This window comes from Manacus candei, unplaced genomic scaffold (assembly GCF_025592945.1).
Source record: "Manacus candei isolate 608988 ecotype Guabito, Panama unplaced genomic scaffold, ASM2559294v1 h1tg000170l, whole genome shotgun sequence".
NCBI classification, from domain to species: Eukaryota; Metazoa; Chordata; class Aves; order Passeriformes; family Pipridae; genus Manacus; species Manacus candei.
The window spans coordinates 67-63,989 of record NW_026138218.1 but is presented as its reverse complement, the minus strand read 5'-3'; the positions used below and the strand labels follow the sequence as shown (position 1 = coordinate 63,989).

Genomic DNA, 63,923 nt, shown 5'->3' with positions numbered 1-63,923 from the left:
GGTCCCGGGCCATGCGGGTGAACTCGTTCGCCAGCTCCTTGAAGGTGGGACGGATGTTCTCGTCGATCATCCAGCCTGGGGGGACGGTGGGGGCTGAGAGCGGGGCAGGGGGGCAGGACAGGACCCTCCTGGGGCCGGGGCCGGCTCTGGGGACAGCGGCAGGACCCCCGGGATGGCCGCACTCACATTTCACCATCACCATGTAGACGTCGATGGTGCAGATCTGGGGCTGCGAGAGCCGCTCGCCCTTCTCCAGCAGGTCGGGCACCTCTGCCAGGCGGATCCCGGCGTAGGGCTCGGAGCCGAAGGTCATCATCTCCCACAGCGTCACCCCTGGCACGGGGACAGTCCCCGTGAGCGTGGGGGGACCCGCGGGGGGGGCCCACGGGGGGGCTGCGCTCACCGTAGCTCCAGACGTCGCTCTGGTGCGTGTACTTCCCGAAGTGGATGCTCTCCAGTGCCATCCACTTGATGGGCGTCTGCCGGGAAAAGGGGCAAGGGGGGGGCGTGGGTGGGGGTTTGGAACGCGGGGACAAGGGGGGGACACCCTGAGGAGCAGAGGGCACTGGGAGGAGGGGACACAGACGGTCCTGGGGTGCCCAACGGCGCAGAGGGGGACGGGGGGTCCCTGCCGGGCCCCACCTTGACCTCGTTGTAGAAATACTTCTTGTCGTCAGGGTAGAGCAGGTCGGCGATGCCGAAGTCGGCCACCTGCACCTGGCTGGGGGACTTGAGCAGCACGTTGCGGGCGGCCAGGTTCCGGTGGACCATGCGGTGCTCCTCCAGGTAGTACATGCCCTGGGAGGGGGGGACACACCGGGGGCTCCAGCGGCACCGGGGAGGACCGGAAGGACCCCCGGCCCACCACGAGGACTCACCTTGGCCACCTGGACGCACCAGTTGAGCAGCAGCTGGGGGCTGATGGAGTCGCGGTTCTTGCGCACGTACTCCAGGACGGAGCCCAGGGGCAGGAGCTGCGTCACCAGCTGGAGCTGCGGCCCGGGGCAGATCCCCAGCAGCCGCACGATGTACGAATGGTCCAGGCTGCCGATGGCCAGCATGTGCTGGGGGGGACAGGGTGAGCCACGGCCGAGCCCCCCCGCCCACGGGGCCCCCCGGGAACAACCCCGGGAACACCCCCAGGAACACCCCCGGGAACACCCCCGGGAACACCCCTGGGAACAACCCCGGGAACACCCCCGGGAACACCCCCGGCACCTCCCGGACTCACGTCGGTGACGGCGTGGAAGGACTGCTGCCCACTCCAGTCCTGGATCACCTTGATGCTCACTGGGATCTTGATGGAGTCCCCATCCGGGATCCAGATGCCCTGATGGCATGGGATGGGATGGGATGGGATGGGATGGGATGGGATGGGATGGGATGGGAGGGGATGAGGTGGGATGGGATGGCATGGCATGGCATGGGACGGAATGGGATGGGATGGGATGGGACGGGATGGGATATCCCGGTGGTGCTGTGTACAGCCCTGGCTCACACGGAGCCTCCCTCTCACCTTGTGCACGGTGCCGAAGACGCCGGAGCCCAGAACCTTCAGCCGCTTCAGCTCCGTCTCCTTGAAGATTCGGGCCAGCACCTTGTTGGCCTTTTCACTGGGATCCAGCGGCTCCAGGCTCTGCTGGGTGGGAGACGGGAGTGGGAATGGGGATGGAGCAGGATGAGGATGGAGCGTGATGGGGATGGAAACAGAGATGGAGATCTGGGATGTAGGTGGATGGAGTTGGACGGGGCTGGGGCTGGAGAGGGACAGCAACGGCTACAGACAGGCACGGAGGTGGGAACAGCCAAGGATGGTCCCACACACTTCCCACCTGTCGAGCCCCCTCCCCACAGCCTCAGGGCTCCCCCCAGCTCCGTCACAGCCCCCCAAGGAGCGGGATCCCCCAGCTCACCTCTCCCCTCTCCAGGTAGCGCCGCATCGCCCGTTTCTTCTGGATCTTCTTTCCCCGCCAGTAGAGCAGCGCGAGGAGGACGATGGAGCAGGAGAGGAAGAGCCCCCCGACCACCATCACCGCGATCAGCGTCGGCGCCTTTCTGGCCGCGGGAGGAGGACGAGGCTCAGCTCCCTCCCAGGGCTTACCTCCCAGGGCTCAGCTCCCAGGGCTCAGCTCCTGGGGCTCAGCTCCCTCCCAGGGCTCAGCTCCCAGGGCTCAGTTCCCTGCACGATCCCCCCGGAAGGGCAGGGCAGGGCATGGTCCAGCACAGCAGGGCAGGTGATGGCCCGGCAGCCCCCCGGGGTCCCCGCAGCCCCCCGCCCACAATACCTGGACACGGGCAGGGCGTCCCCCAGGCAGTCCCGCAGCAGCGGCCCCAGACACCTGCGGGGATGGAGCCGGGGCTGAGCCGGGGTGGGAGCCCCTCTGGCCGGGCAGGGGGTCCTGGGCCCCCCCCCCCGCCCCCTGCGGGGTCCCAGCCCCCCCCCCGCGCCCCCCCCCGCACACCCGCGGGTGCAGTTCTCGTGGCAGGGCCGGCACTCGCGGCTGCCGTCGGGGAACTTGTAGATGGGGCCGCGCTCGCCCAGGACGCCGTCAGGACATCTCTCCACGCAGTGGGGCCCGTCCCGGTAGTGGGCACAGCGGGTGCAGGTGTCGGCGCCCTGGGGGGACACGGTGTGAGGACCCCCGGGGTGTGGGGGGTCCCCGTGCCCCCCGGCCGGGCCATACCGAGCCGTTGCAGGTGACGCCGCCCTCGATGCGCTCGCACTCAGGGTGGCACTCGAAGCACTCGCCGTCCTGGGAGAACTCCCGGGTCTCCCTGCGGGCACAGGGCAGGGTCACCCACCCACCCTGGGAGCCCCTGCCGGTGTCTGTCCCACCCTGGAGTCCATCCCAGCTCCCATCCCACCCCGGGAGCCCACCCCCAGCTCCCATCCCACCCCAGGTAAACCTCCCCCGTGCCCATCCCAGCCCGGTGCTGACCCCGCTCCCCACTCCGTGGTCCATCCCACCCCGTGCCCACCCTGGGGCTGATCTCCCTCCGGTGCCCACCCCACGCCCCTCGCAGGCCCAGCCGCCCCCCCGTGCCCCCTGACCCGTGGGTGAAGCGGCAGGTGGGCACGCAGACCCCGCGCCGGCTGTAGTGGCGGCAGGACAGGCACTGCCCGGGGCCGGGCCCCCAGCAGCCCTCGGCCGAGCACAGCGGGTCACACACCTTCCCCTCTTGCTCTGTGGGGGAAGAGGGGGCTCAGAGCAGGCTCTGGGGGTCCCGATGCCTCAGAGGGACGGGGGGGCTCAGCGGAGAGCGCGGCATCCCCGCGCCCCAGAGGGACGAGGGCTCGGCGTGGGGGGTCCCGGGGGGTCCCACGCCCCCTCCCCAGCCCGGCCCACGCACGGCACTTGCTGCGGGGTCGGTTGTTGCGGATGTCGAGGTCGGCGCGGGAGCGGCTCAGCGCTGCCCAGTGCACGGTGTGCAGGAAGCAGAGCCGCCGGTTCTCGGTGATGTACACGCGGCCCGCGCTCACCTCCCGCAGCGAGCGCAGCCCCAGCGACGTCACGTTCTCGTTCTTCATGATCAGCAGAGAGAAGCCCCGGCTGCGGGGAGGGGGGGTCAGGGCGGGGGAGCCCAGAGAAGGGGGCTCTGGGAGTCAGGGGACACGCCGAGAGCTGGGGGGATACTCGGGAGGAGCTCCAGGAGCAGAGGGATGCTCCGGGAGCCAGGGGGGATGCTCTGGGGGTGAGGGGATTCTCCGGGAGTGGGGAGGGCAAGGACCACCCTGAGGGAATCCGGGGAGATGGGAGAGTGCAGGGATGGGCAGGGACGTGGGACAGTGAGGGGACTCAGGGACAAGGGATGCAGGGATGGGGGATGACAGGTGACAGGCTGAGGGGGGATGCAGGACACACACGGAAGGGGGTCCTCACTTGTAGAGGCTCCGTCCGCCGATGGTCTCCAGGTTGGAGAAGACGCTGAAGTTTTGCATGTGCTTGGGCCAGGACTGGATGTTCAGGTACCCTGTGGGAGGGAAGAGGGGTGTCACAGTGGCCCTGGGGGGCCCCAGGGTGTCCTGGGTGGTCCCGGTGTCCCCCAGCCCCCCTGCTCACCCGTGATCTCCCGCACCGTCCGGAACACGTTCAGCTTCTCGGGGTCCAGCGCCGAGATGTTGCGCCAGGGGTCCCTGCGGGGCCAGAGCCGTCAGCCAGGCTGGGGGGCTGCACCCCCCCGGCCCCCCAGTGCCCGGCCCTCACCCCTCCAGGCCAGTGATGAGGAAGTCCAGGTTGCCCAGGATCTTGGTGCAGTTGATGAAGGTGTCGATGTTGCTGGAGTCCACGGTCTGGTACTTGCTGCCGGCGCCGGTGCCCTCGCAGGCTGTGGGATGCGGGGAGGGTGAGGGGTGGTCCCGCGGCCCCCGGCCCCCTCGGGCCCCCCCAGCCCCGTACCCTTGGGGCACAGCCCCCCACAGGGCTCGCACATCTTCAGCCCGTTCTTCTCCACCTCCATCTTGTCGTTGGGGCAGGCGCGGACGCAGGAGCTCTGGTCCACCACGAAGTTGTCTGTGGGGAGACCCTCGTGGTCAGAGCCCGGCCCCCCCCGGCCCCCCGGCCCCCCGGGACCCCCAAACCCCGACTCACGGGGGCATTCCCGGACGCAGACGCCCCCGTACTGGTACTTGGTGTCGGGGTTGGGCTCCAGCTGGAAGGTCAGCTTGTTGTAGATGAGGGGCTGGGGGCACAGCGGGACACACTCCCCGCTGTCGTTGAAGTGCCGGCAGGCCTGCGGGAGGGACACACGGATGGACGGACGGACACACGGATGGACAGACGGACGGGCGGGGGGACGGGAGGGAGGACAGGGAGGGTGGCTGGACACGGGGTGCGGGGGTGTCAGCGCACAGACAGGCAGAGACCCCGCTGCCCCCCGGGCACGTACGAAGCAGTGGGTGCGGAGGGGGCCGGTGCAGCCCCCCGCACACTCCTCGTGGCAGCACTCGTTGGGCGCCCGCCCGAAGCAGCGCCCGTTGCACTGGGGGGCACAGATGGTCTTCGTCACTGCGGGGAGGGGGGGGGTCAGCGGGAGGTGGGGGGGGTCCGGCCCAGCCCCCTCGGCCCCCCCCAGCCCCCGGTACCCACGTTTCTGGCAGTCCTCGGGGCCGGGCCCCCAGCAGTGCCCGCCGCAGCTCTCGTGGCACGGGGCACCTGAGGGAGAGCGTGGGGAGTCACCCCCAAAGCCAGGGCATCCCCCCCCGGCCCCCCCGTGCCCCCCACGCACAGGCCTTGCCGTTGTCCCTCACGATGGGCTCCTGGCGGGTGTCCCGCATGATGTCCCTCCACTCCACCGTGTCCACGTGGCACAGCTGCGCGTTCTTCTCGATGTAGACGCCGCCAGCCAGGATCTCTGGGGGGGGCAGGGGGTGTGACGGGGGCATCGACCCCCCTGGACCTGCCCAGCACCACGGCTGGCACGGGGATGGCACAGGGGATGGCACAGCTCCAGCACAGGGACCACGGGGGTCGGCCCCGCTCCAGGGGACACTGTCACCCTGTGGTGGGGACAGCACGGGGGGCATGGGGGGAGTGGCTCTGACCCACAACGGGGACCACCTGGGGGGCACAGGGGGGTGGCACAGCTGTACATGGGGACGGCAACACTCTGGGATGGGACCTGCTGGGAACGGGCACCACGCTGGGCTGGGCACCACGGCAGGATGGCACCGCTCCGGGCTGGGTGCCCGGGGTCCCACCTGTGAGCTGGTTGAGGCCGAGGTGGCGCAGGGCGTGGGTGGCGTTGGGGTTGTAGTTGAGCAGCACGAAGAGGGCGAACTTCTCCTCGTAGAACTGGGTCCCGCGGATGACGCGCAGGTTCTGCAGCGGCAGCGACGCGAAGACGTTCATGGCGATCAGGATGTAGCCCGTCACCTCCCGGATGGTCTGCGGGCACGGGGGGTCAGCCTGGTGGGTGCACCCCCCCCCCGTGTTCCCCGAGTCCCCCCAGCTCACCTGCAGGAAGGAGAGGTCCTGCGTGTGGTCGATGAGGACGATCTCCAGGTTGCCCATCACGATCTCGCAGTTGTTGTACATCTTGTGCAGGGTCTGGTACTGGTGCTGCGCGTCCCCCGTCACGCTCAGCCCGTTCAGGGTCCCCGCACACACTGCGGGCACAGCACCCTGTCCCCACTGCCAGCACAGCCCCCCGGGGCCAGCCACGGCCCCCCCTCCATGGCCACAGCCGTGTCCCCCATGGGGTCCCCGTCCCCTCCACGCTGGCCACATCCTCCCCTTGGTGGCCGTGCCCCCCCCTCAGTGGCCGCGTCCCCTCCTCAGTGGCTCTGTCTCCTCATCAACACTCTTGTCTCTGTCCTGTGCTGGCCACGTCCACGCCCCCACCTCCCACAGTGTCCCCTCCATGACGTGTCCCCCCAATTGGCCACGCTGGTGCCCCCAAAGTGTCCTGGTCACCCCCATGGTGTCCCTGCCACGCTGTCCCCATCCCCTCCCTGTGCTATCCCTGTCCCCTCCATGGTGTCCCCCCCACGCTCGCCCTGTGCCATCCCTGTGCCCCCCAAAGCCCTGCCCCAGCTCTGTCCCCGCCGTGGGGGTGGCAGTGCCCGGGGGGGGGGTGACGGGTGCTCCCCCACCCTCCCCTCCCCACCCCTGCGCGGTGCCCGAACCGGCCGGGCAAGGGTTGCGCAAGGCGGGTGCCGCGGGCACGGCCCCCCCACGCCCGGCACACCCCGCCCGGACTTCGGCCCCGGCCCGGCCCGACCCACCCGGCCCGACGCCCGAGCCCCCCGGACACCCCCGAGCGCGGGGGGCGGGGGGTCCCCCCGGGGTGAAGGGCCCCGTCCCCCCCGCGTGGGCGCACAGGGCCCCCTTTGTGCGCGGGGAAGGACGCGCCCCCTCCCCGCCACCGCACAAAGGGGCGATTGTGGCGGGCGGGCGGGGGGAGGCTGAGCCCCCCAAAACCGGTACCCCCGGGGCACAGTGGGGTGCGGGGCCCCCCCCGGCCCAGCAGACGTGACTCAGGGCCCCGGCGCGGGGGGGCCGCGGTGGGTAAAAGGCAGCTTTGTCCGGCCCCGAGACCCCTCCGGAGGCGGCTGCAGAGAACGGGCAGCTCGGTGCACGAACGGGAAGGGGCGCGGGGCCTGCAGCCCCCCCCTCGCGCTCCCCCCGCCTCGGCCGGAGCTATTTTAACAGGGAAAGGGGCTATAAAAAGGTCCCAGCTGTGTCGAGCGCGGCCCCCAGCCTCGACGCCCCGGCGATGGGCACAGCGGGGCCCAAAGCGGGGGGAGTGGGATCCCCGTGAAACACGGGGGGCTGCGGGGGGGCAGCTGGGACCTGCTCGGGGGTTCTCCAGGATGCCGGCGGGGCAGGATCCAGCCCCTCCCTGGACCCTCGTGGCTGGGAACGCTCAGTGTGTTTGGGCAACGTGGTGAATCATTAACGGCTGCTCAACCAGTCCGACCTGACCCCCGGGACGAGGGGCTGCCGGTGCCCGACCCCCGGGGTGCACCTGCCCAGGGGGTGGTGGGGGGTGAGGCCGGGCCCCCCCGGGCGCCGCGGCGGCGTCGCGGCCGGGCGTTATCAGCGCGGGGCCTCGCTGGCAGCTCCGGCACGTCCCCGCTATCAGCCGCGTGCCACCGCGGCCCCCCGGCCCCCGCCGCCAGGAATAGCACCGGGGGGACCCGGCCGGGAAGGGGGGGCCAGACCCGACCTCCTGCCCTCGGCCCCGCCGGCGGCGGCACAAAGGGGTCTGTGTGCGCCGGGCCCGGCCCCAAACAAAGGGGGCTCTGAGACAGGATGGGGACGAGGGTTTGGGGGGAGCAGCGCTGGTCCCGCTCCCCGTGCTGCCCCCCTGGTGCCCCCGGGCCCCCCGCTGTTCCCTCTCGGGGTGGGAGCCCCCCGTGTGATCCGGACCCCGTGGGTGGCACCCCCGAGGCGTCGCCGGTGGCACACGGAGCAGGGGGGACACCGAGGGGTCGGGCGCGACCCCCGCAAGCCCCCCGCCCCAGAGCACCCCCCGGCCTGTGAGGGTGACGCGCCGGCCCCACCTGCGCGTCCAGCCCTCGGTGTTTTTCCTTTGGGGACTGAAAAACAACTCCCGGGCGGATCCGGCCCTTCCGGGGTGCGGGGGGTGCGGGGGGGGCCGGGGCGGGCAGGGCCGGGGTCCCCTCTCGAGGGGTCTCCCCCCCTCTGGGGTCCCGCCCTGCCCCGGCCGGATCCCGGAGGCATCGGCGGGTCCCGGCCCCGCAGCCTAAAATTAGCCCGGGCAGCTGCGGGGGGCACAGGTGCCTCTGCCCGGGGGGGCCCCGGGACCGACCCCCGGGAAGGGGGGACCGAGCCCCGGCCCCGCCGGAGCCGCAGCCCTGGGGGGCTTTGCCGGTCCCCGTCCCCCCGGGGCCGTGGGGGTCCCCCCGGGACAGGGGATCGCGGGACGCCCCCGCGAGCGCGGGGGCCGCGGGAATTGTCGGGATCCGGCGGAATCGCGGACGCCGGGACCGCCGGGACCCCCGAGCTCCCCCGGTCCCGCCGCCCGTCCCGGGACCCGCCGAGCGCTCCGGCAGCCCCCGGTTCTCCCCGGCGCCCGCTCCCGCCGCCGCTCCCCCGGTGCCGGTGCTCACCTGCCTGCGCGGAGCCCGGCGCGGGAGCGCGGAGCAGCAGCACCAGGAGCAGCAGCAGCGCCCGGGGCCGGTCCCAGTCCCGGTGCCGGGGCCGGGGCCGGTCCGGGTCCATCGCGGCTCCTCTCCGCGGGCCCCGGCGCGTGCCCGGGCGCGGCGGGGGGAATGCACCTGGCGCGGGGCCGCCGGGGCGGGACGGGCCGGGAGCGGGGCCGGGCCGGGCCGGGCGGGGCGGGGGGGGGCCCCGCTCCGCTCCCCGCCCCTCCCGGGACCCGCCCGCCCCGCCCGGGGCGGTGGCACCGGGACCCTCCGCCCGCCCAAACGGGCCGGGCACAGCCCCGGCCGGCCCCGTCCCGCCCCCCGCCCGCTCAGGTGAAGCTCCCGCGCCCACCCCCCCATCCCCGGTCCCGGGGCAAAGTCTGACCCCGCCGCAGCCCCCCCCGAGCCCCCGGTGTGCCCCCAACTCCATTCACACCACCCCGGACACAGCCTGGCCCCACTGGACACCCCCAAAAAAAGGGGGGGGTCGTCTGGATGCCTGAGGGGGCAGGTGGGGGTGTCAGAGCTGCCCCCCCCCCCCAGCTCAGAGCAGGTCTGGGCCCTGGGCAGGATTTGGGACCCCCGCAGTCCCCCTCCCCACATTTGGGGCCACAGTCCAGGGGTAGCCCCCCCCAGGTGTCCCCCAAACACACCTGGACAGAACCAGTGTGCAGAGCTCCCCTAAGGGGGGTGTCCAGGGTGGGCAGCAATGCCCCCAAAATGGGGTGACCCCAGGGCCCCCCCATGAGAAGGGGGCTGGGAGCCCCTCCAGAAGCCCCAACGCCCCCTCCCTCCGTTCCCCAGCCCCCCAAAAAACACAGAGCCAGAATCAGAGCAGCTCCCACCTCCCCACACAGAGTGAGCCCAGGCCCCCCCATAAGAAGGGATGTGGGACCCCCTCAGAAAGCCCCAAACACCTCCCACTCCCCCCCAATTCCCAGAGCCCCCCCAAAAAACACAGAGCCAGGCTCGGAGCAGGACCCTTTATTGAGTCTGAGCTTGGGGGTCCCGGGGCCACGGTCAGGCAGAGTCTCCTCACATGGGCTTGGGGGGCGGTCGGGGGGCTGCACCCTGCGGAGAGAGATCAGCATTAGGGCCCTGGGGGGCACAGACCCGCAGGTCCCCCCAGGCCCCCCCAGACCCCCCCCATACGTACGGCGGGGCGGAAGCGGGGGGGGGGGTGTCCGGTCCTTTCGGGCCTCCCGGGAGCGGTTCCGGACCACCTTGCTGTGGATGGCGCAGCTGACGCAGTAGTGCAGCTTCACGTACAGCTTGGGCAGCACGTAGGCTGGGGGGAGCAGGGAATGAGCCCCCGGAGCCCCCAGGGCACGGCCCTGAGAGCCCCCGGGAACAGCCCTGAGCCCCCCCGAGAACAGCCCTGAGAGCCCCCCCGGGCACAGCCCTGAGACCCCCAGGCAGCGTGTGCAGAGGGAGCAGGGGGGGCTGGTTTTGGGGTGATGGAGCAGGGGGGTGGGCTGGTTTTGGGGTGATGGAGCAGGGGGTGGGCTGGTTTTGGGTGACAGCCCCACCCAGGCAGGGTATGCTCAGTTAGAGGGGCAGGGGGAGCAGGATGAGCTGGTTTTGGGGTGATGGAGCAGGAGGGTGGGCTGTTTTGGGGGTGATGGGCTGGTTTTGAGGGGGCAGAGGCAGCAGGGTGGGCTGTTTTGGGGGTGATGGGCTGGTTTTGGGGGGGCAGAGGCAGCAGGGTGGGCTGTTTTGGGGGTGATGGGCTGGTTTTGGGGTGGCAGAGGCAGCAGGGTGGGCTGTTTTGGGGGTGATGGGCTGGTTTTGGGGGGGCAGAGGCAGCAGGGTGGGCTGTTTTGGGGGTGATGGGCTGGTTTTGAGGGGGCAGAGGCAGCAGGGTGGGCTGCTCTCAGGCGGGGCAGAGACCCCCCCAACTCACAGTCGAACACACTGGCCTCCGAGATGTCCCTGACGGCCGCGGCCTCCACGATGTTCCTGATGACGAACTTCTTGATGGCCTTGTCCTTGGGGACGCAGCGGGCGCAGTTGGTGCAGCGGATGGGCTGCACATGCCCGCGGCCCTTCTTCGCCCGCCCGTTGTTCCTCCTCTTCTTCGTCTGCCCGAGGGAAGGGCCGAGGGTGAGCCCCGGGACCGCCCTGAGCCCCGTAACACCCCCCACCATTCCCAGTAACCCCCCCCAGCACCACCTGACCCTGAGGGGTCCTGAAGCCTCCTCAAAACCCCACTACTCCTGAGCCCCAAAACCCCCTACGCCCCCCCATAAATCCCTTCGGTCTCCCTGCCCATACGGGCCCCATCCATCCCCACAGCCCCCCGATGCCCCCCACAGCCCCTTACAGGCCCTGGGGTTTCCTTCCGCCCCCTCCATCCCCTGCCCCATCCACCCCTCCCAGCACCCCCTGCCCAATATGGGCTTCCCTGCGCTCCCCGCCACCACCCTGTGCCTCCCACGCCCCCCCCCGCGCTCCCAAAGCCCCCGCAAAGGCTTCTCTCAGTCCCCCCTGCCCCACACGTGCCCCGCGCCGCCCTCGGGGTCCCCCAAAGCCCCTCGCGGCGCCCCGGCCACGCCGTGCTCACCATGGCGGCTCTGAGGGGGCGCCGGAAGAGGCGCGGCCGCCGCACAGCCGCCCTTATATGCGCTCCCTCCGCCCGGAAGCGCCTTCGCCGCCGCCCCGACCCGCCGTGGCTCCCCCCGGCCGCCTCTCAAGGGGCTGCGCCCGAAGCACCGGGACGGGCAGAGGCGGCGCCGGGATGGGGAGAGCGGTGGAGGGGGAGGGGGAGAACGGGGACGGGGACTATTTCTCTTCGCTCGGGACGGCGGAGGGATCCGCTGCACGCGAGGTGTAAAGAATTCGCGCGCTGGGTGACGTCATCAGCCCTGCCCGCCGCGGGGGCCGCCGGGAAATGGAGTCCGGGGGGGCTCTGGGGGGCCCTCCCATTCTTTGGCGGTGGCCCCGCCTGCCCCACCCCTATGGCGGGACCCCCAGTATCCTCACCTCATCCCTGGGGGTCCCCAGTATCCCCTGTGTTGTCCCCCCCCAGGGCCCCCACTGTCCTGTCACCATCGCAAACCCCCAGAGGAGACCCCCAGTGTCCTCCCCCCATCTCTGGGGGTCCCCTCTGTCCTGTCACCACCCCAAACTCCTCCAGCAGACCCCCAGTGTCCTCCCCCCACATCCCTGGGGGGTCTTCAGTGATGTGCCCCCCCCCAGCCCTGGATGTCCCCAGTGTCCTTTGAGCCCCCAAACCCCTGTGGGGTCCCCACCGACCCCCCACATCAGGGAACCGGGGGGGGCATTAAATTACTCCGGTTTATTTATAACAGACCCTCAGCCAGTACAGTACAAAACTTACAGTAGATCTCGTTACACAAATCATTAATTACAATATTTTACAGATACAAAAGCTCCTGGGGGGGGGCTGGGGGGTGAGGGGGGACAGGGGGTGTCCAAAAGCGAGTCAAAACCTCACAAAAAAGGGCAAAGCAAAGACAACAGCGAATCCATTAACGAGAGACAACCAAAAAACTCCTGGGGGAGGCGGGGTATTGCACATCCTCGTTTGTTCTTCATCCATCGGATTAAAAAATAGATATTTACAGGGATAAAGCGACCTGGAGGTTTTACAAAATTCCTACAGTTTTGTTTCAGACTCCGACAGGGGAAAAAAAAAGAAAACGGAAAAGGGGGGGGAAAAAAAAAACAACCAACCAACCCAAGAGGGGCTGGAAACGGCAGAGCTTCGATTTGGATTAAAAAACCCCTTTTTTGGGTTGGTTTGGGTGCTGGGGGGGGAGGGGGGTGCCGTGGGCACCCCGTTATGGGCGGCTGGGAATGGGGGGACCCCCCTCCTTCAGCCACCCCCACCTCCCCCCACCACCAGAGGCCGTCACGGAGAGCAAAAAGGAGGGGGAAAAGAAGGGATAAAATCCCCAAAAACGGGAAATGTCCCCAAGAGAGGCGGGAGGGGCAGCGGCGCTGCTGAGGTGTGTGTGTGTCCGTACAAGGAACAGCTTTGGTTTCGCCCTCGGGGCGGCCCCGAGGGGCCTTTTATGCATCCTGGGCCGGGGGAGCGGGACCCCCGCGGGGGGGGCTGGGCTGGGCTGGGCTGGGGGCTCTCAGCACCGAGGGGGGGGGGCTGCAGCCGGGGGTCCCCCTGGGCACGGGGGCTGCGGTTGGGGGTCCCCCAGCTCCGAGGGGGGGGGCTCAGCCCGGGGTTTTTGGTTCTCGCTGCTGCCCTGGCCCTGCCCGATCCCTTCTCCCGGTGGGATCCCATCCCAGGGGGGCCCCTGCTCCAGACCCCCCAGCCATGGGACTGGGAGTCCCTGACTGGGAGTGGAACTCGCCCCTGGAACCCGCCTGGATCCCGGCAAACTGCCCCGGGATCATCCCGGGAAAAGGGGGGTGTTGGGGGTGTCAGACCCAAACCTGGGGGTCTGGGAAGCTCCGGCTGCTCCGGCTGGGAACTGGGAACTTCCCGGGTGGGAACTGGGGCACCGGAGAGCACGGAGACCCCCCCGGCCCCGGGAATGCTGGGGGAACGAGGGGGGCCAGACCTGGGGTCCCCCAGGGGGGTCCTGCTGGATCTGGGGTCCCCCAGGGGGGTCCTGCTGGATCTGGGGTCCCCCAGGGGGTCCTGCCCTGCAGCAGATTCCGGCCTGTGCCGAGGAAGAGCAGGAGGAGGAGATCCCAGGAACAGGATGGATCCATCCTTCATTTTTGGGGAGGATGTGGACCCCCATCACCCCCACGTGGGGTCGGGGGGCTCTGAACCCCACGAGGGGGGAGCTGGGAAGGCGCCTGGGGGTCCCCACATCCCACTCCGGGGGTTTCCCAGACAAAGCTCAGGATGCAGCAGCTCCCTCAGGGCTGGGGGGGTCAGGCTGGGGACTGGGGGGTCCCGTGGGGGTTTAGCACCTAATTTGAGGTTTACTTTGCCCGGGAATGGGGACGGGCAATGCCGGGCTCGCACCAAGGAAGGGGCTCGGAGAGGAGCCGACGGGGCAGGACGGGGGGGAACAGTCTCAACAGTTCAAATGAGACTTTCTTTGGGTAAAAAAACCGAGAGAGTTACAAAAAGGGAAACTCAAAAGCTTAATAAATAACGGAAGGAGGCTCAGGAGGCGGGGGGAAAGCACAAAAAAGTCCGTTAATATTCAATATTTAAATAACTCCGTTTATAAAAAGGCAGATTAAGGGCTCCCCCTCGGCGGGGCCGGTTGGTTCGTGGTTTGTTTTTGTGGTTTTTTTTTTTTTTTAATTATTGAAAAAAATTTTTTTTTAAATACTTTTTTTGTAGCCAAAGTCAGTGCAAAGGAGTATAAAAGAAAAACCAACAGTTCCATGCCCTAGGGATGGAGGGGCTGCGCTAGAGACAGGGGAGAACTGAGGAGGGGGGTGGGCTGGGCTGGGCTGGGCTGGGCTGGGGGGCCCGGGGGGGTTCAGCCGATTTTGTGCTCGCCCCGCACGATGTGGGAGGAGAACTCGTACCGGTCCTGGCTGTGGTAGCCACAGATGTTGCACTCGAAAGGGTCTCTGAAGCCGTGGCAGCCCATGTGGATGGTGAACATGACGTGGTCCAGGAAGAGGATCCGGCAGTGCTCGCACTTGAAGGCCCGGAGCTGCTCCCCGTCCTCGTTGAGCACCCGCAGGGATTCTTTGGCGGAGCTGGGGGTGCACCGGGCGCCCGGGGGCCCCTCCGGCCCCTTGGGCTCCTCTTTGGCGTAGGCTGGGCTGTGCCGGCTGCTGCCGGGCGCCAGCTGCGAGCTCCGCTCCTCGTGGATGCTCTCCGTGTCCGTGGAGTCCTGGCAGCCGTTGGAGGGAGACCCGCTGGGCTCCCGGGCCCGGAACACCACCGACACCCCGTCGGGCACCTCCTCGTGGCCCTCGGCGGCCTCGCGGCCCCCCGGCAGCTCCAGCCGCGCCGGCAGCGCCTGGATCTGGGTGTAGACGGAGCTGATGACGGGGGTGACCTCGGAGATGCAGTTTGTGGGGGGCAGGCGGAGCGAGCGCAGGTGCTCCCCCCCCAGCAGGGACAGGGGGCCGCCGTAGGAGGCGTCGAGGGGGTGGTGGGCCGAGACCACCTCCACGTCCTTCTCGAAGCTGGAGTTCACGTCGAACGGGAGCTCGGAGAGGGCGAAGCGCATCTGCTTCTCCCCTGCGGGAGGAGAGCGGCGTTGGAACGGGCGGGCTGGGGTTGGGATGACCCCCTCATCAGAGAGTGGCATTGGAACGGGTGGGTTGGGGTTGGGATGACCCCCTTACATCAGAGAGTGGCATTGGAACAGGAGGGTTGGGGTTGGGATGACCCCCTTACATCAGAGAGCAGTGTTGGAATGGGTGGGTTTGGGGTTGGGATAACTCCCTTATATCAGAGAGTGGCATTGGAACGGGCAGGTTTGGGGTTGGGATAACCCCCTATCAGAGAGCAGTGTTGGAACGGGCGGGTTTGGGGTTGGAATGACCACCCACACCTCCTCATATCCCTTCTCTTCCCAGCACCGTGTCTGACACCGACCCCATCCCAGAGCGGAGGCCGGAGCGAACCCACCCCAGCCCAAGGAGGGGGTCTCAGCTCCCAGGGGGGCCTGGCAGGGTTGGGGCCTGGGGGTTCCCCATGGGGGTCTGGCAGGGTTGGTGTCCGGGGGTTCCCCATGGGAGTCTGGCAGGGTTGGTGTCCGGGGGTTCCCGTGGGGACAGGTCCCCTTACCCACGAATTTCTGCGGCGTGGAGCGTTTCCGTTTGGTGAAGCTGTTGGCCAGGCGGTCGATGAAGGTCGGCCGCTCGGCCGAGGGGTGGAGCAGGGAATCGGGCACGATCTCCAGGTCCCGCATCTCCTCACCTGGCGAGAGAAGGGAGAGGCCGGGTCAGCGGGCACGGCGGGGCGGGACGGGCACGCTGCCACCCGGGCCGGAGATGCCGCGGGCAGCGCTCCGGGTACGCCGCTCCTGCCCTCTGCCAGCTGGATGGACCTACGGCCCGGCTGCCGCACCCTGAGCTTACCCCGTCGGTGGTCGGTCGCAGGGCAGCCGGGCCGCATCCCTCCTCCGTCCCGCCGGGCCCGCTCCTGCCGCTTTGGGAAGAGGAGCTGCTTCAACGGATCGAAGTGCCCCGAGTTCTCCTGCCGGTTCCCAGCCCCGGCGGGACTGACGTGCCCCACGTTCCCGGGGAACCCGGCCCTGAGCACGGGGAACCCCCCCGTGCGCTCCAGCGGCTCTGTGTCCGACTGCAGGAGGGTGAGGAGCCAGCAAGGCCCCAGCTCTGGCCCTCTGCCAGGGAACTCTGCCCGCCTGCAGCTCCCGAGGAGCTCCCGAGCCACTCGTGCCCGCTGGGACAGCGGCCCGCGGGGGTGAACCCCAGCTCGGGGCACCACAGCTCGTGGAAAACGCTCCTGGTAGTTCTTGCACTGGAAATTGGGGTTTGGGAGCGTTTGGGTTCAGGGCTTTGGGATCCAGAGGAACCCGGGAGGAGCCCGGGAGGTCACGCTGCACTGGCAGGTTCGAGGCACTGACCAGCACAGGCTCATCGCACCTTCTGCCCCAGATCCGGGGCACGGAGCACACCGGGGGCACTCCCCCCCCCCCCCAGCACCCCCTTTTCTTGGCAAAGACCTCCCCAGAACTCAGCCCCCGTCCCCAGAACTCAACCCCATCAGCCGGGGGGCTGGGAAGTGACCCCGCGCTCCCATTTCCCACCCTGCCGGGAGACGCCTCCCGGCCTGCCCGGCTCCAGGGGGGCAGCGGGGCCCCGGGACCCCCCGGCACTGACCTTGCTGGCCGGGCAGCGCCTGCGGCTCGGGATTGAGGCTCTGGAGGTAACTGTGGCAGCGCTCCTTGTGCTCCTCCAACGTGCTCTGCTGTTTGTAGCTCCGGCCGCAGTAGTTGCACTTGTAGGGTTTGCCGACGGTGGGGGAGGAGACTGGAAGAGGAAAAGGAGAGCCCGGATGTGAGCAGGGGATGGAGCCGGGATGGAGGGACCGGGGAGGGGCTGGATGCGGCTCCGCGGGGGGAACAGCGGCAGGAACCGGGAACGGGGGAGAAAAACGGGAGGAGCCGGTCAAGGCGGGGCAAGAGCCGTGGGGATCGATTGACGGGGGAGAAAAAGGGCAAAATCGATCAGCGGGGGAGAAAACTGGCGGGGATTGGCCAGTGGGGGAGAAAAAGCAAAAGGAATTGGTCAGTGGGGGAGAAAAGCAAAAGGAATTGGTCAGTGGGGGAGAAAAGCAGCAGGAGCCGGTCAACGGGGAGAAAATCGGCAGGAATTGGTCAATGGGGGAGAAAAAAGCATCAGAAATTGGTCAGTGGGGGAGAAAAGGAACAGGAATCGGTCAGTGGGGGAGAAAAGGAACAGGTCAGCAGCGGGGCAGAGCCCCTGGCCCTCAGCCCCCCGCCCATCCCTGTGCCACAGGTAAAGGAGCTCCTGGCGTGTCTCCAGCAGCATTTTCCAGAGGTGGGGCAGCTCCTGGCTCCCACTGCAGCCTTCCTCCTCACCATCACCTGCCCCTCAGTGATTCCCCCCCTCCCCAGCAGCAGGAGCAGGGCTGGATGCTCCCGGACTTTGGTTCAGCCCCGGGATCTCACCTCCCCAGAAAGCTGGACACCCCGGGGCAGAGCCGTGCCCGCTGGGGTGGGAGGCTGGCTCAGCAGTGGGGAAATGCCCCAAATCTGCTGGTTTTGCTGGAATCTGGCGCTTGGGATGTCACTGTCCCACACCGCCCACAGCACGCCCGGCACGGAGCTCGGGGAGGGAGGGATGTGCTGTTCCTGTCACATTTACGGGGTGTTTGGGGTTTTTTTTGGCAGCTCGTGGTTTGACCTTCAAGTGATTTTTTAAAAACACGTGTTGGGGCTGTCAGTGAACCTGCACTCACCCTGGGACACCTGGATCCGTGTGGAAAGCGGGATCAGCACCTCCCCAGCAGCCAGGTCCTGTCCCAAACCCCCACGCTGGGCAGGGACCCCAATGGCCACGCACTGCCCTGGCCTGGGGATCCTGGAGTCCAGGAGCAGCCCTGGATTTCCCCAGCAGAGCTCCGGGTTGGAAATCAATCCAGAGGAGCCGATGACAAGTGCGAATCCTGCCCTGGGCACCAGCATTGTCTTGGGGAAGCTGAACACGGGTTTCCTCCATCCCAAGGGAGGAGAGGAGGGCCCTGGCCTCTGAGCACCAGCACAAAAATGTGCCTCAGGAATCAATTCCCCAAAGCCAGCAATTCGGATGCGAGTGACTCGACTCCAAATTCCATTATTCCCATTAATCCCCATCACTCGAGGAGCTTTTAAAGTTTAAACATTCCCTCAAATGGCTCAGACTTGTTACTCCAAAACAACTGTGCTTCCCCACGCTCCCCTGATGGGATTGGGGTTGGTTTTCCACACCAGAAGACTCCCCATGGATACCTCAGAGGCATTTCCTAGGGATAATAAAAGAGCAGGGAGCAGCAGGACAAGGGGGGAATGGCTTCCCACTGACAGAGGGCGGGGGTAGGTGGGATGTAGGTAAGAAATTCCTCCCTGTGAGGGTGGTAGGCACTGGAATGGATTTCCATGACAAACAGGATCCTCAGGATCCCACCCCCGGGGCACAGGGAGGACTCTGGGATGTGGCCCTCGGTCCATCTGTCATCCAAACCTCCCAGGGGGCTGTTTAGGATCCCTGGGGTTCTTCACCCAAAAAGTTCTTCACAGAGCCCAGGGCTGACCCTAAGCCCTGGAATCTGGGCCCTTCCCAAGGTTTTCTCTGGCCCTGCAGAGCCAGAGAGCCCCAGGTTGGTTTATTTGTGGGCTGGGACAGGAGGCAGGGAGGGGTCTCAGGGGAGCTCCAGCTCCCTGCACTGGAGGGGTGGGGGCTGCAGCCTCTGATCTATTTTGGAGCATCGCAGCCCCTTTGATCTGGATGTTAATCCCTCACTTTTTTGGGCAGCACATCCTCGGAGATGAAAGGCTCAGGCCTGTGGGTAAGGAGGGAGAGCTGAACCCCCTCTGCTGCCACCCAGCAGGGCAGTGCCTCTGAAATCCACAGCAAATTAAGGCTGTTCTTAGTAATTAGCTCCCATAAAGCCTAATTTTTGTTTGATATGATGTGAGGGTTTGTCCCATTTCCATGTCTCCTGATGGAAGGACTCCAGAGGACCAGAAGTGTTTACACCAAGCAGCAGCTTTGTCCCTTGGCAGTGGGAATATCCAGGGATGGACTCTCCTGGATGGGGCAGGTCTGGGGGCTCCTGGTGCCAACAGGTTCTTCAGGGAAAGGTTCCTTGCTCCAACAAAGCCCCTGACACTCATTTCCACGCAGCCTCTAAAGGTCCTGGGGCCGCAGGTGCTCGAACACCTGAGAGTGCTGTAAAGCCCTGGTGGTGCCCAAATCCAGGGAAAATGGTGCTAAACAGGGACCTGGCATCCTGCCCTCCCCCCATGGCCCTGCCCCTGGCATCCTGCCCTCCCCCCTTCTTACATCACGGAACTGGAGGGTGGAAACTGCAGCTCAAATGTCATCTTCGAAAAGGACAATGTCAAAACACGACATGAACCAACCCCCTGGTGCTGGTTTCCACCACACCCACGGGTGGGACCTGTCTTAACTCAATAAAATCATTTAAACACTTATCTGTTGGAAGAAACTGGACCAGCCCTGTGGGCACCTCTCTGGTCAGCAAGTCCCTGACTCTGACACGTCCTCTGCCTTCAGCTCCACACTGTGCAGAGCAAGTTTGGTCGGGAGCTCAAGGCTGGTGATTGTGAACCTTCCAGGGAAGGGTCAGGCTGGAATTTCTGCATGGAAAGGGTGCTCAGGCATTAGAAGGGGCTGCCCAGGGAGGTGGTGGAGTTCCCATCCCCGGAGGTGTCCAAGGAAGGCCTGGACGTGGCACTCAGTGCTCCGGGCTGGGTCGGGCACAGCTTGGACTCGATGGTCTTGGAGGTCCTTTCCAACCTCAGTGATTCTCCAGCCCAAATCCCTGGTTCTGCAGCATCCTCCTGTGTTCCCTCCCCTGTTCCCTCCCCTGTTCCCTCCCCTGTTCCCTCCCCTGTTCCCTCCCTGCCAGCCCTCGGGACCCACCGGAATGCGTGCGGAGGTGGCCGGTGAGCGCGTCCCGCCGGCGACAGGCGTAGTTGCAGAAGGGACATTTGAAGGGCTTCTCGCCCGAGTGCAGCTTGATGTGGCGCAGGAGGTTTCCCTTCTGGGTGAAGGAGGCCCCGCACTGGTTGCAGTGGAAGGGCCTTTCTCCTGAAAAACCGGAGCAGGGGGTGAAACTCCTGCTGAGAAGCGTTTCCCGAGCCCACGGCCCCGCAGAGCGGGAGCGTCCCCAGGTTCCCACAGGCTGGAGAGCCCTGGGTCAGCCACCAATGGGATCCAGACGTGGCCCCAACCCGGGGAGGGACAGATCTGCTGCTGGAGTGGGGACAGTGACGGGGAAAGACCAGCCACAGGCACTTTCCTGGGCTTTTCCTCACCAGCATCTTCTGGCCACCACCCCCAGCAAAAGAGAGTAAGGTAAGGTGGGATATTGGGAGGAAATTCCTCCCTGTTAGGGTGGTGAGGCACTGGAATGGATTTTCCAGAGGATGCCCCATCCCTGGAAGTGTCCAAGGCCAGGCTGGACGGGGCTTGGAGCAACCTGGGCTAGTGGAAGGTGTCCCTGCCCAGGGCAGGGGGTGGAACAAGATGATCTTTAAGGTCCATCCCAACTCGAATCCTCATGGGATTCCACGATTCAATCCCTGGGGTCAGCACCTGGACCTGCCAGCCCTCTGCCACGGCACCTGTGGCCACCAGCCCACGCCCCCAGGCCACCAGAGCCCCCCCTGCCCCGGAGCTCACCGGTGTGGCTGCGCTTGTGCACCATGAGCACGTTGGGGCCGATGCAGACCATGCCGCAGACGTCGCACTTCAGCTTCCCGTTGGGAAGGCGGATCCCCCCGGGGGAGTGCGGCTCCGGGCCCGCCCCGTCGCAGTAGCCCAGGGGCTCCGAGAGCGAGTCCTCCACGATGACACTGTCCTCCTTCTCCAGCATCCGCTCGTCCTGCGACAGCAGCCGGCTGGACTCCTCGTCGCTGTACATCTCCACCTTGATGGAGTTGGCTGCGGGGAGGAGAGGGGACGGCACGGGTCAGGGCAGGAAAACCTCCCAGCGCCGGGAGAATTCCCCCAGTTCAGGTGGGAACTGCTCCTGAAAGAAACACCGACGTGCTGGGTGATTTATCTGTGGCCAGTCTGCACCTCCCGGGCTCCTCGGGAACAGATCCCACACGGAGCACGCGAGGGGACCCAAGGTCTGCACACCTGGAGATCTCCACTCCTCATCCCGAGGGAAAAGACACTGAACTCCCTGGATTCCAGGGCAAGCAAAGACACCAAATCCTGAGTCCTGGAATCAGTAAAGGCTCAAACTCGCCGGCACAAAGAGCTGAGCACGAGTTCCTTGGGCAGTGAGGAAACCTGGGCTCCCCAGGACAGCCATGGCTTCACTGACAGCTTCCACCTCTGGCATCCAAAGTCAGGAAAAAGGAGCTGAGCAGCAGGTGCTGCCTGGGAACACCCTTTCCCTCTTCCCTTTCCCTCGTCCCATGAAGAGAACGGGGCCACACATGGAGGGACAGACATGGAAAACCCCTGGAAAGATGTGGAAGGGGATGTGAGAGATGCCAGGGACCAGGGAGAGGTCCCACAGCCAAGGGCTGGTGGCTGCCAGGAGCATTTATATCCTAGATGGGAGCAGGGGCTGCTGGAGCTGTGCTGGATAAGCCCACCCTCCAGACACCGGAGGGGCAGCATGGGGGTCTCCCCACTGCAGCAGAGCCCCAGGATTTCCCTCCTCACCACCACCTTTCCCTCCTCCTGCAGCACCAGGATGGAGGGGATGCACCAGTCCTGACCTACATTCCCGACTGCTCTAATGATCTGTGGAATGCCACAAATCAAACACTCCCGAGCCCACTCCCTCCTCACTCCCTCCTCCCTGCCAGGGAGCCGGGATGGGAAGGACAGGGAGAAACTCTCCCTCTCCTCCTTCCCAACGAACTTGTCCACCCTGATCCCACACACTTCCTCCCTCAGCCAGGTATCCACGTGGCTGTCCCACCTCTCCACACAGCTGCACCCCTGCCTGAGGGAAAAGACACCGGGCTGGAGATCCAGGCTTGAAATGATCAGATTGGGAAGTTTCCTCCCATTTTAAGCAGCTGGGAGCAAGAGGGAATTCCCTGGGGAGGCTCCCTAGCTGATGGCACCTGCGACCTGCTCCGGTAGCACTGGTCCTGGCAGGCTGGAGGAGGAGGATGATGGAGCAAAGTGGAATCCAGGTCACCCACAGGCACTGAGCCCAAGGCTTCAGCTAAATATTTCCAGAATTCCTCTAAGGATCAGATTCTTATTTCCTCCTCCTAAAGCAGCAAGCTCTTCCCAATCCCTTGAGAGGGGAACGGCGGGGCTGGAGGGACAGAGCGCCGCCCGCCCAAGGAGAGGTGGCTTCCCGGAGGGCAGGAGCTGGAGGAGCCCGAGCTGCCTCGTGGAGAACGGAGCACAGCCCCAGGATTCCCAGTGGTTCCCAAATCTGGAGCTGACGTGTCCCCGGAGGGGTTCAGCTCCTGTCAGAGTGTGGGTTCTCACCCACAGCCCGAGGACGCCCACGGGACCGGCTGAGGGGACTCGAGAGAACCTCGGGAACATCCCAGGTACGGAACCACCCGGGGGTCCCTTTAAAAGCTGGGGGGCCCTGGACAAACCCTGGCATGGCCGGGGCAGGGAAGACCCTTTGCCGGGTCGCTTACCGGGCCAGGCGGGCGCTGGAGAGCGGAGCTGCTGGAGCAGGACAGGACGGTCCCGGGGCCGTAGGACCCCCGGAATGGCGCAGCCCCCGGGGAGCCCGGCCAGCTCCCGTCCCCGGAGCCAGGTACAGCCCTGCAAGTGGGGATTACCGAGGAGCAGCAGCATGGAAGTGATTCATCCGAGGCTGCCTGGGGTTTATTGCCGGGTGAAGAGCCCAGGAATTCCGGCTCTGGCTCCTTCCCTCCCTGGATCCTCCCGGCACAGACAATGCTGCTTCCCCGAGGGGCTCTGGGCAACGCCGGTCCTGGAGGTCCCAGGCGCTCCCAGGCCGCGTGCTGAGCCCCTGGATGGGAGGAGGCTGGGAGGGGGCTGTGCCTGGAGCATTCCCGGGGGGAAGCAGGACTTTATCTGGTGCCACCACGCTCCCCTGGGAGCACCAGGAGCTGCCTCCGTGCACAGACACGGAGTGAAAAGCTCCTCACTCCGAGCCGGAGCTGCTGGGACGAGCTGACGTTTGTGGTTGGGTTTTGTTGGGGTTTTTTTTCTTTCCTCTCCCATTCCCCCAGGGACTAATTTTTTCCTGGGCATAGAAGAGAGGCCAAGTATTGTTCTGTAATTCTCCTTTCAGATCCGACGCGGGGTCCGGGAGAAGTCTCTGCTGGCAGAACAGGTTATATAATATCCCTGCTCCTCTGGGCACGGCGCTCGCTGGATGAACCAGCTGTGAAGTCAAGTCAGATCAGAGGCAATGCCATCACCCGGGTCCTGCTGTTAAAGGGGAAGGGATCGGGATTTTCCGCATGTTCAATATTCCTTTGGCTTCCCAGCGAGCAAAAAGGCCGCGTTACCCCCGGGAATGCCAAGATCTCGTCCCCGTGAGGAGCTTCCATGTGCTTTAGAGCACAAATGTAAGATAAATAACGAGTAATAAGAGTGAGAACTGGCAACAGAGCTAATTCTGAGCGTTATCCTCCCAAATTGTGGTGTTTGGGGTTTCTTTTATCCCGGTTCAGGAAGAACAACCAGCAAACGCCACGACCTCACCGGATAAAGGACGGGGAGTTCCTCTGCCAGGGAAAAGTGATGTGCAATGACAGCTGGAAGTGGGAGAGAGGAAGGATCAGAGCCGGGCCAGGTGTTTTGGGGCTGGTTGGGCTCCTCCAGAGATGGAGCAACTGTTGGACTGTGAATACCGGGAGAGCAACGGGAGCGTGGGGGACGGAGCCACAGCTCGGGGACGGGACCTGCCTGACGGGGGGAGGCTCCCACACAGAACCTGAACCACAGTTTTGTTCATTTTAACTAAAAAGTGAGAGTTCCAGAGTGGGCAGGGAAGGAGGCAGAGAGTTCCATGGTGTGAGAGGAGACTCCCCACACTAACCCCATTTCTGGATCCCTGTGGGTCACCAGCTCAGCTCACACCACTCAGTCAGGGACACAACAGCCCGTCCGGGAGCTGATTCCAGCACCCCGTGGCATTCCTGGCGTATCCAAAGGATCCCAGGGCCTCTCTGAATCCACTGCAGTGACACAAATAACTTCCCAACAGCCTCATTCCCACTGAGGCCAAGCCCTGCTGTGTGAGCTGCTCCGACCCGCCCCGGCTCCCACACAGGAGGAAGCAGTTCCTCGTTTCCCACACTGCCATCCCGATGGATACAAAACACAACTCATTCCAAAGAAACCCACAGCCCCTCAGAGCCGATCCCTGACAGCATGGAACACACTTCTTGTGGAGGTGGAATTCAGGACCACAAGGAAAGACTCTGAATCCTCCACCCCCGGCCGAGGTTTTTCCACCCCTCAACATCGGTTTTTCCACAAAAAAACCCCGGCTCAGCAGCAGCCAGTTCCTGGGATCAGTGCCCGGGACCTGACACCGGGATCAGGGACCAGGCAGCTGCTCCACACGCAGCCCAAAGCCGGGTTTATCCCCTTCCCTCGGAAAACAAAGAGTCAGACTGGGAGCGAAATCTGTCCCAGCGGGAAGTCAGAATTCCTGGCGGAGCGCAGGGGTTGGGATACTCACCGCTGAGGGAGCGGCTCGGGGAGGAGTGCTGGCTGTTGGGGGTGCTCACCGTGGGGCCCACGATCGCCGAGGTGAATTCCTTCTCCAGGGAGGAATCCCCGCTGCCTTTGGGAGGAGGGAAGCACGAGTGAGAGGCCGGTGGGAATCCCCCCCCGAGCCCCCTGCCCGGCCCCTCGGCTTTGGGAAGGGGCTGGAGGGCAGGGATTTACTCCCGTGGTATTAGGCTGGGTGCATTTTGGATTCCAGCCCTCCAGCTGGGAGCTTCCCAAGCCCCACATCCCGGAGCCGACGGCAGTGCCGAGGTGTCCATCCGAGGGGGGACCAGACCACCCCCCGCCCAAGCACCACCCCCAGGACCTGTCCCTTCACCAGCACTGGGATCCCGCTCCACGACAATTCCCAAGCAGGCACTCACATCCCTGGGAAGCCAATCCCTCCCCACTTGGCCGCGGGCCCTTCCCCGCTCACACCAGCCCACGAATTCCCTGACACAGCTGTCCATGGATCCCCTCGGCTTTTCCCCTCCGGGGGCTGCCCAGGGCCTGTTCCAGCGATCCCAGCAATCCCTGGAGCCCCCCCAGCAGCCCCGGAGCCAGGCCGTGCTGCGGGAACGGCGGAGTTTCATGATGGAAAGTGCAGCAGCTCCCCGAGCACAGCTGGGAATGTTATTTCTAAACACTGGCAGCTGGAAAACTCTCCTCTCCCTGTTCCCCGAGCCCGGCTGGTCCCATTGTCTGGTGCCTGTTGGGAGGCTGAGCTCATCGGCCTCGCTGAGCATGGGAATCGCTCCTGGGAAGTGCCCCTGGAGAGCCCGGGACACCCAGCCTGGCCTCGGCTCCCAGAGGAGGGATTTAAAGGTTCCTTCCCTCCCGGGATGATGGTGGGAGAGACTTGGAGCACCCTTCCCTCTCCCCTGCCCGTGCTCCAGAGAGGCTGGAGAGCTGCTGCCAGTGACTCTGAGCCTGGTGGAGCCTCCGATGATGCCCAGAGGGAATGAGTCCCTGCATTCCAGCACCTCTAATTCCCTTCCTGGAGCCAATGAGTCCCTGCATTCCAGCACCCCTAAATGCTTTCCTGGAGTCACTCAGGGTCTCTGGCTACTCTGGAGACACATCCTGAGCCCAAATCCTGTGTGGGGGTGAGACCAACCCTCTCAGAGGGTCCTGGTGCTGTGCCCTGAGCCCACTTGCTCCGATCCACACTCAGGGGGGCCTTTCCCCCCATCTCCTCCCTGCTGGCACGGGGAATTCCAGACACCCCTAATGCCTCTCCAAAGCCAGTTCAGGGCACATCCTGGGGCCAAGACCCCTGTGAGTGGGGCAGGACGGACCCTCCTGCAGGGTCTCCGAGCTGCGTCCTGAGCCCACCTCGCTCCCATCTGCACTCAGGGGGGTCAGGTCCTTCCCCTGCCCTCCTCCTGCTGGCACAGGGAATCCCAGCAGCCCTGAGCCCCCGGAGCCCAGCCCAGCCCCTGCATCCCCTCTCCACACACGTGGAGCGAGCGGAGCCGTGCCCGAGTTATTTCCGGATCCTCCCGCCCCTCGCTCCCGTCTGAGTCGCGTTTATTGTACCTTGCTGGAGATACCCTGGAGTGTTATCACATCCAACTCCTTGGAAACAGCGCTGGATTCCGGGCTGCGTGTGCATGTCTGCGTCGCTGGCAGGGCGCACGCAGCCACTCACCTTCCAGGAAGAGCAGATTCCTGGAAGGGAGGGAAACGGCCGTCATTTTACAGGCAGGAGGCACCGGGCGAGCGGGAACCGGGGCGAGGGCACGGGGAGAGGGAGCCGGAGGGGAGGGATGGCAGGTGGGCAGGGGATGCCTGAGGGGGCTCAGTGACCGGGCACAGGATCCCCAGCGCCGGAATGAGCAGAGGGAGAAACGTTTCCCCCCCAGGCTCAGCCACAGCCAGGATGGGCTCCGACCCTCCGGCATCGCCTGACCCGCGGCTCCAGGGAAGGAGCCAAAGGGGCTGGTGTGGACCCAGAGCTCAGAAAGTGTCCCTTCACTCCTTCCCCACACACACCTTGTCCACGAACGGCTTCGTGCTGCAGCTGAGAGGAATTTTTGAGGAGCTTCCCGTGGCGTGCACTCCCCACCCCACAAACAAAGCCCCTCCTGGCCCCGGGTTTATCCCTGAGGAGGAGATTTGGGCTTGCTGGCAAAGCAGCCAGGTGATGCTGAGAGCAGGAAGGACCTCCTGTGCTTTCCTCCCTGATCCCAGAGACTGCTGGGCTCTGCAGGAAGGTTAAAACCTCCAGACTCCAATGGAATTAAACATTAAGGAGTTAAAAAAGGGAATTTCTCCTCAGTCCCTGCAAGCACAAAGCCGGCTCCTCTGCCAGCCAGCTTCATCCTCTGGATCCCTAAGGATCCTGCTGATCCCAAAGGATCCCCAGGCTCCTCCTGACTGGAAACACCACTGAGCTGATCCTTGGTGCCCAGCCCACCCCAAAACCAGGGTCAGGCCAGGGCAGAGCTTCCTGGGGCAGGATCAGTGTCAGGGACCCCTGCCAGGAGCCCCCTCTGGAAAATCCCACACACACAGGGATGGGATTTTTCCCTCTGTGCAGCATCAGGGTCCAGCACCAGGGCCCCCGGGGATGGCTCAGAGCCCTGGGAATGTGGGCAGGCTGCAATCCCACCCCTGGGAGCAGGGGCTGCAATCCCCCCCCTGGGAGCAGGGGCTGCACTCCCACCCCTGGGAGCAGCCACCACCTCGTTCCCATGGTCCCTCAGCAATTTCCCTCTCGGAAAACTGCTCAGACTTGGGATTTCAGGAAATTTTGGGGTCACGTTTCAGCAGTTCTAAAAAAAGAAAACTGGAAACCTGAATGTCAGGAGAGAGACGGCTCTGGAGCCTGGAGCCCAGTTACCCTGGTTATCCACGGAGCTGGGACAGGTTACCCTGCCCTCAGCACCCGAAAAGGGGGGGAATGGAGGGGATCTGGGCTGTTCTGGGGAGTGGAGCTGGGAGGGATGCCCTGGAAACATCCCTCGCCTTCCAACAGCCTCTGATGGGAGAGGACAGAGCAAGGGAGGGCAAAATTCCTCAGGAAATTGTGATGGGACAGGGATCTGATCCCATCCTGCCTGCATGGGGGGGGCTCAGCTGGGAACAGGGACCTGATCCCTGGATGGACCTGGGATGGGCCAAGGGGCTCAGATGGAGCAGGATGGACCTGGGATGGGCCAAGGGGCTCAGCTCCCCCAGGCAGGAATGACACAAAGCACAGCAAAGCCGTTACCAGCACAGTCCAAAGGCCATTTTTTTGGGATGAGTATCCACAGCATTTAGAGCCTGAGGAGCATGGAGAGGCCCCTTCCCCACCTCCCCCTCGCTCCCACCCCCTCTGTGATAACTCCATCTCTACCAGAGCTGGTTCAGAACTGTCTTGGTTTCCTGGGAAGGATCCAAGGAGATGGAATATTTCTCACTCATGGAGTTTCCGGATTTTCGGTCCTTCACTCCTGACAAACAGGAACTTGAACCGTTCCCCTTCCCTCCCAACTCCAGGAGCTGCTCAAACCTGGAGTCCCACAGGGCTTCCAGCCCCAGAAGCTGGAATCCAGGAAGGATTCAGACTGTGCTGAGGGAGAAAAGGTCTCCATCCTCCTCCCAACACCTCCATCCCCTCTGTGCTGTTCATCCCAGCCCATCCCAGCTCCCACACAGATTCCTGCCTCTCCAGGGCCAGATTTAGTCACTGTGAGAGTTTCCTCTGGCTGTGCCACCTGTAAATCTCCACCAGCTCTTACTTTAATCCCGAGCAAAGATGGACAAACTGAGGAGTTCTCACTCTGCAAACACCAGTTCCCTGGAGATAAGGACAAATCCCACCCAAACAGCTTTCACCCCGTGCCCATCCCAGGTTTCTGCAGGACTATCTAAATCCCCTGGATCCTCTGGGATCCCCTCTGGAGCTGGGCTGTGACCCCCAGCACAAAGACCTCGTTTTCCTTTCAGTTTAACACAAAACCTGGGAATGTCCCCTACCAGCACCCACCAGGTGAAGGCACGAGGACAGGAACTCCAACGAGAACTTCCCGGGCTCCACCTCAGAGCTGGGAATTTTACCACCCTGTGGGAATTAACCCTTCTCAGATACTTAATGAAACTGGTGTTCCCAGCACTGCTCCTCAGTGTGTGATGGAACAGGCTGGGGCAAAGCCACGGAGCACAGGGCAGGAGGAGGGAGCTGAGCATCCAAACCCAACCAACCCAGCCCGGAAAGATCCAGCTTGGACCTACCAGGTATGTAGGCTCGCCCGTTACAGTCTTCTATATCCATCTTTGAGGGCTTTGGCTGGAAGAGAAAGCAGAGCCAGTCAGGGTCAGCCTCTGGAAGCTGCTCAGGTGTCTCCTCCTCATTTTATCCATGAAAAGAATTGGGATTTGGGGCAAGGAGAGAACACCAACACCCTGCAGGCGGCCTCACAATGGCCAACCCCCAATCCACCACCCCCTGAAATCCAAGGAAAAGCTGCCATGTCCTGGTTTCCTGGCACCCCACAGAGACACCCCACACTTTAGATGCTCAAATGGCTTTTATGGATCGATCCCCAGCTGCCAAAACCCCAAATGAGCCCCGTTTTGGAGGCAGGAGTTGGGCTGTGTGCAGTTGCTCTAATTGGCTGTGGGCTGGGTCAGGAATGGAGCATTTGCTGTGGAGAACAATTAAACCAGGGACAATTTGGGAGATTAATTGTCTCCTTGATAAGGAAAGCTGACCTGCAGCAGCCCCCTCGGGGGTCCCTCCATCCCACGGAGCTTCCTGAGCCAACACAAATCCATCGTTCCCTTCCCAACCCGTAATTTAACATTAAACTGCTCCTGGATGGGCCAAACCCGGGAGTCTGGGAGGCACATTCCTAGAGCTGCTCCGGATCCGCAGCTAAAGAGGTGTCCTTAAGTGCCACGAGGCAGTTCTAGTTAGGGAGGGATTAGTTAATTAGTTATAGGGGCTGCACAAAATAAGGACAACACGGGCTGGTGTCGCAACACTGGCGCTGTTCCCACCCTGGCATCTGTGTCACTGGGGTGGGGGGGACACCCTGGGCTGAGGACAATCCTGGGACTGAGGACAATCCCAGGGCTCAGGACATTCCCAGGGCTGAGGACATTCCCGGGGCTCATGACAATCCCAAGGTCCAGGACAATCCCAAGGCCCAGGACAATCCCAGGGCTCAGGACATTCCTGGGCTCAGGACATTCCTGGGACTGAGGACATTCCTGGGCTGAGGACAATCCCAGGGCTGAGGACATTCCTGGGGCTCATAACAATCCCAAGGTCCAGGACAATTCCAAGGCCCAGGACAATCCCAGGGCTCAGGACATTCCTGGGGTGAGGACATTCCCAGGGCTGAGGACATTCCCAAGGCCCAGGACAATCCCAGGGCTGAGGACATTCCTGGGACTGAGGACAATCCCAGGGTTGAGGACAATCCCAAGGCCCAGGACATTCCCAGGGCCCAGGACATTCCTGGGCTGAGGACAATCCCAGGGCTCAGGACCGTCCCAGGGTCAAGGACAATCCCAGAGCTGAAGACAATTCCAGGCAGCAAAAGCAGAGCCGAGCGCTCCGGAATTCCCCTTCCCGCCCCACAGCATCCATTCACTCCAGGAGCTGACAACAATTTGGGCTGGAATCTCCCTCCCCAGCGCTGGGTTGTGCAGGAATTGTGGTCTGAAAACGCATCCTGCAGCTTTATTTCCATGGAAGCCCTAATTTGGCTTCTCAGCCGCGCCGGGGGACCCGCGGGCTCGGCACGACGGGAACGGCAGCGCCGTGAGAAAGAGGGATTTCATTTGGGAAGTCTTCTCCCTCCTGGGCTCCACAGAAATCCCCCAAACCAGGAATTTTTAATAAAAAAAAAAAATCTAAAGGCCAATTGTCTGTCTGAGGGGCGAACACGGCACGGGAAGTGCTGGCACTGCTCCCTCCGCTTCCCAGGGAAAGCAGGGAACAAGCAGGACCCCAGTCCATGGACAACGGGGAGTGAGAGCCAGGAATTCATTACTGGGTGAGTAATTTGAGAGAGAGCAATCGGAGGAGCTGGTTCTGTAATTCCTGCTCGGGCCACCCCACCAATGCCAATGGATAATGGGCAGGGAGAGGTGGATTCCTCACCCCTTGGTATTTTAAGAGAACCCGGAAAAAAACACACCAGGAGCTCTTATTTCCACAGTTATTTTCCTTAATTTTGTCTGAGGCCTCCCGAGCAGGGATTGGGATTAAAAGCTGCAAATTCCCCAGATTCTCCCCAGCCCTGTGGCAACACCCAACCCCAGCTGGGAAAAGGCCCTGCCAGTTCCCCGAGCCCTCTGGATTTGGATGAGCAGCCCAAAAACCTGCGCAGACGGACGGACAAACCCCCAGCACATCCCTGGGATGACAGGGCCGCTTCCAAGGACACGGCCCAGGCTCGGAGCTCCCCTCCCCACACCCCCTGGACACCAACCCACCCTCTCCCGGGGGGTCTGACCCGCTCCAGGGACAGGCACGGCCCCGTCTCCAACCTCCCTCCCGGCTTCCAGGTGGGATTGCCCCGGGAACTGGAGGTGGGAGCGACACAATTAGAGCAGCCTCTCCTTCCCACGGAAACCAGGACTTTTCCCCAGGTGGCAACAACTCAAGGAAACAGAAAAGTCCTCCAGAGCAGCCCCACTTAAATCCCCCCGTTACAGCAGTGACTGTCCTAGAACTGGGAAAAGCCTCTTAAATCCACGGATCCCCACCTGGATCCCCCTTTATTGTTCCCATTGTGCCCAAAGCGCCGTGAAAGGACTCCAAACACTCAGCCTGGGGACACTCCCCACCTCCAGACCCCTCCAGACCCCTCCAGACCCCCCAGTCCCCTCCAGACCCCCCAGTCCCACCCCGGCAGGGAATCCACCAGCCCCGGGTGGGATCCCAACCCCAGCACCACGGAGGGAACTGCTCAGCTCCCTCCAACTCACACGGAACCGGCCTGGAACAGCGAATGCCCTCGGTCTGAGCCGTCCCTCTGCCGCAGGGATCCCTTCCCGGGACATCCCGGGGCAGGTCGGACCCTCTCAGCCAGGAAGACCCCTCGGGAGCGGTGGAATTCCTCCCGGAACACCTCCCAGACACCACCCCAGCCCTGTCAGTGCCGAGCTCTGGCTCCTGTCTCTGCGCTGATCCGCTGCCAGGCAGCTCATCCTGGCTCTGGAAGCACCAGGAAAATGTTTCTGGGACAAACACCTCCAAGCCCCCTCGGGTAGGAACCAGCAACCACCCGAAATTCCCTGTTTCCCTTCCCAAGCCCTGCTTCCGTTCAGCTGCAGTTTATTTTCCGACGTTGAGGACGTTTTTTCCACCTTTGCTGCTCCAAAACCCCAAAGGTTGTGTCAGTGGAAATGTTCCGGAGCCCATGGAAAGCCCCATCCCACCAGCATTCCCAGAGAAATGCCAAGGAAGTAGCTCTGCCAGAGCAGGGAAAAGGGAAAATAAAGTGCTGGGAGAGGTTTTACCCACGAGCAAACAGCTCCCATTGTTCCCATACTTTGAGGGATTTTACTAAATGAAATGGCACAGTGGATACAGGGGGACGGTCCCCCCTGACATTCCCAGGAAAGGCCTCCAGGGAATTCCCAGGTTGCTGTTTCAGGGATGGGGCAGAGCCCCCCCAGACCATCCCCGGTCTGTCCCACGGCTCAGCCTCCCCACGGAGCCTCAAACCCCAGGACAGGCTGACAAGGAATCCCAGAATTATCTCGGCTGGGAAAGATCTCCAGGATCACCCACTCCAAGTCCACTCCTCCCTGACCCTGGCTATGGGCTGGGATCCTCTCCCACAAATCCCCCGCATTCCCAGGGCCTTTTTCCTGGAACCAGGCAAACACGGCTGCGAATTCCACCCTTTTTGTGGCTAAAGCAGGGAATGAAATTCCAGACAAATCCCAGCCCGGGGGTGGCCACGGGGCCCAGCTGCGGGCGGGGACTCCAGGCACTGCTTCCCATGGGAGCAGGGATGTTATTTTTCCCTAATACTCCCTGTTTGGAGAAGCTCCTCCCCGCCGGAGCAGCTCTGGCCGGACATCGGCCCTTCCCGGAGAAACCATCCCAAAACGGGGAACAACACGAAATTCCTCACTTTCGGCACGCTCCCAGCATCCTGCAGCTCCAGGGAAGTTCGGATTCCCAGCCAACCCGGGGGGATGTTTTCTGCCCGTGCCTTTGTCTGGGATCCAACCCCGGGGGCACCGCGCAGTAAATCACCCCGGGAGGGCTGGAAAACCATTCCGGGGGAGCCAGGGAGGGGGGAGAAGCTCCAGGACAGACAGACAGACAGGACGGAGCTCCGGCCTCACTCCCGGCTCCTCTGACGGGGGCTGAACTGGAGCTGATCCCCCAGGACCCAGAAACGACCGCCCTGCTGGGAGCTCCCTCCTCGCTCCCGTCCCGTGCCCCGGGATAACCCCGCCGTTCCCCCGGGATCGCCGTTCCCCCGGGATCGGGAGCCGCTGGCACCTTCCCCGGGGCTCCCTGGGCTCGGGTTTCCCGGAGTCCTTGGAAGCAAAAACCCAAGATGAGGCTAAAAATCCCTTTTCCTGGCTCGGCCTTCCCGGCGGGACACCGGGACACCCCTGGCCCCGGGGGGGCCCCTGGACCCCCCCACCCCCTCCAAGGATCCAGAGGGTCCCACGGCAAAGAGGTTTTGCCTCAGGAGCTTTCCCAGGAGCCTCCTCCGGGAATTCCCCGGAGCTTTCCCAGGAGCCTCCTCCGGGAATCCCCCCGGAGCTCCGGGCAAGGGCTGGAATGGCCATGGAATAGTTTAGGGGTCGGCACAGGGGGAGGGTCCCAGCGGGAACAGGGTCGGGAGCACCGGGATGGGGGGGTTATCCCATCCGGAGCCACGTGCTGCCCATCCCGGTGGATTCCAGAGCCTCCCTGGAATCCCCCCTGCCTGGGGGGATCAGCAAGGGGGGAAGGGGGGGTCAAATCCCAGCGTCCCGTGCCAGGGACAGGGAGGAGACTCCGGCATTCCCGGGCTGGAATTTCCCCGGGCTGGAGGGGAAAACTCTGCCCGGGAAAAGCAGCCCCGGAGCCCCCCGGGCAGGAGCGTCCGGGGGGGGCAACAGGGGCTCTCCCAAACCCTCCTATGAGCCCCCCCCCGCCCAAAATCCCATCTCCCAAAAAATGGGGGCAGGAGGAAGGGAGGGAAAAGGGGGGGAACGATCCCGGGGACGGAGCAGGAAAAGCCCAGGAATTGCGGTGGGGGCTCCGCTGTTCCCCCGGGCAGGGCGGGACCCCCCCAGAGCAGGGTGAGACCCCCCCAGAGCAGGGCGAGACCCCCCCAGGGCAGGGCGAGACCCCCCCAGGGCAGGGCGGGAACCCCCCCGGGCACGCTGGGACGTCCCCGGGGGAGCCCCGTTATTCCCACAAACACCTCTCCATGGATCGCTCGGGGGGGGTCCCACCCGGGGGTCCCCCCCCCAAAATGGGGGTGTTTGAGGGGGGGACACCCCCCCCTCAAAACGGGGGATTTCGGGGCGCAGCCGCCCCCCCCGCGGTGTCACAGCCCCCAAACCCTCCCGGTTCCCCTCCCTCCCCGACCCCCCCAGCCAGCCCCCCCAAACCGACCCCTGACACCCCCCGGGGGGACGCGGACCCCAAAACCAGCTCCCCCAAAGAAACTCCTGCTACCCGCCGGGGGGGGACACGGACCCCTCCCCAAATCAGCCCCCCCCGACACACCCCCGCGGACGGGCAGACACCGCGCCCCCGACCCGCCGCCCGCCAAGAGCCCCCCGGCCCCCAAAGCAGCCCCCCCGCCCCCCGTCCCGTCCCGTTCTCACCGGCGGGGTGGGGGCGGGCTCGGGAGGCCCCCCCGGCCCGGCCCGGCCCTGGGGGGCTCAGGGGGGTCCGGGAGCGGCGGCGGCGGCGGCTCCACCTGAGGAGGCCCCGGGCCCCCCCCCCCCGAGCCACTTCCGGCCCCGCCAGCCCGCGCCGCCGAGCGCCGAGCGCATCGAGCGGGCCGCGGGGGGGCAGGCGCGGGGGCTCAGCCGAGCGCCGAGAGCGTCGATGGGGAAGGCGCGGAGGGGGATTGGGAGGGAGGGGAGGGACGAGCGAGGATCGATGGCCCGGCATCGATCAGTGGGGGCCGATAGCCGGTGATCGGTAACCGAGGATCCATGGCCGGTGATGCATATTGATAGCCGGTGATCAATAACCAGGAATTGCTAGGCGGTGATCGGTAACCAAGGGTCGATATCGGTGCTCATTTACTGAGAACCAATAGCCAATAGCTGGTGATCAATCCCGAGCACGGATGGCCGACAGGGCAGGGACGGGCTGGGAGGTATCGGGGGGTCCCCAGGGCAGGAAGGGCCAGGGGGGCCCTTGGGGTCAGGGGTTATTTAGTGTTGGGGGTTATTTGGGGTTTGGGGTCCCATGGGGTCAAGGGTTATTTAGGATTTGGGGTCCCATGGGGTCGCAGGTTATTTAGGATCGGGGGTTACACAGGGTCACAGGGCCCTAAGAGGGTCAGGGGGTCCCATAGTGTTCATGGGGTCTTATAAGGTCACAGAGTCCCATTGGGGCAAGAGCCTATTTATGGTCAGGGGGTACCATGAGGTCACAGTGTCCTGTAGGATCAAGGGGTCCCGTAGGATCAAGGGGTTATTTAAGGTCAGAGGTTATACAGGGTCACAGGGCTCTGTAGGATCAGGGGGTCCCAGACAGTCAGGGGGTCCCAGAGGGTCACAGGGTCCTATAAGGCCACAGTGCCCCATAGAAGCAAGGGGTCCCTTGGGCCAGGGGGTTATTTAAGGTCAGGGGGTCCCACAGGATCAAGGGCTTCCACCCATTCAGGGGGTCCCACGGGGTCCCAAGGTCACCTGTGCACAGGGGGGTCCCTTGGCAGCCACTCCGAGGGGTCCAGGGGGGTTTTTTGGGGTCCCCAGACCCACCCCCCCCCTCCCCTCCCTGTCCCGCCGTGCCCTCGCCACCCCAGGAAACAGCCAAGTCCATAAAACCTCCCAAATCTTTATGGAGCTGCTTTCACGAGCCGGGGCCGTAAAACCGGCGACCTTCGAGCCGCGTCCCACGCGCCGGGGCCGCCCGGGGCTCAGCGGGCGACGGTGACGCGGACGCGGTGCCAGGCGTTGCTCAGGACCCCGCGCAGGTTCCAGATGGGCCCCACGGTGTCAGGCTGCACGTTGTAGCTGGCGTCCACGGCCTTGCACACGATCTCCAGCTCCGCGCCCGCCGCCACGGGCGCCCGCAGCTCCCACAGCACCCAGGCCCAGGCCCGGCCCGGCGCCGGCCGCTCCCCCGCCAGCTCGGCCGCCCGCCACGTGCGCCCGCCGTCCAGCGACACGTCCACCCGCACCACCCGGCGCCCGCCGCCGCTCCACGCGTAGCCCTTGACCGCCAGCTCGCCCGGCGGCACCGCCGCGCCCGGCCGCGGCTGCGTGATGGCCGACTGCACCGGCAGCTCCTGGATGGCCGGCGCCGTCCGGTAATCCACCGTGTCCCAGTCCACCGACGGGCAGAAGCCCTTGTAGTCGTTCTGCTGCCAGTGGCTGGGGCTCTCGGCCGGGCTCACGGCCACGCGCCGCAGCCACTTGACGCTGCGGGCGCCCACCACGCCGGGCACCACCACGCGCACGGGGAAGCCGTGGTCGCGCGGCAGCTCCTCGCCGTTCATCTCGTAGGCCAGGAGCACGTCGGCGTCGGGGCTGACGGCGCGCCCGTAGGGGATGGAGGCTCCATAGGGGGCCCCCCCCACGTCCTCGTCGAGCCCCTCGAAGCAGACGTGCCACTCGCCGTCGCGGCGCTCGCCGAAGCCGGCGTGGAGCAGCACGTCCCGCAGGCGGGCGCCGCCCCAGCGCGCGGTGCTGATGGCCCCGATGTCCCAGGGCAGCCCCTTGACCGGCCGCACGCGGCTCATCTCGGCGCGGCGGTTCCCGGCGCACTGGAGCGTCGCCGTCACCTCGTGCTTCGGGAAGCGGCTCCGCAGCTCCGGCAGCGACAGCGACAGCGCGCGGCCCCCCGGGCCCTCCACCCGCAGCCGGTAGGAGCCGGGGTCCACGGCGGGCACGGGCAGGTGGTTGCGGGTGAAGAAGAGCTCGTTGGGCGTCAGGAAGCTCTCGGTCAGGAGCTCCGCCGGCGGCTCCGCGTTGAACGGCTTCAGGCTGTTGACGCGCAGCCCCGGGTGCCGGGGGGGGTCCCCGGCGAAGGGGTCCTGGGCGGCGTCGGGGCTCGGCGGGGCCTCCTCGGGGCTCAGCTCGCCCACCTTGTACTCCCGCAGCAGCTCCAGCACGTGGGGCTGGCTGTGCACGGCGTAGAGGGCCCAGAAGGGCTCCAGGGCCCCCCCGGCCGCCAGCAGCACCTTGTCGGCCCCCCCCGGGTGCAGCTCCACAAAGTCGGTGACGTCGAAGACCTCGGTGCCGTGGGTCACCCACACCCGGTCCCCAGGGCTGCGGTGCCGCCGCACCTCCTCCCGTGTGTACACGGGGTACCGGGGGGCCGGGGTGGCCTTGGCTGCCTGGGCGCTCTGCGGGACCCCGGCCCCGTCAGGGGGGGACGCTGCGCCCGGGGACCCTTCCCCGGGGCTCCCCCCCCGCCCAGGACTTTGGGGTGTCCCCCCAAAATCAGGCCCTTGCTGAGGTGACCCACAGTTGGGAGGGGAAGGGGCAGCCCCTGCCCCCTCCCCAGCTAAACTCGCTGTCTCCGTTCCAGGGATAAACCGAGGGGGTCCCAGAGGATCCGGATCCTCCCCCCTATCCCCCGGTACTGTACCCCTCAGCCCCTGCTGGCTCGGTGCCGTTCCCCCCACCCCGGGATCCACCCCTCGCCCCGGTGCCACCCCCTTCCCCCGCGATCCACCCCCCCGGTTCTCCATCCCCGGGTCCTCGCTGTCCCGGTGTCACCCCTTTCCCAGGATCCAGTGCCCCCCCCCGGGTGCCACGTCCTTTTTCGGGATCCCCCCCGCGGTGCTGCAGCCCCAGGACCCCCCGTCCTGGTGCTGCCCCTTCCCCGGGATCCCCCACCCCGCTGCCCCCGTCCCAGGGAAGGACCCAGGGGTGTCACCCCTCCCCGCAGGACCCCCCCCCGGTGCCGCCCCCCCGGTACTTCTCCCGCCATCCCGGCGCTCAGCCCGCCCGGTGCCGCTCACCCTTCGCCGCCGTTCTCCGTAGGCGAGGACGGCCCCGAGCCCCAGCAGCGCCGCCAGCACCGGGGCCGCCCCCCGGCGTCCCCCCCCGGCCGCGGCACCGGCGGCGAACCGGGAGGAGCCGCGGCGGAGCTGCGTCAGCGGCGGGAGCCTGCGGGGACAGCGGGGGCTCACACCGAGCCCCGGCGGGCACCGGGGAGCCCTGAAGGGGCGGGCGGCTCTTACCTGCGCCCCACGACGGCCCGGAGCAGCAGCATCGCGGCGGCTCCTGAGCGGGAGAGAGACGGAGAGCGGCTTGAACGGTCACCGGACGCCGTTACCGGGAAGCGGCTCCGGTGACGCTCCCGGGGGAAACAGGAATCGGGGACATCCGCGTGTGACAAACCCCCCTCTCCCCCCCGCCAACCCCAGCCTGTCCCACTCCCAGTTTTCCCAGCGCCCGGTCCATCCCAGTCCCGGTGCTCCCTCCACCAGCCCGGTCCCGGTTCTCCCCCCTCCCCAGTCCCATCCCGGTCCCGGTTCTCCCCCCTCCCCAGCCCCAGCCCGGTCCCGGCCGTGTCCCGGTCGCCCCCGTCGCCCACCTGCGTAACGGTTCCGCTCCCGCGACGTCCCAGCGGCGCTGCCGCTTTAAGAGGGGGGCGAGGGGCGGGACCTCAAGGGGGGGTGAGCCCCCTGGCCACGCCCCTTCTGTTTACCTTAGCGGGGCCGCGTGGGCGTGGCCTCACGGGAGAGTGGGCCCCACCAGCCCGGGCTTAAAGGGGCAACAGCGGCCCCAGCCCTTGTGGGGCTTAAAGCGGCCCCGCGGTCGGGTCTCCGGGGGCAGCGCTGCCCGGTGCCGGTCCCGGTTGTCCCGGCGAGAGGGGGGTCAAAGCCCCGGCGGCCGCCACCCCCGCTGGGAGCTTCGATAAGTCTTATCAGGGCAGAGCCGCGATCTCGCACCGGCTGCTGGCACCGGATGGCTCCGGCTCCCGCCCCGTGCCAACAGCGGGTGGCTGCGTGGTCCAAGTCACCCCCCCCGCCCCAAACCCCGCCCTGAGCACACAAAGTTCTTATTTTTGTTTTCCTTCTGTTTTTGTTGTTCGGTTTGGTTTTACTTACATTAAATACATCGGTAAATTAGCGGCCGAGTTCTGTTACCACGATTGTTATTTCACTGCGATGGAGGAGCTTTCCCAAAGCAAAAATAATAACAATAATAAGAGAAAAAGCAGAAAAAAAGAGAAAAAAAAAGAGTGAGAGAAGCTGCAGTGTCCCTCATTTGGTCCAGGGTTTGGGCTAGAAGATGGGGAGGGGGTCTGGGGTCCCCAGCCCTTGTTAAATACGTGTCACCCACTCGGGGGGCTCCCAGGCCGTGACAGGAAGCACTGGGAGCACCAGAACGGCGGCCAGAGGGTCCCTGGGGGGCTGCCCCGGCAGGGGAGGGGCTGAAATCCTGTGGGCTCTGCCCCCGCGCTGGGGGGCTTCATATGAGACTGGTCCCTCTGCCCCACAGCCACGGCCCCCCCAGTTCCCCAGAGCCCCCCACGCTGCCAGCAGGGAGCCAGGCCCAGGTGGGGGCTGCCAGTTTGGGGTGTCCCTGATTTGGGGTGTCCACATTTTGGGGTGTCCCCTTGCGTGGCAGCACCTGGGACGGGGGACCTTGCCTGTCCCACCCCACCACTGAGGGTCCCTCCAGCTCTAGAAGTTCCCTAGGGAAAAGCAGAGGGACAAGGGGAGGGGGGTGGCACCGCTGCCCCCCCCGGCACCCCCCGGCCACACGAACAGAACCGAGGTGAGTCTCAACAGGACATTTCACCACTAAAGTGCAAACCAGGACCAGGACAAACCGTGGAGATGGGTGGGAGCACCAGGGGGACGTGGATGTGGGTTGGGATCACCAGGAGCAGGGGACAGCCTGTGGGGTGGCCGTGGCCAAGGTCACCGAGGTCAGGATGAGCAGGGGGACGTCGCCCGTGGGGCAGCCACAGCTGGGATCACGTCACCTGTGGGGTGGCCACCAGCATCACTGGGGGGATGTCACCCGTGGGTGGGATCACTGCGGGCACCTGGGGGGCCACCACAGCCAGGATCACCAGGGGGACACGGTGGCCACAGCCGGGGTGACCATGGGGACACCACTGTGGGGTGGCCACAGCCGGGGTGACCGTGGGGATGTCCCCACAGAGCCATAACACAGCGGAGCGAGGGCGGGCCCTGGGGAGGGGTCCCCTGCAGCGCTCGGGGTCCGACAGGAACCCACTGCCCCCCTCCCAAAAAGAGTCCCCAGGCACTTCCAATCTTCCATCAAAAAGGCCACCTCGGGAGAAATGAAGGACACTGCAGCTTCCCTCTCCCCGACAGCCCAACGGGAGAGAGGAGGGGGGAGAAAACAATAAAACCTCCGGAGAAATCCGTGCCAGACCCCCTGGAAAAGCCCCTCGGCTCCGGAGGGCCCTGGTTCCGGCCGGTTCGGCGCGACGAGGTCGGTGCTGCCGCCCCCGGGGACCCCCCACACCGGGGTGGAGGCAGGAGGGGGCAGTTTGGGGAACCCAGATTTCCCAAAGCAGAGAGGGAGGGGGAGAGGGGGAGATGGAGGGAGGAATCCGAGCGTTAGGGCGCTATTTGCACCTATAATACAAAGTGAAGAAGAGTTCGCTGTTTCTCAGGAGTCAAGTCCCAGCTGATCTGGCTCCGCTGCCTCCGGGGTGGTGGGTGGGGGGTGGGATCGGGTGCCAGGTGGGATTGGGAGCTGAGTGGTGGCTTCGAAGCATTAAAAAGTGCAGTTAGAGGAGCTCTGGGAGGGTCCTGGTTCGGGGGTCTCGGGGCCGGGGCGGAGGTGCGGCGTGGACGGGGATGGAGGTGGGATCTTGGCTCAGTTGCTACAGCACTGGCTCCTGTTCTGCTGGCTCTGCTCGTGCAGGTCCACGCCCCGGCTCCGGCCCCCGGCGCCGCTCGTGCTCTGGGGCTCGTTCTTTGGCAGCTTCTTGGCTGGAGGGGGGACACGGGAGGTGGGGCTGGGAGGTGGGACTGGGAGGGGCGACCCGGCTGAGTCACCTCAGCACAGAATCCCACAATCCCTGAGGTTGGGAAAAGCCCTCCCAGCCATGGATCCCCCCTGTGCCCGATGCCCACCCTGTCCCCCAGCCCAGAGCACTGAGTGCCACAGCCAGGCCTTCCTGGGACACCTCCAGGGGTGAGGACTCCAAACCTCCCTGGGCAGCCCCTGCCAAGGCCTGAGCACCCTTTCCATGCAGAAATTCCTCCTGATGTCCAGCCTGACCCTCCCCTGGCACAGCTGGAGGCCGTTCCCTCTTGTCCTGTCCCTTGTTCCCTGGGAGCAGAGCCCGACCCCCCCCAGCTCCCCCCTCCTGTCAGGGGGTTGTGGAGAGTGAGAAGGTCCCCCCTGAGCCTCCTTTTCTCCAGCTGGGCCCTTCCCAGTGAGAAGGAGCCCCTTCCCTTTGCGCTGCTCCCTCCCAGCCCTGGCACACCCCCCTGCCCTGCTCAGCTTCTCAAGAAGCCCATTGGGGGTGGGACAATCCCCCCCCCGTGCCCCCGGGGAGCCTCACCGATGGCCAGGAAGAGGTCGTTCACATTCATGGCTGTCTTGGCCGACGTCTCCATGAACAACAGGCTGTTGTCGTCCGCGTACGCCTGCGCCTCCTGCACGGACGGGACCGTCAGCCCCGGCCCCTCCCGGCCCCGGGAGCCCCCCGGCCCCCCCAGGAGGCCCCTCACCTCGTACTCCACCATGCGTTTGCTGCCAGGTCGGCCTTGTTGCCGGCCAGGGCGATGACGATGCTGGGGCTGGCCTGTCTCTGCAGCTCCTTCACCCATGTCTTCGCCCGCGCGAACGTTTCCTGCGGCAGAGCTGGGAGTTCAGGGACGATCCCCACCCCCGTGGGGACGCAGGCCCCCCCCAGCCCCTGCCCCACCTGGTTGGTGATGTCGTAGACCACGATGGCGGCCTGGGCGCCCCGGTAGTACATGGGGGCCAGGCTGTGGTAGCGCTCCTGCCCCGCCGTGTCCCAGATCTCGAACTTCACCGTCGTGTCGTCCAGGCACACGGACTGGGTCAGGAACGCCGCTGCCGGGAGGGGGGGGTCAGTGACGGCCGGGGGGGCCGCCCCTGCACCCCAGGTCCTTCCCCGCATCCCAGGTCCTCCGGGGAGCCCCCCCTGCGCCCCCGCTCGTGTCCCGGGAGGGGTCGGCAGCCTGGGCTCGTGTTCAGCGGGGACTCACCCCCGATGGTGCTCTCCTGGTACTCGTGGAACTGCCCCTTCACGAAGCGCAGCACCAGGCTGGACTTGCCCACGGCCGACTCTCCCAGCAGCACCAGTTTGAACTGGCAGATCTTACTGGCCTGGGACTGCCCGTTGGGCCTGGCGGCCCCACGGCTCGTCATGGCCCCAGTGCTGCCGGACCCACTGGAGGGCTGGGAAGGCACCGATCCCTCGGCTCTCCTGGGGGGAGAAGGGGAGATCCCTCAGCACAACGTTCCCCCAGGGGGGGATCATCCCCACGGATCCGTCCCCGGGGGTCTCCCCCCCTCCCCGGGGGCTCCCCCGGCACGTGGCAGGGACTCGCCCGCCACGGCCCGCGCTCCCCGAGCTCCAATTCCCGAGGGATTTCCTGGAGCAGCTGGGTGGGAAGGAGCTAATCTGGGAGGCAGGCCGCCGGGATCCGGCAGCCGAGGAGGCTGGGAGTGAGTCAGCACTCCTCCCGCTCCCCGAGCAGCCCCAGCCGGGACACGCCGGAGCCGGGAAGGGGCGGCAGGACAGCGGCTCCAGGCCCGGGAGATGCCACAGTGGCTCCGGCTGCCGGCCGGGAAGAGGCTTGGGAAAACTCCCCGGCTCTTCCCAAACGTCCCCCCGCCCTGGTTTGGTTTTTTTTTTTGTTTATTTCTCCCCGGTTTTGCTTTGTTTTCCACTCCCGACTGGAGCAGCAGGGGCTGATGGGGCTGCCCAGGTCGGGGTGCAGAGCACATCCCCCCGGGATGGAGCACAACCCCTGCACAGCACAACCCCTGCACATCCCCCGGGATGGAGGACAACCCCTGCACATCCCCCGGGATGGAGCACAACCCCTGCACATCCCCCCGGGATGGAGCACAACCCCTGCACATCCCCCGGGATGGAGCACAACCCCTGCACATCCCCCGGGATGGAGCACAACCCCTGGGATGGAGCACATTCCCTGCCAGCGCCCGGAAGGACGCGGCTCTGGGAGGGGCACTCGGAGACCAACCGGGAGCGCCGGGGTCACCGGGCAGGAGGAATTCCTGCCGGGATTGTGTTTGTCTCGGGATCTAACCGCGCTGTGCCCAGGAATGCTCCGTGCCGAGCCCGCAGCAGACTCTGGCGGGGCCAGGGCAGGGATCGGAGACCAGCCCAGCAGAAAGTTGTTCGTGGCCAGTTCCCCTTCCCGGGAGCAGGGATCCAGCCGGATCCCAGCAGGAAACAACTCCAACCCCAGCAAGGATCCAACCCGGCTATCCCGGAGAAGGGGGTTGTGCTGTTCCCACCCAAGGCCCGGCAGAGCCCTGGGAACACGAACTCCTCCACACATCACTTCCCGAGGCACAGGCAATGCTACAACCCCCAAAGCACTTTTTCCAGGACCTCTGGGTTCCGGTGGATCCCGGCTTTCTGTGGACTCCAGCACCGGGGGGGCTCCTCCTCCTCCTCCACGGGGAGGTGGGAGCTTCCTCCTCCCCCCTGCTCCAAGGGTAGCTCCAGGACGGAGCCAGCCCTTCCCCACTGCTCCCCTCAGAGCCCCTGGACACCTCCTGGAGCCCCTGGACACCTCCTGGAGCCCCTGGTTTCCTGGAGGCTTCAGCTCTTCTCACACCTGGGGCTGGATGGCCCCATCCAGCTCTGGATGGAGCCAATGCTCCAGGACGTGTCCATCCCCACCCCTGTTGGCCACACGGATCCAGGAGACCCCAGGGATCCTCTGAGGGATCATGGGAGACACAATCCCCCAGACTCGGATTCCCTCAGAGGGAACTTGGATTTTTTGGGCCACCAGACCCATCAGTTCCCACCAGAACATCCCAGTTCCAGGTGGAAGGTGCCCACACCCCAATCCCAGGGGTTCTGCTGCCATTTCGGGTGTTCCTGTGCTGTCAGCTGCTGGATCCACGGAACGGGGCAGCACGTGGGGATACCAACCCTGCTCTCCCTGGCTGCTGGAGCACTGGATGCCTCCTGAATGGAACACTGGGAACCCTCTCTAATGGAATACTGTGATCACACCTTGACGGAACGCTCGGATCCATCCTTGCCAAAACACTGGATCCTTCCCTGATGAAACACTGGGATCCCTTCTCAATGGAACACTGGGATCCCTCCACAACGAAACACCAGGATCACTCCTCATCAAAGCATTGGGATCTTTCCTCAACGGGACACTGGCATCTCTCCTCAATGGAACACTGGCATCTCTCCTCAATGGAACACTGGCATCTCTCCTCAATGGGACACTGGGATCTTGCCCTGACAATGGATCAACCAGGGCTGTGCCGAGCCACAGGGATCCCGAGGGGCCTCGCTCCAGCTCCCCCAAAATACTGCCTGGTGCAGCCCTTCCCAAAGGGGACTGAGCCGGGACGGAGCCGGGACAGAGCCGGGACAGAGCCGGGACAGAGCTGGGACAGAGCTGGGATGGAGCTGGGACGGAGCTGGGACAGAGCTGGGACAGAGCTGGGACAGAGCTGGGATGGAGCTGGGACAGAGCCGGGACAGAGCCGGGACAGAGCTGGGACGGAGCCGGGACAGAGCCGGGGACAGAGCCGGGATGGAGCCGGATGGAGCTGGGACAGAGCCGGGACAGAGCTGGGACAGAGCCGGGACAGAGCCGGGACAGAGCCGGGACAGAGCCGGGATGGAGCTGGGACAGAGCCGAGACAGAGCCGGGATGGAGCTGGGACAGAGCCGGGACAGAGCCGGGATGGAGCTGGGACAGAGCTGGGACAGAGCCGGGACAGAGCCGGGATGGAGCTGGGACGGAGCTGGGACAGAGCTGGGACAGAGCCGGGACAGAGCCGGGATGGAGCTGGGACGGAGCTGGGACAGAGCCGGGACAGCCCGTCACTGGGATTGCGACAGCCCGGCCAGTAACGGCTTTTCCTGTTGCCACCCGGGCTGTTCCTGTGGCCCAACCGCGCCCTGACGGAGCCACGTGGGGCTGGGACCACCAGGACTGGCCCCAGCAGTGCTGGGGTGGCCACAGGGACCACCAGGATCAGCCCCAGCAGTGCCAGGGGGCCCGGGGGGAGCCCGGCCTTGGCCACAGGGTCGGGACAGCGGAGTCAGGACTCGGCTGTGAGGGACTGATGGGCACTCTGGGGGAGGGAAACCCTGGGATCCCTCCCTAATGGAACACTGGGACCACTTCCCAATGGAATACTGGGATCACTTCCCAATGGAACACTGGGATCACTCCCAATGGAATACTGGGGTCACTCCCTAATCAAACACTGGGATCCATCTGTAATGAAAAAATGGGATCCTTCCCCAACAAGACACCGGGACCCCTCCTCAGTGGAACACTGGGATCTTTCCTTAACAAAACACCGGGATCCTTCCTCAGTGGAACCCTGGGGTTCCTCCCTAATCAAACACTAGGACCCCTCATTATTGAAATGCTGGGACCCCTCCCCAGTGACACTCCGGGATCTTGCCCCAGCTCCAGGGATCTGCCCGAGCCCTGGCTGTCCCCCAACCCCTCGGGCACAGAGACCACCCGGCCCCACCGTCCCTCCCCAATCCAACAACATGCCCAGGGCCCCTGGAGAGGATCCTCATCCTCACAGAGAGATCCAGGGGACAGAATCCATGGATGTGCTGCTCCAGGAAGGGCCAGGCACCTCCGTGTCCTGATGGCTCTGGGGGGTTTGTGCTGCTGGAGACCCACATTCCAGGGACAGGGACCATCCTGGGGGACGGGGAGCACCCGGGGACAGGGAGCACCCTGGGGCTCAGGGGAGCCTCAGGGGAGCAGGAGAGGCCCAGGGAGCCCCAGCTCAGGGTGAAGGCACCCAGGGACCCCCATTCTGGAAGAACCCGACTTGGGGGGAGCCTCAGCTCTGAGGGTTCCCAAATTCTAGGGGAGCCCCAGTTCAGATCCCCAGCTCCAGGGCAGGGACTGGGAGGAGGGATGAGCACCCGGCAGGGAAGGAGTCGAGGCCTCCCCCAGCCCCCCCAGAGGAGCCCCCCCAGCGCAGGGATGGGGCAGGAGCCGGGGGGGAATGGGGGTGTCTCCCTGTCCGTGATTCACCCCCAAACTCCTGGAGCAGCCAATCCCACACCGGGAATTCCTACCGGGACTGGCACCGGCCCCAAACACGGGGGGTCCCACAGCCCAACCCGGACCCCTCTCCCGGAGAGGGGCCGGGGGGTTCCCGGTGCCTCTGCCCGGGCCGGGGAAGGGAGGCCCAGAACCGGCCAAGTGTGGGGAGAAGCGCCCCAAAAACGGGCTAAACACCCCCATAACGGGGTAGAGACCCCATAACGGGAGGGGGGGTAACGACCCCCGTACTGGGGAGGGGGAAACACCCCATAGCGGGGAGGGGGGTAAAACCCCCATAGCGGGGCACCGCCCGCCCCCCACGGGGAGGACCCGGACCCGGCCCCGGCCCCGACCCCGCGACAGCTCCGGGAGGGGGGTCCCGGCCCCCCCAGTTCTCCCCCAAACCCCGCCCGGGGGGTGGCGCCCCCCCAACCTCCCCCATGTCCCCGGGGCCCGCCCGTGCCCGCGCTCCCGCCCCGCCGTGCCCCCCCCGCTCCCGGCGCCGTCCCGGCGGTGCCGCCCCCCGGTGCCCCCCCCTCCCGGTGCCCCCCCCGGTACCTCCGGTCGCTCCCGGCGCGGCCCCGAGCGCACAAACAGCGCTCAACCAAACCCTGCTGCCGCGGGCGGGACCGAGCGGCGCCACAGCCAATCAGCGCCGCACCCGCCTCCGCGCCGCGCCAATGGGAGGACGGGCCAGGGCATGGCGCCCCGCCCCCGTGCGGCTTGGCAAATGGGCGGCGGTGAGCGGGGTAATGGGCAGGGAAACGGCCAATAAGAAGGGAGGGAGCGTCATGAGGTGGCGGGGCTTAGGCTGAGTGACGCGGCTTGGGACCAATGGAGCCGCGCAGGGGGCGCGGAGCCGACAACAAATAAGGTGACCTAACGGGGCGGACCTAGGGAGGGCCAGCAGCCAATGAGAACGCGGGGAGCTGCAGCCTCGCCCAATCACAGGAGGTGGTTTCCGTGACTGACAGGAAGGGCCGCCGGAAGCCGCGACCCATGAGGGCCCCGCCCATGGCTGGGGGGCGGGCCCACGGCTGGCCAATCGCGACGCTCCAGGGCGCACGGGGGCGTGGCCTAGGGTGCCCCCGGGGCTGGGGGGACAAGTGGGTGTTTGGGGGGCAAAGGGGACACGGGGGGGCCTACGGGGGGACCCTACAGGGGAGCCCTACAGGGGCACATCGTGGGGACGGGGAGACAGACAGGGGAACGGGGGGAAGGTCTGGGTGCCATTTGGGGGGCCCCACGGGCAGAGGGGCAATGGGGGAGTGATGTGACAGATCAGGGGGCGACGGTGACACGGTCCCCCCCCGAAATCCCCCCCGCCCCCCCTTGCAGGCACCACACGCCAAGTTCGACATTTTGCTACGAAAATTTGCAGAAGTTACAAAAAAAACCCATGAGGGGGGAGGGGAGGGGCAGCAGGGCCCCCGAGGGGGGGGCGGGGGCCCAGGGGGGGACAAGGGGGAGTCCCCATCAGTGGGAGTCCCCCGGGGTGAAACCAATGTCCCACCCCCACGGGGCTGAGGTGAGGGAGGGACAGACCCCCCCATAGCACCGAGCTTGGGGACAGCGAGGAGGATGGGGGGGGACACAAAGGTGCTCAGCCCCCCCCGTGCTGGTCCCAGAGACCCCCCCAGAGGGGCCATTAAGTGCCAAGAGTCCAGGTTGGGGGGGGCCCCCTGGGTGCTGTGGGGGCGGAGCAGGACGGGCCTTGGGACCCCCCCTGTCCCGGTGGGGGGGGTCTGGTTCTGCCCTGGGGGGACCCCTGGGGTGGGGGGGCTCTCAGAGGCGCAGGTGGGGGACAGCTCGGGTGACATCCTGGAAAAAGGGGTGTCCCAGCGCCGCCTTGGCAGAGATCCTCTTGTTGGGGTCGTAGTGCAGCATTTGCTGGGGGAGGAAAGGGGGTGAGGGGGCGGTTGGGGGGTCCCGCACGCCCCCCCCACCGCCCTGAGCCCCTCACTCACCGCCAGCAGCTTCCGCCCCTCCTCGTCCAGCGGAGGCACCACTTTGCCGAAGTCCTGGCGGGCCCATTTGGGGAAGCTGGGCTTGTAGTCGGGCATGGCCGAGACCCCCGGCCAGGCGGCCTCGTCGGGGGTCCCCAGGGTGCGGAAAATCCGGAAGAGTTGGTCGATCTCTGAGTCCCCCGGGAACAGGGCACGGCGGGTGATCTGGGCAGGGGGTGGGGGGGACCCCAGAGTCACCTCGGGGGGGCCTGAGCACCCTGGGGGGCACCAGAGTCACCCGGGGAGGGTCTGGGGACGCTCAGGACACACCCAAGGGACCCCAGAGTCACACTGGGGGGGTCTGGGGACCCCCTGGGCACCAAACCCTTGGTCTCATCCCAGGGACACCCATTCTCCCACCCCCTACCCCCCCATACACTTCAGAGCCCCCCCATACACTTCTGAGCCCCCCCAGGAGTCCCCCCTGTGCAGAGCTGGACCCCCAGAGGGACAGGGGGTCTCACATCGGGCCCTGCTCCACCCCCAGCATGGCCACGGCCCCTCCTGGGGGTCCCTGGGCCCAGCACTGGGGGGGCTGAGCACCTTCATCCCCCTCCTCCTCCTCGCTGTCCCCCAGTGCAGCACCAGGGCAGGTCTGGCCCCTGGGATGGGGGTCACACGCGGCCCCCACCCCGTGAGCTCTCACACCAGCCCCTCGTGACCCCCCGGTCCCGGATTTCCGGGGGCTGTGGTTCCCCGCGTGACGTGGGCACGGGGGGGGCTCACATGATGTCCCCCCCGGACCCTCACAAAGCCCCTTTGTCACCCCACACCCTGCTGACGTCAGGGCTGCACCCCAGGAACCACTGGGCTGACCCCCAGGGTGGGGGGAGCACAGCCCAGGGGTCCCCAGTGTCACACCAGGGGGGTCTGGGGACCCCCAGGACACACCCTGGGGAACCCCAGAGTCCCTCAGGGTGGTCTGAGCATCCTGGGGGACCCCAGAGTCACTCTGGGTGGTCTGAGCATCCTGGGGGACCCCAGAGTCCCTTGGGGTGGTCTGAGCATCCTGGGGAACCCCAGAGTCACTCTGGGTGGTCTGAGCACCCTGGGGGACCCCAGAGTCCCTCGGGGTGGTCTGAGCATCCTGGGGAACCCCAGAGTCACTCTGGGTGGTCTGAGCACCCTGGGGGACCCCAGAGTCCCTCTGGGGCACATCCAGGGGATCTCAGCACCGCCCTGGGGGAGGGGGTATGGGGGACCCCCAGGGCACACTCCCGGGGACCCCCCTGTCATCCTGGGGGCTCTGAGCACGCTGGGGGGCCCAGCACCAGCCTGGGGGGCTCTGGGGACCCCCGTGTCACCCACCATCTCAGCGAAGATGCAGCCCAGGCTCCAGATGTCCACGGCCGTCGAGTAGTACTTGCAGCCCAGCAGGATCTCGGGGGCTCGGTACCACAGGGTCACCACCTGCCACACCCGGGGGACGCCGTGAGCACCCCTGACCCCCCCAGCGCCCCCCGAGCCCCCCCGGCGCCCACCTCGTGGGTGTAGGTGCGCACGGGCACCCCGAAGGCGCGGGCCAGCCCGAAGTCGGCCAGTTTGATGGCGCCGTCGGCGTTGATGAGCAGGTTCTGCGGTTTGAGGTCGCGGTGCAGCACCCGGTGGGCATGGCAGAAGGCCAGGCCCTGCAGCAGCTGGAACAGGTAACTCTGCGGGGCCAGGGGGGGTCAGCGGGGCCGGGACCCCTCCCCCAGGCTGCTCAGCCCCCCGGGACCCCCGCTCGGGGTGAGCTGGGGCGTGCCCGGGGGTCCCCACAGCCCCCAGGGCGACGATGGGATGGCCCAGGATGTGCCATGGGGCACTCCGGTGTCACCCTGGGGGGGTTTAGGGACCCCCTGGGCACATCCTGGGGGACACCAAGGGACCCCAGAGTCACCCTGGGGGGGTTTAGGGCCCCACACCCTGGCCCCCCTCCCACCTTGATGAGGGGCAGCGCGATGCCGCTGAGGGACGAGGAGTCCATGAACTTCTTCAGGTCCTGGTGCAGGAACTCGAAGACCAGGTAGAGCTTGTTCTCCGTGTGGATCACGTCCAGGAGCCTGAGGGAGGGGTGGGCAGAGCCTGGGCCACAGGGCCCCCCCCAGCCCCGGGGGCTTGGCATGGCCACGGGGCTGTCACAGCCAGAGGCACGGGGGTCCCAAGGCCTCAGCTCCCCACGGGGCCACCCCACAGCCACAGCTCCCTGCATCTCCCCACGGCCACGGGGGTCCCCATGGCCACGGCTCCCCACAGCCGGGGTCCCCTCACAGCCACGGTCCCAGGGCTCCCCCCAGCCCCCACTCACTTGACGATGTTGGGGTGGTTGAGCTCCTTGAGCAGGGAGATCTCCCGGATGGCCGTGCTGGGGACGCCCTCGGTCTCCCTGTGGGAAGGGGGGGGTGAGCCCCGGGACCCCCGAGCCCCCCAGACCCCCCCGAGACCCCCTACTCACGTGTCCAGGCGGATCTTCTTGAGTGCCACCACCTCCCCCGTCACCTTGTTCCGGGCCTTGTACACGACCCCATAAGTGCCCTCCCCGATCTTCTCCACCTTCTGGAAGTTCTCCATGGGGGGGTCGCGGGAGGGGCGGCCCGGGGGGGGACCCGCGGGGGGGTAAAGGAGGGTCTAGGGGAGGGAGGGGGTGTCCCGGTCCTGGAGGAACCGGGAATACACCGGGGGGGAACAGGAAGAGGGTGGAGGGGAGGGGGTACGGGGGTGGTCCCAGGGGGGTGTCCCCGGGGGGAAGGAGGCTGTCACCGGAGGGGGGGGGTACCGGAGGATGTCCCGGGGGTGGGGGTGTCCCGGGGGGTGTCCCGGAGGTGGGGGGGTCCCGGGGGTGGAGGGGGTGTCCCGGGGGGTGTGCCGGGGGTGAGGGGGTCCCGGGGGGTGTCCCAGGGGTGTCCAGGGGTGGAGGGGGTGTCCGGGGGTGTGTGTCGGGGGTGGGGGGTCCCGGGGGGTGTCCCGGGGGGTGTCCCAGGGGTGTCCCGAGGGGTGTGCCGGGGGTGGGGGGTCCCGGGGGGTCCCTGGGGGTGTGCCGGGGGTGGGGGGTCCCGGGGGGGTCCCTGGGGGTCGCGGGTTCCCGAGCGCGGCCGCCGCGTCCCCCCCGCGCGCGCGACAATTGTCGGGGGGAGGCCCCGCCCCCCGCCCTTCCCGCCTTCCGCCGGCCACGCCCCCCGCGACGCCCCATTGGTCGGACTCGCGTGACGTCACCGCCGACGCGGGAGATCCCTTAAAGCGATACCGACCCGGGGGGAGCGCGCGGGGGGGGGACCGGGAGCGGGATCGGGAGTGGGACCGTGACAGTGACCGGGACCGAGACCCGGTGGGGTCCCCCGACACCGAACGGCGTCCCGGAGACCCCCTGGGTTCCGGGCGAGGCCGATCACCGGAGGAAACCCGTGCCAGGCTCAGAATCACCCCCACGGGCGGGGGTGGCAGCAGTGTGTGTGTGGGGGGGGGACACGGGGCAGCAGCACCGGGCGGGGGGTCACGGGGCTCTCCGGGGTCTGTCCCGCACACGCGGCCCCGCGGGCACGGTCCCGCACGAGCGGTCACACCAAGCACACGGACCCCTCCGGGCGCGGGTGGGACCCCCCCGGGGTGCGGGTCCCGGGTGGGCGCTGGAAACACCCCCAGCAGAAAAGATCGGGGTCCCCCCGTGTCAGTGGGATGGGGTGTCAGATTAGGGGTCCCCCCGCCTGTGCAGAGTGGGGGTCTTCCCATGTCGGTGGGATGGGGACCCCTCTGTGTGTGTCAGGTCGGGGGTCTCCCCACGTGTGCCCCCCACCCTGCACACCAGGGCCCCCCTAAGCTGGGTGGGTGGAGGGTCCCCGTGGACCCCAAATCCACGTCCCCGGGGCCACCAGGTGCTGAGAGCAGGGGGGCAGCACCTCCAAACCCCCTCCCCGGGCTGGGGGGTCTCTCTGTCCCCCCACACTCCCTCCCCCCCGGAGAAGGGCCGGAGCGTGTGACCGGGGCCGCACACACATGGACACACGTGTCCCCACGCAGCACACGGGGGAGGGGCTGGGAGGACCCCCCTTTTTTTGGGTGGGATTATGCAAATGAGAGCCCCTTTAAATCCCCCCATTCCCGACCCCTTTGCCTCTACCCCGGCGGTGCCCGAGCGTGGGGGGAGACGACACAGAAGGACCATGTTGGTGCTGAGGGTGGTCGTGGTCCTGGGGACCCTCCTGGCCTTGGCTGCGGCTCAGCGTCGTAAGTGTGGGTTTGGGGGGTCTGGGGAGCACCCAGAGCCCGACACGGGACCATCCCGGCACTCTGAGGGCTACAGGGGACACCGAAGGGAGCAGAACCCCCCGGAGCCAAATCCTGATTACACCCCAATTATCTCCCCTTGGGGGCTGTGGGGAGCTCATTGTGGGGTCCTCGTCCTTCTCCAAGATGTAGGGGGGACCTCCAGCCCTTGGGGAGCGGGGTGGGACAGGGTGGTCCCCATCCCTCTGTGAACGGGGGACACACAATGCCGTGCTGCCCACAAATGGGGGCCCCCTTTGTCTGTGAGGGGAATCCAGCAGCCCCTGCGAGTAGGGGGACATGGGGGGACCCTTTGGACCCTTGAGAGTGGGGGACATGGGGGAGCCGGCAGACCCCTGACAGTGGGGCCATGGGGGGTCCTTAAGCCCCCTACAAATGGGGTCATACGGGGAGACCGAAAGTGGGGAGCGGGGGGGACCTGGCAGCCCCCGGGAGTGGGGGGCTGTGAGGGGGGTGCCCACCCCACCCTGCCCGGGGCTGCCGGCGCCGGCTCAGCTGAGCGTCACATGAAAGGGCTTTGGAGGCGGCGCCGGGCGCATGTGATGGGCTTTGCCCCGCGTGGGGCTTGGCCCGAGCCCCGTCACATGGCCCGGGGTCCCCGAGGACACCCCACCGAGGGGGCAGCGCGGCCCGGGGGGGCTCCCCGGCGGGCCGGGGGTGCTGGGCTGGGGTCTGGGTGCCGCAACACCCTCGTCCCGCAGGAGCCGGTGGCCGGAGCCGAGAGCGGAGCCGGGCCTGGAGCGGGCGGCCGGCGGCGTTCCGGAGCTGGGACGCGGGGCTGTACCGGCCGTGGCAGGAGGGGATGCGCGACTGCTGGCGAGGTGGGTGCCCCGGGGGGGCCGGGGGGCCGCGGGGGTCTCGGCGCGTCCCTGAGCCCCCCATCCCTGTGCCGGGCAGGCGGCGACGTCACCTTCGACATCAGCAACGACGCTCCCACCATGGCGGGCGCCGACGCCACCTTCTCCATCGCCCTGCGCTTCCCCGGCACCCAGGCGGTGCTGCCCGACGGCCGCGTCGTCTGGAGCCAGAACTGCACCGTCAACGGTCAGCGGCCACCCCAGACCCCCACCCCTGGCCCCGGGACCCCCTCCCTGTGCCCCTCACCCTCTGCTCCCCGCAGGCACCCGCGTGGCCCGGGGCGATCCCGTCTTCCCAGAGCAGCCGGACGAGGACGTGGGCGGCGTCTTCCCCGACGGGCAGCCCTTCCCCAGGGGCAAGAGGGGCAAATTCGTCTACGTCTGGTGGACGTGGGGTGAGGCCCTGACCCCAGCCCCCTCCCCAGGATCTGGGGAAGCCCTGAGGCGGTGCTGACCCCCCGTCCCCACCCCACAGGGCGCTACTGGCAGGTGGTGGATGGGGCGGCGTCGCGGCTCACGGTGGGCACGGCCGGGGTCCCCCTCGGCTCCTACACCATGGAGGTCGTTGTCTACCATTACCGTGGCCGTCAGAAGTTCATCCCCATCGGCCGAGCCAGCACTCAGTTCAGCATCACTGGTGGGTGCTGGGCTGCGGGTGTGGAGTCGCGGGTGCCAGGGCGGTGGGTGTCGGGGTGACGGGTACCGGGGCGGTGGGACAAGAACCGGTGACGGTGACGGCCCCACCGACAGCCCCCCGTGCCCCCCCAGACCAGGTTCCCTTCGCGGTGGACGTGAGGCAGGTGCAGGACGTGGCGGCGGGCGACGGGCGCTTCGTGCGGAACCGCGCCGTGGCCTTCACCGTGCGGCTGCACGACCCCAGCCGGTACCTGCGCGACGCCGACATCGCCTACTCCTGGGACTTCGGGGACCAGAGCGGGACCCTCATCTCGCGCAGCCCCACCGTCACCCACACCTACCTGGAGGCCGGGTCCTTCAACGCCCGCCTGACCCTGCAGGCCGCCATCCCCCTCAGCCCCTGCGGCACCTCCGCCGCCCCCATCGTCAACCCCACCACGGGCCCCCCGCCCTCGGCGCGCCCCACGCCCACCCAGCCCGCGGGCACCACGCCGGGCGGGCAGGGCACCACCGGGGCGCCCAGCACCGGTAAGGGGGCACGGCGGGTCTGGGGGTCCCACGGGTGTTCCCCGACAGGAGTGACCCCCAGCCCTCGCTCTGCCCGCAGCTCCCACAGCCCCCATCGAGCCGGCGGAGCCCACGGGGGGATCGGCAGCTGAGCCCTCAGATCCCACTGGCACTGAACCCTCAGACCCCGCTGGCACCGAACCCTCGGACCCCACTGGCACCGAGCCCTCGGACCCCGCTGGCACTGAGCCCTCAGACCCCGCTGGCACCGAGCCCACCCTCCTGGCGCTCAGCACCGCCGTGAGCGGCACCGGGACCGGCTCTCCCGCCGTGTCCGGGGCTCCCCTGCTCCCCACCTCGGTGGCCCCGGCAGGGGACACACTGGTCACGGTGGCCCCCGCGCCCTCGGAGGGAACGATGGCTGCAGGTGGGTGCTGCCCTGGGCAGGGGGGGGCAGGACGTGTCTGGGGGGTTCCCCAGGGCTCGGTGTCCCCTCGGCCTCTCCCAGCCCCTTCTCCTGCAGATGCAGAGACAGACGGAGCCACAGCTGGTGCCACAGCTGGTGCCACAGCTGGACCTGCAGCCGAAGCCACAGTGGGAGCCACAGCTGGAGTCACAGTTGATGCCACAGCTGGAGCCACAGTTGTAGTCACGGTTGATGCCACAGTTGAAGAAACAGTTGATGCCACAGCCGAAGCCACAGTTGATGCCGCAGCTGGAGCAACAGTGGGAGCAACTGTGGGAGCCACGGCTGTATCCCTTGCTGCTGCCACAGCTGGAGCCACCACCGGAGCCACCACTGGAGCCAGCGCCGCGCCGCTGGTGCTGGTGAAGCGCCAGGCACCGGCCGCAGACTCCACCGGCTGCATCCTGTACCGCTACGGCACCTTCTCCACGCAGCTCGACATCGTCCGTGAGTGCTGGGCCGGGGGCTCGGGGGGCTCGGGGGGCTCTGGGCGGGGCAGCTGAGCCCACCCTGCCCCCTTGGTTGCAGAGGGCATCGAGAGCGTGGCCATCGTGCAGGTGGTGCCGGTGGTGCCCGAGGGCAGCGGGAGCAGCGTGGAGCTGACGGTGACGTGCGAGGGGAGGTGAGCAGGGGCAGGGGGACGGGGCGGGACCCCGCGCTGGGGTGGGGGGTCCACACCGGCTGACCCCCCCGTGCCCCCGCAGCCTCCCCCAGGAGGTGTGCACCGTGGTGGCCGACCCCGAGTGCCAGACGGCGCAGACGGAGACGTGCTCGGCCGTGGCCCCCGCGCCCGGCTGCCAGCTCGTGCTGCGCCAGGACTTCAACCAGTCCGGCCTCTACTGCCTCAACGTGTCCCTGGCCAACGGCAACGGCCTGGCCGTGGCCAGCACCCGCGTGGCCGTCGGAGGTGGGAGCGGGACGGGGGCCCTTGGGGTGGGGGGGTCCTGGGGGGCCGGGGGTGCTGAGCTGTCCCTGCCCGCAGGTGCTGCCCCGGCCTCGGGAAGCCCCACGATTTTTGTGGGGCTGGTGCTCGTCGCTGCTGCCCTGGGCACGGCCACCTACACCTACAGGTCAGGGGGGCATCAGGGGGACACACGGGGGGGGACACACAGACCGTGGGGCAGGGGGCTCTGTGGGATGGGGGAACACTGGGGGACACACCATGTGGGGTGGGGGGCTCTGTGGGATGGGGGGACACTGGGGGACACACCATGTGGGGTGGGGGGCTCTGTGGGGCGGGGGGAACACTTGGGGACACACACACACCCCCCCATGGGGTGGAGGGCTCCAGGGAGTGGGGGGGACACACAGTGGGGTGGGGGGCCCTGTGGGGTGTGGGGGACACTGGGGACACACACACACACAGTGGGGTGGGGGGGACACTGGGGACACACACACACACCGTGGGGTGGGGGGGGCACCCCGGCACAACCTGGGCCCCCCCTCCACGGCCCCCCCAACACTGCCCCCCTCCGTGCCCCCCCAGACGAGTCAAGTACACCCCCCTGCTGGCCATGGCCCCCCCGGCCCCCCGGCCCCGGGGGTGGCTGCCCCCCGGCCCCGCCCTCCGCCTGCTGCTGCACCGGGCCTTCGGGGGGGCTCCGAGCGGCGAGAGCAGCCCCCTCCTCCGCGGGAACACCGTCTAGGGACCCCCCCCCCGCCCCGCGCCACCCCTGCCTGGCCCGAGCCCCCAGACCCGGGGGGGCCGCGGGCCGTGGGGGGGGGCGCGTGGCCTCGGTGCCACCAAGATTAAAGGCTCATCTGCGCCGGTGCCTCCGCCTGGTTCTGTGTCTGGGGGGTCCGGGGGGGTCCCGGGGGGCACAACCAGCACCAGAGCTTGTCACAACACCAGCTTTATTCCTGCAAAAGGCACTTGGAACTGGGGGGGAATAAATAGCGGGGGGGCCGGGCAGGGGGGGCTCTGGCCACTGCGCTGCACCCTGGGGGGCTTCGTGCAGCCACCCCTGCCCCCCCCGGCACTCCCGGGCTCTGAGCACCCCTGGGTGCAGGGGAGGGGCACGGCCCCCTGCTCCTGCTGGGGAGGGGGGTAGGCAGGGTTGGCCTGTGTTCCCTGCCCGGGCACAGCTCGGGGGGGCTCCCCCGGCCCCCCCCGGCCCCCTCAGGCCTCGAGGGAGCCCCTCTTGGTGCCGAAGACGCCGCAGGACCGGGGTGTGGCAGCCATGAGCATGGGCACCTGGTTCTTGTGGGTGATCCTGATCTGCAAGACAGAGGCTGGGGCGGGGGCCTGGGGGGCTGGGGGGGCTCCCCACGCTCGGGGGTCCCTGGGGGGCTCAAGTGAGGATGGGGGGGTGTCCACGTACCGTGCAGGGCGGCTGCATCCAGGGCTCCCCATCGACCTGCATGGGCAGGGCCTTCAGTGTCCTGCAAACCCCCCCAGGTCAGTCACTGTGGGGCCTGAGCCCCCCCCAGCCCCCCAGAGCCCCCCGGGCCCCCCCGGACCCCCCTCACCTCAGGGTGAGCTCGGAGCAGGTCGCCAGGCGAGTCCCCGCGCTCTTCAACCCGGTGTAGATCTGCCCCATCTCCAGAACCCCCTCCAGCCCCACCACCTCCAGCCGCCCGTCACCCAGGTCTGGGGGCACGGGGGGGGCAGGGCAATGGGGGCAGATCTTTGGCATCCCCTTCCCCATGATGTCCTTGCCCCCATTCCCGTGGCATCCTCATTCCCATCCCCACCATGTCCTTGTGGGGTCCCCACCCCCTGTCCCCATCCCCAACTCATCCCCATCCTCATACCTGTGACATCCCTGTCCCCGTCCCTGTGGGGTCCCATCCCCTGTCCCCATCCCTGTGGGGTCGCATCCCCATGGCATCCCACCCTCATCCCCATCACATCCCTGTCCCCATCCCTGTGGGGTCCCATCCCCAGATCGTCCCCATCCCCATGGCATCTCTGACCTGGTCCCCATGGTGTTCCCATCCCCCTGTCCCTGTGGTGTCCCCATCCCCATCCCCTGTCCCCGTGGTGTCCCCATCCCCCTGTCCCCGTGGTGTCCCCATCCCCCTGTCCCTGTGGTGTCCCCCCCGGCTCTGGGCAGGGGTCCCCCACGCACCCTGCACGCAGCTCCGGAGGGTCTCGCTGTCGGTGACGTTGGGGGGCTGTGCTGCCCTGGGCCCCCTCGCCTGCCGGGTCTCACCCCACAGGTTGGACCCCCCGTGGGTGCTGGGGATGTTGAGCACTGCCAGCCCCTCCAGGGACCCCCCCAGCTCCAGGGGGGTCCCGCCGACCTGGGGGGGGCAGGTCAGGCCAGGCAGAGCCCCCCAACTGCCCCCCACCCCGGGGCAGGGACCCCTCCCACCTCCACACTCAGGTGCTCCTTGAGCCTCTTGCAGGTGGAGAAAAGGGTCTCTGAGGTGGCGAATTCCAGGTACCAGAGCTTGTTCTTCATCCTGGGAGGGCAGGGATGGGGACAGGGAGGGGACAGGGATGGGGACAGGGAGGGGACAGGGATGGGGCCAGGGATGGGACAGGGATGGGGACACCAGGGGGATGGGGACAGGGATGGGGACAGGGAGGGGACAGGGATGGGGACACCAGGGGGATGGGGACAGGGACACGGTGGGGGACATCACGGGGACATGATGGGGATGAGGATACCACAGGGATGGGGATGCCAAGGGAACAGGAGACACCACAGGGACACCGGGGGAGTGGCCCCGTCCCCCCCCACCTGCTGTTGAACTTCTCCGGGTGCTTTTCCCGCATGACGTGGAACCGGTGGGCGATGGAGGCGTCCTGGGGGGGCCCGGGGGGGACAGTGAGGGCCTGGGGGGGACACACAGCCCCCCCCCGGTGGCCACCCCCTCCCCACGCACCACCCCGACGGAGAAGTAGTTGTTGATGATGCCCTGGGGCAGCGGGTCCCCCTGGGCCGCCGGGTCCTGGGGCAGCACCTCCAGCCCCCACCGGTCCATCTGCACCACGGTGCTGCTCCTCAGCTCCCACAGGATCCTGCCCAGGTCCTGCCCCGCGTACCCTGCGGGGGGGGGGTGTGGGATGGGGGACAGGGGCTGGGGGCACGGGGGGGTCCCCGGGCTGCCCCGCCCCTCTCACCTCCCCCCCAGCGCAGGCAGCGGGCCAGGTCGTTGCCGGTGCCCAGGGGCAGGACGGCCACGGGCGGCCGGCGGGGCAGGTTGGCTTTGTCTGCAAGGAAAGAGGGGTGAGGAGGGGCCTGGGGGTCGGGGGGGCAGTGCCCAGCGAGGGGGGGGCAGCACCCACCGATGGCATCCAGGATCCAGCCCACGGTGCCGTCCCCCCCGCACACCAGGACACGGAAATCCGGCACGTCCCGGAAGAAATCCAGCCTGGGAGGGAGGGGGTCAGGGCCGGGCTGGGACCCCCCCGGGTCCCCAGTGCCCCCCCGTCCCCATCCCCACTCACCCGGGCATGGGGCCTCCCTTCTGCAGGTTATAAACCTGCCGGGGGTTGAGCAGGTACTGGAACTTCCGGAGCACCCTGGGGGGACAGGGGGAGCTGGGGGGGCTTGGGGAGGACAGGGGGGGCTGGGGGGACCGGCGGCCACCCCCTCCCCACCATAATGAAATATGGTCTGACCATCATCCTGGTTCCCACAAACCATCCCATCCCATCCCATCCCTTGACCCCATCCCTGTCCCATCCCACCCCATCCCGGCCCCCCCCGGGTGCAGAGCAGCCCCAGGACCCCCCAGCCCCCCTTTACCTCTCCCCCTGTTTCCCTCCACTCTTGGGGTTGACGAAGACGAGGAGTGGGTGGGTGTCGGGGGGGGGACTGACCTGGGGGAGAGGGGATGTCAGCCTGGCCCCAGGGGTGGGCAGACATGGAGGGCACTCAAGGGGGCCCATGGGGGTCCCAGGGGGGTCCCAGAGGTGCAGGAGGGTCGTGGCTCACCCGCAGCGCCTGCCCCTCAGGGGTGGTGAACACTTGGGGGGTCTCCTCCACTGGCATCCCACCGTTGTCTCTCTGGCTGTCCTGCCTCTCCTGGGACCCCCACACCGGCTCAGGGGGGCCGGGTGGGGAGTGGGGGGCACATCCCTGCCCCAGGAGCACCCCCAGGACCCCACTCACCAGCAGGACGGGGTAGATGGAGGCGGGGGGCAGGACGTGGTCCCGCAGGTCCCCACAGTCGCAGGCTGGGGGCACGAGGGGCTGGCACTCCTCATGGATCTGGGGACAGAGGGAGCAGGGGGGCCACGGGGACAGCGATGAGGACAGCAGGGGGACCGTGGGGACAGGGATAGGGACAGCACAGGGATGGGGACAGCACAGGGGTGGGGACAGCACAGGGCTGGGGACAGCACAGGGACAGCACGGGGAAGGGGCTGGCACTCCCTGTGGATCAGGGACAGGGGTCAGGGTGGCTGGGGGGGACTGGGACCCCGGGCCCCCCACCTTGCGGTGGCACCACACGCAGCTCAGCCCCGTCAGGCTCTGGAAGCTCCGGATCTTCTTCTGGCACTCCCTGCACTTGGCACCGTCACAGCCGCCCCTCACCCACACGTGGGCCTGGACCTGCAGGTGACCCCCCAGGTCACCCCTGGGGTCACCCCTCGGCACCCCACCCACCCACCCCCACCCCACCCCACCCCACTGCCCGGGTCACCCCCAGCAGGATGGGTGGATGGATGGATGCCCAGGTGGGTGGATGCCCAGGTGGGTGGGTGGGAGGATGCCCAGCCGGACAGACGGACGGACAGGCGGACTCACCTCGGCCTCCCTGCGGTTCTTGGCGTAGGTGCTGATGCAGTTGTGGGGGGCCCGGCGGGCGCAGCGCTCGTGCACCGTGAACCGGCACACTGGGGGGACAGGGCTGGCGAGCTGGGCCCTCCTCCCACCCCCAGCCCATCCCATCCCATCCCATCCCATCCCATCCCAGCCCAGCCCATCCCATCCCCCCATCCCATCCCCCCATCCCATCACCCATCCCATCCCCTCCCTCCCACCCCATCCCATCCCACCCCCCCCACCCTGCTCACGGCAGCAGCGCAGCCCCTGTTTCCTCAGCCCCACAAGCAGTGGGACCATCCCACCCCATCCCACCCCATCCACCCCATCCCATCCCTCCCTCCCCCTCCCACCCCACCCTGCTCACGGCAGCAGCACAGCCCCTGTTTCCTCAGCCCCACGAGCAGTGGGACCATCCCATCCCCTCCCATCCCATCCCCTCCCCTCCCATCCCCTCCCTCCCTCCCCACCCTGCTCACGGCAGCAGCGCAGCCCCTGTTTCCTCAGCCCCACGAGCAGCCCCTCGCACACGTTGCAAAAGGCAGGACGTGAGAACTGCTTCAGGCGCCAGAGGTGCTGCCCATCGTCCTTCATGTCCTGGGGGCACACGGGGGGCACTCGGGGGGGGTCCCGGGCGGGGGGTCCCCCTCGGCCCCCCCCAGACTCACCCCCTCGAGCCCCAGCAGCACCAGCAGCGGATGTTGGTGACCCCCCCCCGCAGCCACTCGCCCCAGGGACACCGTCCCGCTGCCGTCGTAGTCGATCTCCCGCATCATCTCCTGCAGGATCTGGGGGACACGGCGCTCAGAGGAGGGGCAGGGGATGGGGGGTGTCCCCCCAAATCCACACAGCCCCCCCGGCCCCGCTCACCGGCTTCAGCTCCGTCACATCCCAGTCCAGGTACTGGGCCACCCTCATCATCTGGGTGATGATCCGATCCACCTCCTGGGGGGAACGACAGCTGGGGGGTCCCACAGCCCCCCGACACCCACAGACCCCCCCTCACAGCCCCCCCCAGTTGCCACAGCCCCTCAACAGCATCCTAATGCCCACAGCCCTCCCCCTCTCAGTCCCCCCAGAGCCCCCCCAGTCCCCTCCCCAGTCCCCCCAAAGCCCCCCCGGTGCTCACCGAGCTGTCCAGGACCCCGTTCCCGTCCTTGTCATACAGCTTGAAGGAGACTGTGGGGAGACAGCAGGTGAGGTGACCCAAAATCTGGGCTCCCCTGTCCTTGGGGCCCCCCAGACCCCCCGGGACCCCTCACTCACATTCCAGCTTGTCCTCGGGGCGTCCCCCCTCCCAGCAGGGAGAAGTAGCAGGAGACGTCGCTCAGGGAGACGCAGTCGCTGCCTGTGGGGACGGACCCCGTGAGCCCCCCAGGGACCCCAAAACCCCCCCGGGCCCCCACCCCCCCTGCCCCCCGAGCCCCCCTCACCGTCCTGGCTCTGGAAGGAGGCGAAGAGGCGCCGGCACAGCGGCTCCGGGACGTCGTCGCTCTCCAGGTACCTCCGCAGGAACCGCGAGAACCCCTCCAGGTCGAGGCTCTGGGGGGGCACAGCCGGGTTGGGGGGCTGGGGGTGACCCCCCGACCCCCCCCGCGCCCCCACGGGGGTCCCCCCGGTCTCACCTTGCCCTGATGGGGCTGAGCCAGAGCCCCCCCCGTGCCGAAATCCTGCAGCACGTCCTGCACCCTCCGGCTGCTGTCTGAGGGCAGGGACACGCGTGTGCTCTGACATGTGTGTGTGCTGACATGTGTGTGCTGACATGTGTGTGCTGGGCACACGTGTGCCCTGACGTGGGAGAGGTCACACGCGTGTGCCCTGACACGTCTGCACAGGGGAACACGCGTGTGCTGGCACACAGGAGAGGCCACACACACGTGCAAGGCTGCTGAGGGTCACACACGCGTGTGGAGCCACTGTGTGCGCGTGTGCAGCTGCCCCTGGTGTGTGCACACGTGTGCAGAGCCCCCACACGCATGCGCAGCCCCCCTCCCACGGGTGCACACACGCGTGTGCAGGGCCCCACTCACAGTCCAGGTACTTCTGCAGCTGCGCAAAGTCTGAGGGGCTCAGGGGGGCCCAGGGCTGGGGCTCCTCCATGGCTGCGACACGGGATCTGCACGGGATCACACGGGATCACACGGGATCTGCACAGGATCTGCACAGGATCACATGGGATCACACGGGATCTGCATGGGATCACACGGGATCTGCACGGGATCACACGGGATCACACGGGATCTGCACGGGATCTGCACGGGATCACACGGGATCTGCACGGGATCACACGGGATCACATGGGATCACACGGGATCTGCACGGGATCCACACAGGATCTGCACAGGATCACACGGGATCTGCACGGGACCACATGGGATCTGCACGGGATCGCACAGGATCACACAGGATCACATGGGATCTGCACAGGATCTGCACAGGATCTGCACGGGATCACACGGGATCTGCATGGGACCTCACGGGATCACATGGGATCCACATGGGATCCACATGGGATCTGCACAGGATCACACCCCCGTGATGGGGGTGGAAAAGGGGGGTCCCCGGGGGTGACCGTGCAGCCCCTGCCCGTGCACGGCCTCGCCCTGACACACGTGAGCACCCCCTGGAACATGCCCGAACACGCCTGAACACGCGTGTGCTGCCTCAGCCGAGCTTTGACCCCCGCGGGCGGTGCCGGCGGGACCGGACCCGCCCAAGCCCCGGGGGCACTCGGAGGGAGCAGGGATCGGACCCCGGCCCGGCCCGGGGGTCTCCCGGGGACAGGAGGTCCCCAATACCGCCCAGTATGGCCTCGGCACCGCCCGGAACGGCCCCAGTACAGACCGGGACGGCCCGGGACTCCCCCGGTACACCCGGTAGAACGCGGTACCGCTCCGTTAGCGCCCGGGACGGCCCCGGTACATCCCGGTAGTGGCCGGTACCACGCGGGTATCGCCCGGTAGAGCCCCGGTAGCGCCTGGAACAGCCCCCGGGACGGCGCGTTTCGGCCCGGTACTGCCCCAGTACCGCCCGGTAGAGCCCGGCAGTGCCCCGTCTGCGCCCGGTCCGGCGGTAACGGGCCGGTTCCGCCCGGTCCCGCCCCGGTCCATCCCGGTAGTGCCCGAAACAGCCCGGTACAGCCCCGCACGGCCCCGCCCCCGTCCCGGCTCAGCCCGGGAACGCCCCGGGACCCCCGGCCCGACCCCCCGGGGCTCCCCGCTCGGTCCGTACCTGGTCCGGGCTCTCCCCGGTCCGGCCCCGCCCGTGACGTCACGGACCGTTGGGGGGGTGAGGGGGGACACCGAGCACGTGCCGCCGGGGCGGGGCCGTCCCGGGGACCCCCAAAAGAGGGGCCGGGGGTCCCCAAGCCGGGGGAGGCCGTGGGGGGGTCCCCGCCCCGGGAATGCCCATCCGGGGGGATGCCCGAGGGGGGGGGAGAGGGGTCTCATCCCGGGGGTCCCAATCCTGGGCGTTCCGGGGGGGTGGCACATCTTCATCCCGCGGCTGTCGGGTGGGGGGCTCAGTGCTGGGGGTCTCCATCCCAGGAATTCCCGGGGGAAGAGGCTCCATCCCGGGGGTCCCTGGGGTGACGGGGGGGGGGGGATGTTCCCCATCCCGGGGGTCCAATCCTGGGAATTCTCATGTGTGTGCGTGTCTCCATCCCGGG

The 63,923-nt window shown here is 67.0% G+C and overlaps 8 protein-coding genes and 1 long non-coding RNA gene across 14 annotated transcripts in view; 2 read left to right on the top strand and 7 right to left on the bottom strand.

Annotated features, from left to right (window-relative positions):
* ERBB3 (erb-b2 receptor tyrosine kinase 3) overlaps nucleotides 1-8,763 on the bottom strand; it is an 11,723-nt gene extending 2,960 nt beyond the window's left edge. For 2 of the 4 annotated variants that reach the window (XM_051773523.1, XM_051773526.1), the window contains exons 1-24: nucleotides 8,576-8,762; nucleotides 5,955-6,106; nucleotides 5,699-5,885; nucleotides 5,227-5,352; nucleotides 5,088-5,153; nucleotides 4,888-5,006; nucleotides 4,590-4,731; nucleotides 4,398-4,511; nucleotides 4,206-4,326; nucleotides 4,062-4,135; nucleotides 3,882-3,972; nucleotides 3,352-3,551; nucleotides 3,053-3,185; nucleotides 2,685-2,775; nucleotides 2,463-2,617; nucleotides 2,286-2,339; nucleotides 1,914-2,055; nucleotides 1,517-1,636; nucleotides 1,232-1,330; nucleotides 879-1,064; nucleotides 643-798; nucleotides 404-479; nucleotides 187-333; nucleotides 1-75 (exon numbers count right to left, since the gene is read on the bottom strand). The exon at nucleotides 1-75 is cut by the window's left edge and continues 23 nt beyond it. In XM_051773523.1, coding sequence (XP_051629483.1) covers nucleotides 1-75; nucleotides 187-333; nucleotides 404-479; nucleotides 643-798; nucleotides 879-1,064; nucleotides 1,232-1,330; nucleotides 1,517-1,636; nucleotides 1,914-2,055; nucleotides 2,286-2,339; nucleotides 2,463-2,617; nucleotides 2,685-2,775; nucleotides 3,053-3,185; nucleotides 3,352-3,551; nucleotides 3,882-3,972; nucleotides 4,062-4,135; nucleotides 4,206-4,326; nucleotides 4,398-4,511; nucleotides 4,590-4,731; nucleotides 4,888-5,006; nucleotides 5,088-5,153; nucleotides 5,227-5,352; nucleotides 5,699-5,885; nucleotides 5,955-6,106; nucleotides 8,576-8,687 — 2,938 coding nt within the window. In that variant the 5' untranslated portion in view covers nucleotides 8,688-8,762. Of the gene's footprint in view, nucleotides 76-186; nucleotides 334-403; nucleotides 480-642; nucleotides 799-878; nucleotides 1,065-1,231; nucleotides 1,331-1,516; nucleotides 1,640-1,913; nucleotides 2,056-2,285; nucleotides 2,340-2,462; nucleotides 2,618-2,684; nucleotides 2,776-3,052; nucleotides 3,186-3,351; nucleotides 3,552-3,881; nucleotides 3,973-4,061; nucleotides 4,136-4,205; nucleotides 4,327-4,397; nucleotides 4,512-4,589; nucleotides 4,732-4,887; nucleotides 5,007-5,087; nucleotides 5,154-5,226; nucleotides 5,353-5,698; nucleotides 5,886-5,954; nucleotides 6,107-8,575 lie in introns of all 4 variants that reach the window. The other 2 variants (XM_051773525.1, XM_051773522.1) reach the window with 2 other exon arrangements.
* Nucleotides 8,764-9,580: 817 nt separating this feature from the next.
* On the bottom strand, nucleotides 9,581-11,312 carry RPS26 (ribosomal protein S26). The gene is given in 5 exon segments (XM_051773535.1): nucleotides 9,581-9,682; nucleotides 9,768-9,791; nucleotides 9,793-9,899; nucleotides 10,515-10,692; nucleotides 11,175-11,312. Coding segments are annotated over 5 exon segments (348 nt in total). The 5' UTR covers nucleotides 11,178-11,312; the 3' UTR covers nucleotides 9,581-9,646.
* Nucleotides 10,261-10,653, top strand: LOC127463729 (uncharacterized). Its single transcript, XR_007900917.1, has 2 exons — nucleotides 10,261-10,352; nucleotides 10,457-10,653. It is a non-coding gene; the product is annotated as an uncharacterized LOC127463729 (long non-coding RNA).
* A 2,518-nt stretch (nucleotides 11,313-13,830) lies between the features above and the next one.
* IKZF4 (IKAROS family zinc finger 4) lies at nucleotides 13,831-34,372 on the bottom strand. 2 transcript variants are annotated; one of them, XM_051773527.1, is made up of 9 exons: nucleotides 34,214-34,372; nucleotides 28,643-28,697; nucleotides 25,961-26,092; nucleotides 24,390-24,494; nucleotides 20,414-20,674; nucleotides 19,652-19,819; nucleotides 16,364-16,513; nucleotides 15,306-15,437; nucleotides 13,831-14,753 (listed from the first exon to the last, which is right to left on the bottom strand). In XM_051773527.1, exons 2-9 carry the CDS (start codon nucleotides 28,680-28,682, stop codon nucleotides 14,038-14,040), a joined length of 1,704 nt encoding a protein of 567 aa, XP_051629487.1. In that variant the 5' UTR covers nucleotides 28,683-28,697; nucleotides 34,214-34,372; the 3' UTR covers nucleotides 13,831-14,037. The 2 variants fall into 2 exon arrangements, with proteins under 2 accessions (XP_051629487.1, XP_051629488.1); XM_051773528.1 differs by lacking the exon at nucleotides 34,214-34,372 and having other exon boundaries at nucleotides 28,643-29,671.
* A 1,014-nt stretch (nucleotides 34,373-35,386) lies between these two features.
* On the bottom strand, nucleotides 35,387-38,491 carry SUOX (sulfite oxidase). Of its 2 annotated transcripts, XM_051773529.1 has the most exons (4): nucleotides 38,115-38,491; nucleotides 37,759-37,801; nucleotides 37,537-37,684; nucleotides 35,387-36,915 (listed from the first exon to the last, which is right to left on the bottom strand). In XM_051773529.1, exons 2-4 carry the CDS (start codon nucleotides 37,788-37,790, stop codon nucleotides 35,485-35,487), a joined length of 1,611 nt encoding a protein of 536 aa, XP_051629489.1. In that variant the 5' UTR covers nucleotides 37,791-37,801; nucleotides 38,115-38,491; the 3' UTR covers nucleotides 35,387-35,484. The 2 variants fall into 2 exon arrangements, with proteins under 2 accessions (XP_051629489.1, XP_051629490.1); XM_051773530.1 differs by lacking the exon at nucleotides 38,115-38,491 and having other exon boundaries at nucleotides 37,759-38,036.
* Nucleotides 38,492-40,122: 1,631 nt separating this feature from the next.
* RAB5B (RAB5B, member RAS oncogene family) lies at nucleotides 40,123-46,452 on the bottom strand. The gene is given in 7 exon segments (XM_051773534.1): nucleotides 40,123-40,500; nucleotides 41,079-41,172; nucleotides 41,248-41,273; nucleotides 41,276-41,369; nucleotides 41,445-41,596; nucleotides 41,752-41,972; nucleotides 46,360-46,452. Coding segments are annotated over 6 exon segments (645 nt in total). The 5' UTR covers nucleotides 41,915-41,972; nucleotides 46,360-46,452; the 3' UTR covers nucleotides 40,123-40,384.
* A 751-nt stretch (nucleotides 46,453-47,203) lies between these two features.
* On the bottom strand, nucleotides 47,204-50,528 carry CDK2 (cyclin dependent kinase 2). Its single transcript, XM_051773531.1, has 7 exons — nucleotides 50,242-50,528; nucleotides 50,095-50,172; nucleotides 49,729-49,849; nucleotides 49,289-49,459; nucleotides 49,116-49,217; nucleotides 47,769-47,972; nucleotides 47,204-47,691 (listed from the first exon to the last, which is right to left on the bottom strand). The coding sequence occupies exons 1-7, from the start codon at nucleotides 50,355-50,357 to the stop codon at nucleotides 47,587-47,589; spliced, it is 897 nt and encodes a 298-aa protein (XP_051629491.1). The 5' UTR covers nucleotides 50,358-50,528; the 3' UTR covers nucleotides 47,204-47,586.
* A 1,003-nt stretch (nucleotides 50,529-51,531) lies between these two features.
* On the top strand, nucleotides 51,532-56,264 carry PMEL (premelanosome protein). Its single transcript, XM_051773495.1, has 12 exons — nucleotides 51,532-52,007; nucleotides 52,769-52,888; nucleotides 52,965-53,111; nucleotides 53,188-53,319; nucleotides 53,400-53,561; nucleotides 53,693-54,088; nucleotides 54,168-54,494; nucleotides 54,591-54,980; nucleotides 55,062-55,155; nucleotides 55,238-55,440; nucleotides 55,516-55,603; nucleotides 56,020-56,264. Exons 1-12 carry the CDS (start codon nucleotides 51,848-51,850, stop codon nucleotides 56,177-56,179), a joined length of 2,379 nt encoding a protein of 792 aa, XP_051629455.1. The 5' UTR covers nucleotides 51,532-51,847; the 3' UTR covers nucleotides 56,180-56,264.
* A 106-nt stretch (nucleotides 56,265-56,370) lies between these two features.
* On the bottom strand, nucleotides 56,371-62,414 carry DGKA (diacylglycerol kinase alpha). Its single transcript, XM_051773496.1, is given in 24 exon segments — nucleotides 56,371-56,751; nucleotides 56,855-56,915; nucleotides 57,003-57,123; nucleotides 57,605-57,779; nucleotides 57,851-57,941; nucleotides 58,223-58,287; nucleotides 58,368-58,528; nucleotides 58,606-58,695; nucleotides 58,771-58,856; nucleotides 58,933-59,007; nucleotides 59,234-59,307; nucleotides 59,423-59,512; nucleotides 59,600-59,698; nucleotides 59,924-60,043; nucleotides 60,239-60,327; nucleotides 60,736-60,853; nucleotides 60,925-61,044; nucleotides 61,127-61,201; nucleotides 61,386-61,435; nucleotides 61,523-61,553; nucleotides 61,555-61,604; nucleotides 61,690-61,798; nucleotides 61,882-61,958; nucleotides 62,287-62,414. Coding segments are annotated over 24 exon segments (2,196 nt in total). The 5' UTR covers nucleotides 62,357-62,414; the 3' UTR covers nucleotides 56,371-56,652.
* Nucleotides 62,415-63,923: the final 1,509 nt, after the last annotated feature.

Excerpts from the sequence above, each read along its gene's own strand:
- IKZF4 (XM_051773527.1), bottom strand. The coding sequence starts at position 28,682 with ATGGATATAGAAGACTGTAACGGGCGAGCCTACATACCTG. Across the intron at positions 24,495-25,960 it reads TCCAGGGTATCTCCAGCAAG|GCAGCGGGGATTCCTCCCTG; the intron begins GTACAATAAACG and ends CTCCTCCCAAAG. Across the intron at positions 19,820-20,413 it reads GCACAAGCGCAGCCACACCG|GAGAAAGGCCCTTCCACTGC; the intron begins GTGAGCTCCGGG and ends CCGGTTTTTCAG.
- SUOX (XM_051773529.1), bottom strand. The coding sequence starts at position 37,790 with ATGCTGCTGCTCCGGGCCGTCGTGGGGCGCAG. Across the intron at positions 37,685-37,758 it reads CGGGCCGTCGTGGGGCGCAG|GCTCCCGCCGCTGACGCAGC; the intron begins GTAAGAGCCGCC and ends CTGTCCCCGCAG. Across the intron at positions 36,916-37,536 it reads ACGGAGAACGGCGGCGAAGG|AGCGCCCAGGCAGCCAAGGC; the intron begins GTGAGCGGCACC and ends GGGGTCCCGCAG.
- CDK2 (XM_051773531.1), bottom strand. The coding sequence starts at position 50,357 with ATGGAGAACTTCCAGAAGGTGGAGAAGATCGGGGAGGGCACTTATGGG. Across the intron at positions 49,218-49,288 it reads TGCGCACCTACACCCACGAG|GTGGTGACCCTGTGGTACCG; the intron begins GTGGGCGCCGGG and ends CGGGTGTGGCAG. Across the intron at positions 47,973-49,115 it reads GCTGCATCTTCGCTGAGATG|ATCACCCGCCGTGCCCTGTT; the intron begins GTGGGTGACACG and ends CCCCCTGCCCAG.
- PMEL (XM_051773495.1), top strand. The coding sequence starts at position 51,848 with ATGCAAATGAGAGCCCCTTTAAATCCCCCCATTCCCGACCCCTTTGCC. Across the intron at positions 53,562-53,692 it reads CACTCAGTTCAGCATCACTG|ACCAGGTTCCCTTCGCGGTG; the intron begins GTGGGTGCTGGG and ends GTGCCCCCCCAG. Across the intron at positions 54,089-54,167 it reads CACCGGGGCGCCCAGCACCG|CTCCCACAGCCCCCATCGAG; the intron begins GTAAGGGGGCAC and ends CTCTGCCCGCAG.